The sequence below is a fragment of the Pagrus pagrus genome (assembly GCF_965226575.1).
Source record: "Pagrus pagrus genome assembly, chromosome: 10".
Taxonomy (NCBI): domain Eukaryota; kingdom Metazoa; phylum Chordata; class Actinopteri; order Spariformes; family Sparidae; genus Pagrus; species Pagrus pagrus.
The window spans coordinates 14,488,835-14,553,647 of NC_140194.1; the positions used below are offsets into that span (position 1 = coordinate 14,488,835).

The 64,813-nt window shown below is 44.0% G+C and overlaps 2 protein-coding genes across 9 annotated transcripts; both read right to left on the reverse strand.

Annotated features, from left to right (window-relative positions):
• Positions 1-2,496: 2,496 nt before the first annotated feature.
• Positions 2,497-25,095, reverse strand: LOC311264225 (filamin-C-like). 2 transcript variants are annotated; one of them, XM_084364922.1, is made up of 47 exons: positions 24,397-25,095; positions 21,812-22,060; positions 20,241-20,338; positions 18,981-19,131; positions 18,642-18,760; positions 18,448-18,525; positions 18,205-18,367; positions 17,851-18,051; positions 17,571-17,687; positions 16,802-16,939; positions 16,476-16,602; positions 16,243-16,379; positions 15,944-16,137; positions 15,750-15,863; positions 15,501-15,644; positions 15,208-15,331; positions 14,780-14,940; positions 14,590-14,680; positions 14,281-14,450; positions 14,065-14,182; positions 13,706-13,968; positions 12,998-13,595; positions 12,343-12,516; positions 11,394-11,556; positions 10,974-11,302; positions 10,678-10,801; positions 10,340-10,496; positions 10,070-10,259; positions 9,952-9,975; positions 9,614-9,855; positions 9,413-9,512; positions 9,172-9,312; positions 8,542-8,670; positions 8,275-8,448; positions 7,989-8,153; positions 7,655-7,858; positions 7,393-7,545; positions 7,178-7,300; positions 6,816-7,064; positions 6,436-6,705; positions 6,201-6,338; positions 5,951-6,066; positions 5,023-5,155; positions 4,741-4,917; positions 4,420-4,638; positions 3,733-3,954; positions 2,497-3,134 (listed from the first exon to the last, which is right to left on the reverse strand). In XM_084364922.1, the coding sequence occupies exons 1-47, from the start codon at positions 24,770-24,772 to the stop codon at positions 2,947-2,949; spliced, it is 8,235 nt and encodes a 2,744-aa protein (XP_084221048.1). In that variant the 5' UTR covers positions 24,773-25,095; the 3' UTR covers positions 2,497-2,946. The 2 variants fall into 2 exon arrangements, with proteins under 2 accessions (XP_084221048.1, XP_084221049.1); XM_084364923.1 differs by lacking the exon at positions 17,571-17,687.
• Positions 25,096-29,731: 4,636 nt separating this feature from the next.
• Positions 29,732-55,104, reverse strand: LOC311263773 (uncharacterized protein). 7 transcript variants are annotated; one of them, XR_014623401.1, is made up of 10 exons: positions 54,968-55,078; positions 54,687-54,823; positions 46,749-47,097; positions 42,777-42,851; positions 41,590-41,892; positions 40,306-40,423; positions 37,878-38,151; positions 37,563-37,694; positions 34,269-34,332; positions 29,732-32,241 (listed from the first exon to the last, which is right to left on the reverse strand). XR_014623401.1 is itself a non-coding variant. In XM_084364082.1 (10 exons), exons 2-10 carry the CDS (start codon positions 54,736-54,738, stop codon positions 32,229-32,231), a joined length of 1,392 nt encoding a protein of 463 aa, XP_084220208.1. In that variant the 5' UTR covers positions 54,739-54,750; positions 54,968-55,104; the 3' UTR covers positions 29,732-32,228. The 7 variants fall into 7 exon arrangements, 6 of the variants coding, with proteins under 6 accessions (XP_084220208.1, XP_084220205.1, XP_084220204.1 ...); XM_084364082.1 differs by having other exon boundaries at positions 34,269-34,381; positions 46,749-47,060; positions 54,687-54,750; positions 54,968-55,104; XM_084364079.1 differs by having other exon boundaries at positions 34,269-34,381; positions 54,687-54,750; positions 54,968-55,104.
• Between the last annotated feature and the right edge of the window lie 9,709 nt (positions 55,105-64,813).

The following is a 64,813-nucleotide window of genomic DNA, read 5'->3' on the forward strand; positions in this document are numbered from 1 at the left end:
TCCTGATTCATCTACAGGACAGCATACCTTTCACTGTTCCCATGTGGATCTGTCCATTCTGAAGAGGAGAGATGAGCACTCAGATATAAATGAGCCTTTCCATCATAAGACGCCGCCCATCGAATCTAAACTTCACCAGCGGCCTGCTAATGCAAGTGCAGCCTTCGACAATAACACAAAATCTAGCGTATTTGGTTGATTATGCAGTGTATCAACTATGCATGAAGCAATTACATAGCGGGGCCTTGGGGCTCGGATGGAAAGCGAATGGATGAATTCCTACAACGATCCCTCCCTCCACTCTCTCTACATGTCCATTCATTAATCCAGCCGGGCGGCCATTTGTTTGTGCAAACATTCGTTTAGCTGTTTGTTTGTCTGATCGCTCAGCCATGGAAGTTTTTCTATTTTTTTTTTTTTTTTATTCATCTGCTCTAAGAAACCTAAGCATCTTGTGACCCAATCTATAGGGATTTCCATCTGAGTTAAAGAGACCGGCCACACTGATAAATAAAGGTCAAAAGGTAGACGAGGCAGGCCCGGGGACGTGGCCTGTGGTGACAGAAGAAGCGAGACGAGAAATAAAGCACTGGATCTGCAGAGGCTTAGATTGATTGGAATTTAGAGAGAAGGAGGAAAAATTAAATTGGGGGATCGGCGGGAGGGAGGAGGGGAGGGAGGGAGGGATCAGAGTAGATGGAGAGAGAGTGAGAGGAGAGCAGGAGTCAGCATGATAGGGGCGAACCAGAGAATGAGATTTTTGCCCTCAGAGCACCAACTTCAAAAGCTTTTGGGGGCATGCCTTTACACAATTTTACTCTTAACATAATCCAGATTTCTGTAAGAGAGAGAGAGAGAGCGTGCACGAGAGAGGGAGGATGGGGATGAGAGAGATGTTAAAAAGAGACAGAGCCCCCCCCTCCTCCTCCTCTTCCTCCTCCATTGATCCCCCCTTAGAACAGAATTAATAAGTCATCACCCGTTTCACTAAGTCCAACGTTTATGATTGCTTTGAAGGTTAAGCCGTACACCACATTAGCATGTTGTAAATGAATTCGGAGCAGCGATTGATTCATGTGCAGTGTGTGTCTTCACGTTGTCTCGTATGCACTTTTGCTTGTTTGTTTCTGTGATTTTGTGTGTGTCTGCGCGCCTGTCTGTCTCCCTTTCTTCCATCTGGATTCTTTTAATCCCATTCTCTTCCTCTAATCCATCCTTCTCTCTCTCTTCCTCCCACACTCTCTTTGCCCTCTCCTCCCCCCCCCCCTTCCCCTCTCCCTCTGCTTGCTTGATCGCTGCTGTCTGCATGGCAAGAGGAGCTGTATCTTCCGCACGGCTGTGATTCACTTGGCAGCCGCTCCAGATAAACATGTTGTGGTGGACAGACGCCTGGGTCCCGGTCCGGAGGAGCAGGACGTGGGGGACGACAGACTGACGTGGGTGGGCCCTGCCCTGGTCCCAACGTCAGCACGGGCAACAGCGGGCAGCGCCAGCCACTTGTCCAGATGGTCCGGAGTCGAGCTCTCGCCACTGTTCATCAAATGCACCAGCTCCCTCTGTCTTGCCTCGCCATGGCCCCCAGCATCATGTCACAGTGGAACCAGAGAAAATTAGCACCTAATTATAGGCTCCTCTCTGTGAAGAATGGTACTGGTGCTGCTGGTGTGTGTCAGCGTGTGGAGGTTTGGTGGTTGACTCACTGTGGGACCGAGTCCTGCAGACCACGCAGAGGACACAGAAGGCACACACGGGCCACGGAGGAGACACAAGTGGTTACACACACATATGCACGGGAACACACACATGGAAAAGGCAGAGCCTCCCGTCTTTCTGGTTGATTTGTGCCTCAGCGGGGTCTGCCCCCCTCCCCACCAGTGAGGATGCCACAACAGAAACCACTTGTGTTCCATCTCTGATCCAACAGGATTAATTACACACACAATGGAAGCTGATGCCTCTGGTTTCTCCGCTCTGCGGGCTCCCTCGTGTAAGGGATGGTGTAGTTAATCTTCACTGGGAACAATGGAGATTTTGTTCTGGTGTATTTGGTTGAGACGTAGATATAGAGAGCTTGACTATGCTGCCATCTTGTGATTGCATCTGGACAGGAACAGGATGCAAATGAGAGGACTGGGAGAATATCTTGGACTGCTTCATCAATGCAATACAAATCAGCGATGATGCCGAAGATAAATAAAGAGCTAAAGGAGATTTACTATCTCAAGAACCCCAGATGTGAAGAAAAATATTAAAAGCCACGAAATCTAACTATCTAAGATAGTAGCACGAGATGAGACACGGCCAGCTGTGAGCATCTGTGATCAAGAGAAAATATCCTGACAGCTGCTCAGACAGAAGAACCAGCAGTGGTCTGAAAATAGCTGCATGATGAAACTATTAAAATCTAAGAAGTAAGAAATGCCTCCTGCTGAATTAGCAAACGGTCCGGCAGCGCTGCGAGAAATCAAATAAATTCAATCACTTTTGTCTGGAAAGTTAGCCATTAAATCTTTATTAGGTCTGCAAAGACTTACCAAAAATAGGTTAATATAACAAAAAAAAAGTCAATTTCTCATTCTTAAACCATACAAAACCATATTGCATCACACTTAAATACTGCTGAATACTCCGACATCTCTTAACATTCATGTATTACACCATTCGTTTACAACACGACAGAACAGAGAGAGGAAATTTCATGGGACTCATAAAATCCACACTGTTGCCTTGACATCATTCTGGATGCGGATGCAATTTTCTGGAGTTAATACAAAACTTTGGCACGATAGATGTCTTCAAGAAAACTGTAAGCAAATGTCCTCGCAGGTTTTAGTGCATGTTGAGTATATTGTAATCCGCTGAAGGGCGAAGAGCAGAGGAAAGGAAGCACTGGGGAGTGTGGTGTTGGGTGGATGGAGGAGAGGGGGGCATCGGTGCAGTTTGTTTTTAAGGTGCAGCCACTTTGTAGGGGCTCCCGGGGACGTTGTCATCGCCCCATTTGACGATGATGGTGTAGCTGCCCTTGTCTTTGACGGCATAGGTGACGTTATAGAGCTTTTGGCCCATGTGCTTGACATACACCTCCTCGCAGGGAGCATGGGGTCCGTGCACGCCCACCATCAGCATGTTGGTACCTGGACAGAGCAGTAAGAGGTGATTAATGATCGTGGTCAGCTGTTTGTTTATGTTACAGGACTTCACAGTCCAGCGTCCACAGGCTCAAATATCGTCAATTAAAAAAGTGACAAATACATGTAAATTGCTGCAAATTGTTGCCTGGAGCCCCTTTAAAGCTGTGGCGTATACAACCGATTTTTGTATCCTCACTCATTAAACACGTTCTCAGCTAAATCAGCCAGCTGCTCAGTTAAAATGTGTGCTACCTGCACAGCACCAAACTCCAAACACAACCAAGTTATTGAGGAACATAGGGAAGCATTGAGCTGCTAAAGAGCCAGATATTTCCCTCAGGAGTTGGTGGAGACTGGACTCCGAATGAATGCTAATTCTCCTCGATGTTTACCGAACGTGTAAACTCGCCATTGTTTGCTAACACATTCACCACCAACAACTTTATGGGGTGATAACATATGAGTGTTGTGTTTACAGCTTGTTCCTCTGCCCACAAGTGGCCAAAAAAAATCAATATTGCTTTAGTCTGTAGTGTCTGCAGAAGCTGCTTGTGTTTGATTTATGTTTTTACTGCATGAATAGGAGGTCTGGTCATCTCACCTGCTTTGCTACAGTCGACTGTGAAGTTGTTTTTCTGTCCGACCAAAGCCTTGGACAGCCCCGTTCCGCGACAAACCACCTTGCTGGCGTCAGACGTCAGTTTCGTCGAGGTGGTGGAAGAGGAGGAGCTGTAGGCGCCGCCGACTTTGGAGGTCTTGGTAACTGTTTCGACCAAGACCGAGGAGGTCTCGTGGAGGCTGTGTCCCCCTGACAGCCGGGCGCCTGTTGGGGAGGGCAGGAGCAGGGCGAAAAAGAGAGAGAGGTTATCTAACGTGAACACGGCTCAGTCCAGACATTATATAATACACTCAGTATTGACGAAGCAAGCATGCTGCTGCTCGTGGGGAGTTTGCATCTACAAAAAAAACAGGGCAACTTAGTGGAGTAGTGCCTGAGCTCAAACAGGAAAATATTACATACCACTATCAAATAAAGATAACTCCCAGGACTCAAAGTATCTTTATGTTAAATGGATAACAAATGAGTTTGTATGCACTGACTGGTGACTGGCATATATAAGTGTAGTGCTTGAGAAAGACAGCTTTTAATGTAAGATGTTCACTTAACAGCATGAGGGAACATGACATAACATTTCCCTGACTTTTTCAGAGGAACATTTGCTTCATAACTGAGACATTTGTCATCTGAAAACCACAGATCAGATGGGAGGATGACTGTCAAGCAGACCTGTGATTTTAGCTTTGAACGGGCTGCCCACAATGTGCTGCGGCCCTCCGTATTTAATGGTGATGAGATAGTTGCCGGGCGCCATGGGTGTGTAGGTGATCTTGTAGCCCTCTGGACACTCCCGACAGTCCATCTTGACCTTGGATGGCCCATCGATGTTGACCGATAGCGTGGCGGAGCCCGCGTTACAGGTGTTGATCACAAACTCCGAGGATACGCCTGGAAGACAGAGAACAATGCAGACATTTTATTTTAAAAAAAACATGCTCACTTATCAGAAAATGTGGTATATATATTTGTAGCTGTGGTGGCGATATCTACCTGTGGTTCCTCCCTGCAGTCCAGGGCCGTGTGCTGTCACCATGCCGGGGTCTCCAACCAGCCCTGGGTCTCCCACTCGCACGTTGAAGGGGCTTCCAGGAATGTGGCATCCATTGAACTTGACATCTATGGAGTGAACTCCATTTTCCCGTGGAATGAAGCGGATTGCGTTCTTGTCTGAAAACAACACGAGTGGAGATGTTACTGATCCGTTTCTCATAAATAATGCTTACAGAGCTGAATGACGTCTACTTTGCACTACAAAGTCAGGCCGGTGCGTACCGCTGTCAAGCTCAGTGACATAGCATTCCTCAGAGGAGCCGGAGGGGGTGTGAACTTTGGCGTCAACCACACCTCGAGCCCCGTTTCGCTGCACCATGAAGGACGCCTCTTGGTTTACCTTCAAGTCTTTCTCCTACAGAAGAAAGAAGAATATAATCAGAATACGTGTGTGTGTGTGTGTGTGTGTGTGCCCACACCTCGAGGGACAGAAAGTGTGTGACTCATTCCTGAACAAGAATAGATTGAGCGGTTGGGTATGAGAGGCAGAAAAGGTCAGAGTTTACAGCGAGGCGTTTAGTGTTTTTTACCCCACAGGCGGACGAGCAGTCCTCGCAGACAGAAGAGGTAGCGTGACATTTTAAACGTTGGTCTGATATTGCGCTTCACCTGGCTTCTTGTGCTGGAAAAGCACTCTGAAGTGGCATTTGAGTTAACTAAAAATACATGTCTTTAGCATTGTTGGGTGGCAGTTGTAATGGAAACTGTGAAAGCAAATATAACGAGCATGTGTGAAGTGAGGAGACCAGTATTGTGAGCTGTCACAGGTTATCTTCAATAGAGTCTTTATCTCCCGCTCGCTCTGTTCTCTGTTGGTGCTTTCTTCCTCTCAGACGGAAACACAATCACACAGACGAGCCGACTGCCCACACATAGCACAGCTTGTGTTGCCCCATATTAGCAAGGGACAGTTAATCCAGCCCTTCATCACTGGCCAGCATCACAGTATTATAGTCATGGATAATTCTCCAACACTGGCATTCAATTACACTTCAAGGGCAAAGTGCTATTAGACAGAAATATCTACAACTCAAACATTATGCTACATACAATCTGTTATCCAGATATCTTATGACTCTGCTTGTGATTCTGTGCGACAAATGAATGTGGATTTCAACAACTCGCCGTGCGTGCGCGAGCGCGATCTTACCTGAAGGCTTGTGACAGTGAGCCTGCGGGCCTCGTCTGACAGTGTAGCAATTGGAACGATGAATGGGCTGTCAGGGATGTGCTCGTTGTTGAACTTGATTGACACCTCATAGTCACCTGGGGAAGCAGACAGGTTTTTTTTACCTTCACCATCAAATGAACTGGAGGACATTTGGAAGAATTATTTTAAAAGTTTCGAAGCTCAAAGACTCAAAACAATTCAAATGAGGAGAATTCTGCACAAGGTCTACCTGGTTCTTTCACTATGTAGGAGACGCCACAGGAACCGTCCTTCCTGTCCTCAAAGGAGATTTCAGCCTTGCTGGGGCCTTCCACAGCGATGGACAGACCGCCAGCACCTGCCTCTCTGGTCCAGATACTAAATTCAGCTACAGAGGGTGAAGGAGGAGGTTCATCTTACGGCTCATGAAACATTTAAAATGGCAGGAAAACACAATTCTTTCCACATCCACAGAGCGAACTTACAGGGTGCTCCAGCCACGCCTCTCTCCAGGCCAGGTCCTCCAGCGCGGACCTTGTGCGCTCCTCCCTCCCCCATGGGCCCCACAGTAAACTGGAAGGGGCTGCCAGGGACGTGTTGGCCGCTGTACTTGACATTGACAGTGTGGGGTCCCATTTCCTGGGGGATGAAGCGCACGCTGTAGGTGCTGCTCCCTCCATCCACAATGTCAGCATCCACTGTTTTCCCACTGGGGCTGGTCACCTGAGCCGTCATGGCCTGGGGGCCACTCTCAACTGGAGGAGGCAGAGCAGCACAGAGGATGTGTTTATACACCAACCAAGACACTTGCACATGATGTACAACTTTAACATTTCAAAATATTGGTCTAAATTTCGACTCTCACCCTCAGGTCTGGCCGTGATGCCGGCGAAGCTGCTGAGGCTCTCTCTGCCCAGAAAGTCTCCAAAAACATCCCTGAAGGGGCTTCCTCCTCCGCCCACCTGGGTGCTCTCCTCCACTCGCACCTCCCTCTTGGTCTCCCCACCTCGGGTTTTGCTGATTTCCGTGCGCTCTGTGCGCGTGTAGGTGTGGCTGCTGCGGGTGAACGTGCGGGTCAGCCTCTCCTGAGCTGAAACCATCTGGAACCAGTTTCCTAGAGTGAGGATAAAGCAGCGAGAATACAAATGTGAGTGCACAGCGGGTTCATTTATTTTAAGCTGGTTGACCGCTGCCCTCTAAGCGCTTCTGGCTGGCTTCTGTACTCACCTGGGATTTTGAGGTTAAGGCCACAAGTGCTGCCCACTGAGGCAAGAGAAGAGGCCTGTCTCTTTCTAGTAATACTCTCCCTGATCCTTCCTTCTCCGGTCACTTTCACTGTGAAAGGACTTCCTGGAGGGCACAAACACATATACAGTCAACAAAAAATAGATATTTCTTGTAATTTAAGGTGTTTTTGTATTTTTTAAGTGAAAGAGTCGAACCTGGGATGTGCTTCTCAGCAAACTTGATATTAACAGTGTAACTTCCAGGTTCTGTTGGACAGTAAGTAACTCTGCACGTCCCGTCCTCCATGTCTTCACAGTTGATATCCACTTTGCTCGGACCCTCAATTGACAATGCTAGACCACCGTAACCTAAATGAGGAAGAGAAATAGAAAGAAGTCAAAAAAGTATGTGTTGCCTGTGTATTTTGTCACACTGTCCTCGCCTTGAAGGTGAAACACAACGTCTCTTAAAGCTTACCTGCATTCCTTGTATCCACAAAGAATTCAGCCATTTCAAAAGTGTGTGCCTCCACCAGGCCTTTACCGAAAGCCTTCACTCTGCTGGCCTCGCCGATCTCCGACTGGCCGACCATGATTTTGAAAGGACTGTTGGACACATGCATGCCATTCTTCCTCACACTCACTTCGTGCTCGCCAACCTCCTTAGGGGTGAAAGAGATACCTGTGCACATAAAAGAGGGAACGAAGACAAAAAGCCAGAAAATCAAATTAAAAATGCATTAGGCGTATCCAACCATGTCTTATCTATGTTCTGCACCCCACGTTATTTCACTGGCAGGTGGATATCTCACCGAGGTGTCTGTTGGGCAGTTTCTTGAGCAGGCAGGGCTCCTCGTTGCCTGATGGCGCTCTGATACTGGCAGTCAGGGAGCTCAGATCAGTCTCCGCAATCTTCAGGGACACGTCAGCCGCCGTGCCGACATTCAGCTGGGATGTCCTGGTTATGGAGTCATCCCCTTGACATAAAAAGGTGGTTTAGATGTTTGTCATGATTTATGTTATACACACCCACTATAAATAAATAAAAAACAACAGTAAAATAAGTCTGTCTGTGGGAGCAGTGATTTATTTCCTCACCAGTGATCTTAGCAGTAAAGGGACTGCCGGGAATGTGCTTGTTGTCAAACTTGACGATGATGTTGTAGTCTCCAGGAGCTGTGGGCATGTAGGACACGGTGCAGGTGCCGTCTTTGTTGTCTTTACAGGTAATTTCGGCCTTAGAGGGACCTTCCACTGCCAGTGATAGCCCACCTGAGAGGGAGGAAAGAAACAATCAGATTCTTACTTTTCTGCAGTGTGGAGCTTCTAAGGGTCAACTGCCACTGTAAAAGTAAAGTATGGTACCTTCTCCTGCGTTCTTGGTGACCACAGTGAAAGTGGCAGCCTTGTTGACCATGCCGTAACTCAGACCTGGACCATAGGCAGTCACCACTCCACTGTTCACAGCATCCACGAAGAACTGCAGAGGGCTTCCTGTAGAGGATATAATCATTGGCAGCAACGAAATGAGACTCAAAACTGTGTAAAGTGTCTTGGAGTGAGAAATCTCTCGTATTTTGTTACAGAAATAATATGAAAAAAAGCAGCTACAAGTAAGTTAGTTTTTTGTTGCTCTGGCGGCCCAAAGAAAATACCAAAATTGGTATTGGCACAACCGCCTCCTCTGGTAAACACAAGTTTAATAATATTTCTTTCCAAACTACAAAGCTTCTTTATGTTCCCGGCTGTGAGATCCCTGAATTTATCCTCAGTGCTCCGTCATTTAAAAAAAAAAGTATGACTTATGTATGTATAACTCCAACCCGGCGACAGGCATTAAGAATTACAATAATAACTATATAGAAAACAGCCAATCTTCTTCCTGATGGTTTTCGTTTGCTTATGTAGGTAATGTAAAGGCATCGGTATTAAACTGAGATTGCTTCATAAACTGTTAAAAGTTCCTTGCAATACATAACTAAATGTGTTTCTGACCTGGAATGTGGTTGCCCTCATATTTGATGTCCATCTCGTGCAGGCCTCTCTCTGTGGGCTGGTACTTGATTGTGATGGTGCCGTCCTTATTGTCAGTGATATGTGGGCGGGCAGTCTTGCCTGAAGGCATCCGCACCTCACCTAGAAATGACAGCGCGTTGGTTAAATGTCAGCGACCTTAAAGAGATGTTTTGTGGGCGTGTGTGTGAGTTCTTTCTGTTTGAGTGGTCGTTTGTCACACCTGTGATTTCTCCTTGCTGCGGCGTGAAGGGGACGAGGAAGTTAACCGGACGGAAGAGAGGATCCACGGTATCGCGGGGAACAACTGGCTCATTTGAGGCCTGTCGATACCGAGAGAGAGAAGAGAAGAGAAATAGTTTCAAAGAAAGAGATGTCAGAACAAGAGTGCACCTAGCTGCTGTTTAAAAACTCCTTTCCTCACCATGACATGGAAGGGGCTTTTAGGGATGTTCTGTCCCCCAAAGCGGATAGTAATAACATATTTCCCAGGTTCAGGTGCTGTGTAGTAAATGTCAAAGGTCCCATCATGATTCTCCACCACATCCATGTCCAGCTCCATCCCCTGCGGGGTCTGCACCTTGCAGGTGACCTTGCCTTTCCCAGCAGCCTTGGCATCCACTGTGATAACTGTATCCTCGGAGGTCTGCAGCTTCTGGAGGCTTGCTGTTAAGGGCAGAGAGGGAATGAGGATGAAGCGCTGCGTGAATGAAAGGATTGTAAGATTGTCTAGAAATGTAGCGCAAAGCCTCGGTTACTCACACACTCCATGTCCTCCGATAGACACTGGAAAGGAAAAATGCAGGGTTTAAATAAAAATATGTAAATTTTACAACTAGACTACATTTTTTATTCATCAGAACAATGATGTTTTTCTCACCCGTGACGCGACACTTGCTGGCGTCTCCTGTGGGAAGGGACTGGATGCGGTATGGGGAGTAAGGGATCTCATCTCCTCCATATTTAATAGTGATGGTGTAGGGGCCTGTAGAGTCGGGCACATAGGAGACGGTGTAGGTGCCGTCCCTGTTGTCCTGGATTGTTGCATTCTTTGGCTTTCCCTCTGGGTCCTGTCAATACACAATGTGGAGTTATTTTAGGTGTTGGCTCATGGTGCAGAAATGACGGTGCAAAAAGAAGCTGAACCCACCAGAATCTGCACAGTGAGCAGTCCCTCTCCAGCATCACGGGCATCAATGGTGAACTCAACAGGCAGGCTGGCAGACACACCTTTTGTGTCGAGACCGGGGCCACTTGCGCGAACCTTGCTGGCGTCATGCCCAGGCTGAGACATTACCTTGAATGGACTGTGGAAGAAGGAGAGAAATGTCAAGTGTAATTACTACACCCAGTCCGACAAAGGACAGAGATGGGAATAGGAAATCCGCTGAACTACACTTTTCCTTTTTATAATCCAGCCAGACAGAGCAGAACTTTAATTAAGACATATCTGCACATACTGCCTGGCCTGCTGGGATTTTTCTGTACCTGTGTGGGACTTCCTGATCTGCATATTTGACATCGACAGTGTAAGGGCCATCCTGGGCTGGAGTGTAGTGAACTGTGTGGGTGCCATCTCCGTTGTTCTTCACACCAACTGGCTCCACAGTACCTGGAGATAAGACAGTATGGAAATCATTATATGACACCAACTTGCTCATAGATTTTCAGCTTGGAGTAGGTTTATAGGTTTTCATAGCTAAAGCAGCTGTACAGAACATTCATTTTGCAGCAAGTGAATAACTATACTATACTTCAAGTACTTTTAAACAGCATGTCCTCACCTGATGGTCCATACAGTTTGACGTCCAGCGGGGCCTGTCCAGCCTTTGTAGAGTCTACTGTGAACGTCTGAGGAACATGAGCTCTCACTCCGGCGCCCAAACCTGGACCTGAGCACTTCACCTTGCTGGCGTCCACAGGGTCCTTCACTGGCACACGGAAAGGACTGCCGGGGATCGGGTGACCTCCGTAGTTAATGTTGACATCGTAGTCTCCTGGAGTGAAGGGGATGTACTCCACGCTGCAGCTGCCGTCTTTGTTGTCCTTGCAGGATATTTTTGCCTCGGAGGCTCCCTCGATGGTCAGACCCAGACCTCCTGTACCAGCACCCCTGAAAGAGAAATCGCTTTTATTTATTTTTGTTGCACTTTTTTTGAGTTAAATTCCCTCAAATATCCCTGTTAAAAGTGATCCAACGGTACCTGGTCTCCACAGTGAAGCAGTTGGGCTTGTTGGTGATTCCTCCCTCCAGACCCGGTCCAAAGGCACGGACCCGGGTCGGATCACATCCCTCCACCACAGACACTCTGAAGGGACTCTTTGGCACAGGCGCGTCGTCAAACAGCACCTCGATCAGATGCATTCCTGCACGCGAACAGATACATCAGTTCTGATGTCACACCTCTCCGCCTGAGCGTTCTCAAAGCGAGCAAATATTTTCTGTTATTGCCACTTGCTTTTAATTATGGGCCAGACAAATTCCCTTTTAGAGAGATAAACATCTGTTTATTTATAAAAGACGGCAACTAGAGCGCAGACGCTCTGGTGAACGTACAAGGCATTACATCTGTTCCCTATTCATTATTCTGTTACAACATTTTTCTGACAGAGCCCTCTCAGTAGGCCTATATGCCAGATTCCCAGCCGCACTGCTGTGATATTAGAGCATGTCTGGTGGTGGAGAAGTGTGCTGTGATCTCTTTGCTTTGTGTTATAGGTCTCTATTAATATCCCCTGTCATTCCCTTGCTGTATAGCTGTGTGCAGGCAGCCTTCAGCACACATACCTGCCTGGTTAAGAGCTTCTGTTCCAGAGCACACTATTTATAAAACAGAGCCCGTCTGCCTCCCTGCTCTCTGCCCCTCACATCATTGCTCCACTGCATCATTCTGTATTTATACCCCTCTCGCTCTATCGCTCTCGTTCTTTCTTTTCCCACTCTCTAGCTTTATTCCCAAATGGTGCCCAGATCGAGCGCCTGCTAATGATTTCTCTGTCTGTCTGTATTCGCTCTTTCGGGCAGCCTCTATCTATCTGCAGCAGGTTAGGTTTGTTAATGCACTTCCATCAATGATGTTCGATGCCTTTCTGAATCTGTAACTGTGTAAATTACCACTGCTCAATGAAATAATTTCATATTTTTTTTCCTACCATCCTCGAAAGCTGTGTATTCCACTCTGTAGGTGCCGTCTCCTTTGTCGGTGATGTAGGTGTCTGTGTTTGTGCCAGAGGGGTTGATAATGTGAGCCTTCACACGATTTCCTCCAACCTTGTTGAGGGCGCGGGCATCAACAATGAAGTGGGTTGTGACTTCTCTGAGGACCCCTAGAAACAGAGAAGCCCCTTCAGGTGATTTGTTGCCAAAGAGAAACAAGACTGAGCAGGCTCATGTTAAGACCAAGGGCTAATGAGAGCTTTATAAACAAGTTAAAGCAGAGCGTACTTCATTATAGATGAATCTGTCAATTATTGTCTTTAAAGGTGCAATATGTGAAAATTTTAGTTCAAAACATTCAAAAATTAGCTAAAATTATAAACAGAATGTGAAGAAGCAACAGTGTTGACGTTACGTTGTAGAGATATCTGCTGAAGTAAGCATGCTAACCAGCTAGCCCGAGGCCTGAAAACCTCTTTCTCCCAGCAGCCTTAAGCTCCTGTGGTAGCGGTGTAAACACCAACACTCCCCTGGTAGTACCCAGTAGTAGTACCCTAACCCTAATCCCTAGTACCCTAAGTGGAACATATCACAGGTACAACCTACTTCAAGTGCTAACTCATTTTAAGCTGAGGATCTCGGTCTCGTTACCTCTGGGCTCCACTCCTGGCCCATAGACATGCACCCCGCTGGTGTCCACAGACGGCTCCACCTGCAGGACCTTGGGAAACTGGGGAATCATATGGCCGCCATACTTGATCGTGATGGTGTGGGCGCCATGGAAAGGTGGGATGTATGTAACAGAGAAGGTCCCCTCTGCAGTTTTCTGGATGTGCACCTCGGCTTTAGCCCCGGTCTCCGACACAATCTCAATGGTGAGCTCAGCGTCGCCTGCCCGGGTGCAGTCCACAGTGAAGGTCGCCGGTTCGCCCGCCTTGGCTCTCTCCAGACCCGGCCCACTGGCCGTCACCTTGCTTGGGTCCAAAGCTGCGCGCACCGGAGCCTTGAAGGGAGAGCCAGGGATGTGCTGCTCTGCAAACAAGATGTTGATGGCATACTCCCCAGGCTCAGTGGGCAGGTAGTACACTGAGCATGTGCCGTCACCATTGTCCTGGCACTCAATCTTCGCCTCACAGGGACCCTCCACAGTCAGGCCCAGCCCACCTGCACCAGCTCCCTTTGTGTCGATAGTGAATGGAGCAGCTTTACCCACAATGCCTCCCTGCAGGCCGGGACCAAAGGCTCGGACCTATGATGCAACAGTTGAGTCAGTTGTGGTATTCCAAACTGTGTATGTGTGTCATGTTTCATGAGTGCAGACAAAGTGAACAACTACATGAAGCTTTTATGAACTTTTACCTTTGAAGGATCAGCAGGCATCACGGCTTCAACCCCAAAGGGGCTTCCCATCACCGGGTTGCCATCATAGCTGACATCAACCTTGTACTGCCCCTCCTCTGGGGGAATGTACTTCACACCGTGCGTGCCTTTGGCTTTGTCTGATTCCAGCTTGCATGGGATTGGTCGGCCAGAGGGCGAGGTCATCTTCACACCTACATTGCCCTGTCCACCAGCGCCTTTTGTGTTGACTGTGAACTCCTGATCCTTTCCGACCTCCACTTCTGCGAGAAAGATTAACAGGAGAAACTTAAACCACTGCAATTAACTATTTTTACACGGCGAATGCAAGAGTATAGTATTTAGTGTTTGTAACTTACTGTTGTCTAATCCCTCCACTTTCACCTTTCCAATATCCAGAGCAGGTGCCACGGTGATGTGGAAGGGGCTTTTGGGAATGGGATCTCCTCCATGAGAGACTGTAATTGCCATGTTACCCTGAGAAGACACAAGAGGAACAATGGATATTGATTAGCTGTGAATAATCTCTGCAACCTCTTCTGAAGTTAAATGGCTCAAACAGAGGCCTACTGTACCTGTTGAAGTGCCGTGTATTTGACAGTGTAGGAGTAATCGTGGTTATCGATGATCTCAAAGTCACGAACCGCCTCTCCCGGGCCTGATGCTGCGAAATGCACCTCAGGCTTGGCCTTGCCAGCTCCCTTTGTGTAGATGGTGAAGTGGGTTGGAGTGCCCACCTCCACTCCTGAAACACAAACGTGTTTCGTCAGCGCTACCAAGCCGAGTCTGATCAAATATTGTATCGTAGTGGATGCAAATGCAAATAACTATCAATTAAGTGTGCCTGGTATTTATAATAATTCTGATTAGTCGGTGGATCTCACCTGTCTTGTTGAGTCCGGGGCCCTCTGCTCTCACCTTGCCAGCATCGTGGGAAGGATCCACTTTGATTTTGAATGGACTGACGGGTATTTCCTGATAAAGCCAATCATAAAATAATCATGAGAAATCACTAAAGACTGAATACAACTCCAACAATCATTCTTCAAAACTCATCAGTCCTTGTTTTCTAACCTGGTCTGCAAACAGCACCATGATGGTATATCGGCCGGGACCGGGGGGAGTGTACTTGACAGTGAAGGTGTCATTGTCATTCTTGATGATGTCAAAGTCGATGTCTGCCTCGGCAGGGCCAACCACCCCTGGGGCACACTTGATTCCAATGCTGATGTCCCCTAATGGCGCATAGCAATGAGCACAGTTCACTAAGGTCATTCACAAGTAGACGATCTGAATAAATAGAAGCAGCCTCTCCACTGCCTAGAGCTTGATTTTAAGTGCTTTTCATACATTTCAAATAACTTAGCTTTGTCAGCTAAAGTGCCCAGACTTGCTTATTCTGCTCATTCTTCGCTTTATATTTTTCATTTATTTAATTAAGAGACGACTAAACTCAGAAGTGTTTTTGTAACCACCCACACCATCTCCTTGTACACGCTCACCTTGACCAGCCTCACTGCAGTCCACAGTGAAGTACGTCGGCTCGTTAGCCTTGAGCCCCGTCTTCTCCACTCCCGGCCCATAGACCTTGACTTTGTCTGGATGAGAACCCTCTCCAACCAGCACCTAATGAATGCACAGTGTACTTGAGGCAGACGCAAGTGTTTCGAGAACTACAACGGCTGCAGTCCTCTCACTTTGACTATATCCAGCGGAGTATCATTATATTAAATTGACTGAATTTAAAGTGCGGCAGTTGTGTGGGTGTGTGTAAGTGCATCTTCACGTGTCTCACCCTGAAGGGGCTGTTCGGAACGTTGACCTCCCCCCAGGTGATGATGATGGTGTGTTTAATGGGCTTGACAGGAGTGTACACACACAGGAATGTGCCGTCTCCCTTGTCAGTGATCTTGATGTTGATGGCGCAGCCTTCAGCGTCCTGAGTGGATACAAAAGCATGTCAGCACTGCTCTGTGGAGCCACATGCAATATAAATAACATGTTCTTATGAATAAACAATGAAGGTTTCACAAACTCTTCATACCTGCGCGTAGATCTTGAGGTGACCCTTCCCTGCCATGCGAGCATCAATGGTGAATTCAGTTTGTTTGTTCACAATGACGCCTGTTGGCTTCAGGCCTGGACCAAAGGCTTTCACCTGCAACATTGTATTGTTGTTCAGAACATGATCGAAACAGCTCTATGCATACTGTATGTAATTCAGCGAGTGAGAATTACCTTCTCAGGGAAAATGTCATTGGCCGCAGGAAGGATATGAGCCATGAAGGGGCTGTCCTTGATGTCCTCGTCGTCACAAATGACATGGACAGCGTAGTCACCGGGCTCAGTGGGCCAGTAGCGCACATCACAGGAGCCGTCACCCTTATCATCACACTCAATTTTAGCCTGTGATGGGCCTTCGATGGAGAAGCCTGAACATCAAGATGAAGAAAACATTCAGATGTCACAGTTAGAGTACTTTTTCAAAAGTCCCACTTTTCTTCTGTGCGAGCTCAAATCACTTGCGCTCGGCTCACCCAGAGTTCCAACGTCGGTGCCGATGGCCTCTACCACAAAGTCAGCAGATTTTCCCACCATGCCGGTCTTCAGACCAGGACCCCAGGCCCTCACCTTCTGAAAACCTATCTCCTCACCCACCTGCACTTCGAATGGGCTGCAGCACACAATAAAACAAATACACAATATTACCCAAGAGTAAATGTGAATGTGCATTGTTAATGAATAGCTAAAGGCAGCAGTCGGACCATACCTGCGTGGGATGGGCTGGCCTCCCCAGGTGATGCTGACCGTGTATTTGCCAGGCTTGAGGGGGTAATATTCACATTCATACACACCGTTGCCTGCATCTCGCACTTTCACTTGCTCCTCTGCTCCAGCTGAGGATGAATAATACAGTTAATATGGATTCTTATCCACTGGTAGAGACATTTTGTGTATTTCTGTTTATCATATGCTTTATATATACCTATGGGAACGAAACCCCTCAGACACAAAACCCAAACAAAGACAATGACTCTATAAATGTTCTAGGGGGAGGGAGGAGTGATGCAGAGAAAAGAGAGCAGTCTGACTCACTTGGTCCTTTGACTGAGACGTTCAGTTCTCCACTGCCAGCTCCCTTAGTGAAAACTTTGAAGTCTGCAACCTCCTTTACTCTCACGCCTTTAGGCTGAAGGCCTCTGCCTGTAGCTCTGCATGCATTTGGGTTCATGGCTGAAAGGAATAAGAACAAGTGTGAAAGGGAAATATTTAGCAAAGCGAAAGGCAACTGAGAGTAGCCAGCAGTTGACAGCAGTGTTAGTAGCAGAGACATTTTCATATCCGATTCACGAGGGATTTTTTTTCAAAGGTTAACTGACAGAACCTGTAAATGGGAATGAACAGTGCTTTTTGCAGCACAAAGTGGAAAGTGTTGAATAGGATATTGACACATTCGAGAGCATCGAGGGAGCATCTGACAACATTTCAGTCACTGTGAAATGTTGACTCCAGGCTTAAAACTGAATGCCGGCTGATGCAAATTTAGATGTGATAAAAAACAAACACGTCAACAGCACAAGCAAAGATATTTAACAGAGAAGAACAAAGTGGACAGAAATGCAAACTGGGACAATCTGCAAACTATTTGTACAACATTGCATCTCATCCCTCTTTGAACATAACGAAAAACATCAAGCTGCACGATGCAAGACGATGGCGCAGGCGACCAAGCACGGCATCGAGCCGCGGCACTCTAATCTTAGAGAAAGCACAGAGGGGCGTCTGCAGGCCGTGGCATAGGGAAAGTTTTGGGGGGATCTGGCTGAGCAATGTGCACAGGCTCCTCCCCGCAGGCCATACTAACTTGGGCGGCCAGGTTTTGGGGGGGGTGCCCCCCTCCCACCCTTGGCTCCAGGAGGGGTACACACTGACTGAGGGACTATCTGCAGTGGAGCTCCCACAGGAGGAGCAACGGGTGGAGCTAGAAATGACAGATAGGAAGGGTTATCGTCTGCAGTGGGTGGCTGTTCCCAGGGAAAATGAAGATGACTGCAGATTGTGATGGATAGATCACCCTGACACTAACAGCAACTAAGAAATCAGATTTGTTTGACCGTAATTTACAACACAGACAGATGGCTCACCTTCTGCGATGTTGACAACGAAAGGGCTCTTGGGGATCTCCTGGCCTGCAAACAGTACGTGGATGGTGTGAGGCCCCTCCAGCATGGGACGATAAGTGCATCGGAAAACACTGTCGCCCTTGTTCTCCAGGATGAGCTCCACTGTGTCCTTTTTGCCCTGAGGATCGACGATGACCACGCTGACGTCGCCATTACCAGCACCTGAGCGTGGCAGGAAAATAATCAGTAGTCACAGGACGAAGTAGAAGCTGTCGTCGGTGATTCTTTTGACTTTGATTTAAAACCCTTCAGGCCTTTCATCAGATAACATTCCTACATATCAGTATGTAAAGTGGTTGCATTCTCCATACTAACCAGCTGTGTAGATGTCAAAGTAGGTGGGCTTGTTAGAGACATTGCCTGTGGGGTCCAAACCCGGGCCCCTGGCGTGCACTTTGCTGGGGTCACCCATATCCTTGGCTACGTTCACTGTGTAGGGGCTCTTGTCAATGTCCTGACCAGCGAACAGCACTTTGACCTAAAAAGCAGACAGAATTAAGACACCTTCTTCCATGTTTTGTTCTGAGTGCTGTTTGTTTGGACGCCACTCGATCTTACCTTGTGAACACCCTCAACTTTAGGGACATATGTGACAGTGTAGGTTCCGTTTTTGTTCTTGATGGGTTTAACTTTAGCCTGGAGAAGAAGAAGACAAAGTAAGATTAAGGATTAGATGCTACACTTCGCAAAACCTTGAAACTTTTGCAGAATTATGTGAACTGCTTAGCCGGCTGTATGCTGAGATAACTCGCCTCCTCCTTGTGTCCCTCGGGATCCTCCACGTAGACCAGAACCTCACCACTGCCAGCTTCCAGGGTTTCCACCGTGAACACAGCTGGCTGCAGCACCTTGTTGCCATGAGGCTCGATACCTGTAAAGACAGAAAGTATGTGGTGATACCTTCTGTGTGTACTGGGGCAATGCATAAGGCAGCAAAGAGAAAAAAGAGAATTAAAAAGTTTCCCAAGAGTAAGCTTCTTGTGTTCGTATTCAGGCCTGAGAAGAGGAACAGCATTCATTACATATTCAGACTGTTCACATGAACTGTTGTTAACTGCGCAGGTGTTCGCAGCCACAGCTGGGCTACCCACCAGGTCCGTAGGCTTTGGCCTTTTCCGGGAAAAGCTGTTTGGGCTTGAGAGGAGCTCCGGGCTTCAGCTTTGCTTTGGGGAACTGAGACAGGTAGGTCATGACTGAGTGCTCATCCACATCTGGGTCCACAATCTCTTCTGGGGCAATCACCTAAAGCACAAAAAACATGTGCAATCATTTATATGTGTGAATAAATTAGAGTACAGTTCAGTTTTTCTGCAACCTCCTGCAGCTATGACCATAACACCACCTTATTTATGTGCAAATTGACGGTATTATTGTAGTAAGAGGGCTATGATTGACTCTTAATACAATGTTCCCTTATTAAGCATAGTGCAATAGGATTTAGCAAGGATTAAACTTGTTTATCCCCCCCACCTCTGACTCCTCTCTCCCTTCCAGCACTTGTTTGCCTGTCTATCACACAGTGGCACAAAGCCATGCTCCGCGCTGGTTATATTTAACCCCAGGACAGCAGGGTTAAGGATTGTTGCCCTCAATAAGCCAGCCAGGGGGATTTATCCCAAGCCAGACCTCTCCCACATCTCCTTAACACCACCACACTGGAATCCAGCCCCCCAGGCCACGGAGCCATGACATACACCCCATGGCCATCTCACCAATGCTACAGTAAGCCTCATGGAGAGTAGCTAACCCTGTGTCTTCCACAAACAAGTAAACAACCTGCATAGTGCAAATTACAATACAGAGACTCAGAGTCTCAGAAACGGGACTGGAAATATTGCACTCTTGCTCCGTCCACATTGTTATTCTGATGAGCGCAGGCATATATTTACACCTCTGCTTCGGCGGCTGGCTCGGAAGGTGTTAAGGAATCTCACACCTCCGCAAATTTGCGAATCTACTAAATAAAACTCCTACAAACTCACTTACCGGGAGCAACAATACAGTAAATGGAAATATTAGAAGTGAGCTGGGTAATAAATATTTCATCAAACCCTCCAGCTCGATCTCTCTGGAAAAACACTAGGCTCGATATCATGCACAGGGCCGCCTTTTTTCAAATCAATGTTGCCTCACAGGTGTACGTACATGTGGTGAGGCATGTTTGCATTTGCAAATGCGTCTTGGTACTTTCTTTAAACTGCTCAGAAATAATTGGTGCGTTCTGAGTGTCTATCCACTGAGTATAAACTCGAAAAGAAAACAGAAGAAACACAATATCAATCCAACCCACCAGGCTGAGCTACAGCAAACTAAAAGAGCACTTTGTGACTGACATCTTTCGTGCATCTTACCTGTGGCACGCCCAACCAGTCGTCAGCCTGCTGCATGGCTTCTCTGGCATTCTGCACAGGCTTGTTTGGGTCCCACTCTGCCCAATCTGGACACAAACCTGACAGGATACAAACAGGATGATTAGACAATTCTGCACTGGCAAACACTGACTTCCACTGCTGTCGCTATAATAAGGTCACTTGGGCAGTCGCTACTATCTGTCTAACGGCCTCCAACAACAACATCGCTTGACCTTACCCCGTGAATTCAGTGAAGGTGCCTCTCGATCGCTCATAAGAAACAACCTCGGGACGCTCTGGCACTTTCACTGTTGCTAAAGCTAGCCTCCCTCCACCATGCTACTAATGCCTAAATTGGATTAGTCCTGGCGATGGAGTGGGCCGCTCACTCAAAAGGCCTGTGCAGGCAGAGCGTAGAATGCTATCATCCAATTAATGTAGACACAGGGGCACAGTGTTACCAGGGCTGAGTTTACATGCATCTGCAAGGAAGGAGTGCAAAACTGTCAGGATGGGCCTTCCTTCATGTTTCTAGGGGGACTTTAGTGCTCTTTAAAGTGATGTCAGCTCTGGAGCGAAGCCATGTATAGCCATGTAGTTCATAACGCAACACCACTGCAATACCAGATGCTATAGTTGTATAAGTACACACTGGATGTACTAACAGATATTGTAGCTTTCTGCTCTGGACATTTAACTTGTTTTTGCACAGTTGTATCTGATTTAAAAGAGCGTCTGTGTCTCAGGACAGAGCCAGTTTCATCAGTTACCCTGCTGTTTGGTATTAGCTGATGAAACAGCAGAACCTTGTATGGTCAATATTGCAGCAGTGTTTGAAAGATGCGTCTCCTCAGATCAATGGCTCATATAAACACAGTTAAACACGGTTCTGTCTCCCCGTGCTACTCCTCCACCTTTCGCTCTGCTAAGCACAGTGAGGAGAGGAGAGAATTCACTTTGTTCAGTGTTGGAAAGTAGAAACCTAAACTGGCAGTGACTCAATTTGTGACCTCGCGGTCTTTGGATCTGTGGCTTAGGCACCTCCCTGTGACAGATCACTCTGTATTTTGATGCCCAGCCAAGCATCCCCCTTGACAGAAGAGGAGGAATGGTGCCCAAATTTGGGGGTGTTGTGTAGCAGCGAGGCTATAAACACTAAAGCCAGGGCTTGAGGCCTCAGGGCCCGGAACAGTGAGAGTGAAGGCTTCAGTCACTGTAGGACAGCTGGCAGGGACGTCCTCAGGCCATCAGCAACCCCTGTCCACCCCGCTGACACTACCTGGTCCCCCAGAGACACATTACACCAGCTGATGTCTGAATCCGAATCTGGATGTGTGTGTTCGAGTGTGTGTGCTACAGAATGTGCGAGAGATATACAGCACTCATTTCTAGACGAGGAGCAAAGGAGAGAAATTCTCATGAGTAGGCGATACTGTTTCAGACACATGCCTGACCCCGACCTCCATAGCAACCATGGAAAACCTCGACATACAACAAGCCTTGTAACAGGCGCTGCGTGCAATCTGACTCAGCACTTACTCAGCCTGTAAGTGCAGTTACACACTTCTTACCGGGTGCACAGTTGTCGACCAGAGCTCCCAGAGCTTTGCCATCCTGCCAGTCACGGTTGAAGTTGTTGATGGGCAGCTGGGGCACCTTGTTCTGTATCCAACCCAGCAAGCGCTGTTTGGGGGTCAGCTTCTTGGTCTCCTCGTCATCCTCGTCGTCCCACATGGGCATGGAGATAGAGTAGTGGAGGATGAGAGTCCAGATAAGACCCAGGATCAGCTTTAGATTCCCATCCACAATGGCTTTGCTATCTGTAGTTGGACAGTGGAGACAACAGTGTTCGTGAGGATTTATAACTTTCACAAAACTTCACATAATGCAGCGTGTCCGACTGCATTTGGCGGTGCACTCGTTAACTCCATCCTCCAGCTGTGTGCACATTGTTAATTGATTATGAGCCCCTCCAGGGATATTTGTGCAATCTACAAGTGAATCAGTTTATATTCTGTGTTGTTATCTCTGATCACGGCCGCCCAAAGGAAAAGCATGAAAAATTTAATCGGGAAATAAGCGAGTTATATCACAACAGTGTTTCCTCGCTGTGCTGCAGAGTTGACCGGGCTATTCTGAGCAGAAATATAAACAATGATGATTGACTGCTGAGGAGACAAGAATCTAATGCTCCTCACTGCTTCCCCCGAGCCCCTTTCTCTCAGACAGCTGTCTGGCTGAGGACCCCTGACAATCTGTCATCCAGTCACAATGGTACTCTGAAGACAGTGACAGCTGAGGATATGTGGAAGTCTCTGCATAAATGCCACTTGGATTTCAATTACGTCCAAAACTTGTAGTGCCAGCGTGCGATAAATCAAATAGGTGGCGATTAGATTACCCTGACAGCGAGCACGCGGCTCATTTCCAGAATTTCTCTGAGGAAAAGTTTGTCAAATAAGCCATTTTAAACCCACTCTCATTTAGATATTCAGCCGTTTAAGCTGGCGAACCTCCGAGGAGGGCTAGACTTTAATGTTTCATCGACTGATCTCGCGTGATACGCTCGGGTTAATTCAGTAAGACTTTAATAACGGAGGGACTGTGACGCCAGTTGCTTATCACGGGACTCTTTTATTTATTGAGGCTGTTTATTGTTTCATAAACAGCTCCTGCTATCGAGTTTGATGTGTCACCATTTGACTGGCACAGGCAGGTGGCACGACATGGCACAGTGATCCCTGCCGTGTCCGGCTTTAAGGGCAACCGGGTGCTCACAGAGACATCCATCAAATTGTATCTAGTTACACACTGTGACACATGTGCAACTAAGCCTGTGGTGACTTCTTTAGTGTCTCTGGGTCACGGGAATGAGACTGAGACATTATCTTAAGAGGGCAGCACTGACCTACTAGAGCTGCATGGAGGGAGATGTAAAATGCCAGGACTTCTATTATCACGCCCCACTTCTGTCAAAACAGTCTGACCTAGCTGGGACACTTAACATGTTAAGTACTGGCCACACTTTCCTGGACACACACTCTGCAGGCTATGAGGTGATATCTGCGATTGCGACCTCTGCCCTCCTCTGTGATTTGAGCACACATAAACTAACAAACTCCAAGTGGACGCGCTGTGGCCTTCACAGTCGGCCGGCCAAAGCCTCAGCCACGCCGGGAATTTCACTCAAGTGTGTGGCAGGCCCATCAGTCACCAAAACAGAAAAATACTCTGTCAGATTTTTAATAACTTTCCTCCTGTATGAATTGTGGGGTTGTCTACAGGTGTATAATTCAGCCATGACTCATCATCTTACAAAATCTGTTAACTTTTCGTCTCCGGCTACTAGTTTCTCCTCGGTTATTAAAGGGGCACTGCGTCGGTTTGGAGAAGAAATCCAAAGTCAGAATTAAAGAGGTAATAACACAAACAGTCACTGATGATCTTTCTCTTCCCCCCCAAAACTACATAGTGCACCTTTAAATATTTCTAAGAGGCGGCATTCTGTTCTCTCTGGTGGAGTCGAGTCTCTCCTTGAATGTCCACAACAATTTATTGTACGTTCAGCTATCTGCACCGCGGTCTGATCCCCGAGTCCCACCGGAGTTAATCCCCTCCGAGCAGGAGTTGCTGACTGCTCTGGCTGTCATCGAAGCGCCCCAGTGAGCCGTTCTGACCCCTGACCTGACAGAGATGAGTGTGTGTGTGTGTGTGTGTGTGTGTGTGTGTGTGTGTGTATGTGTGTGTGTGTGACACTGCTTTCCACATGTATAAATTGAGTCTCATTCTCATTAGCACGGTCCTACTGAATTTCCACCATAGTTTACCACATTGCTGCAGTAGGAGTTAAGCTATGGCTCTAGGTCTTGGCCTTGACATCAGTGGCACCTCTGTAGTAACTTTCCAATAACCTGTTGACCCCCGGCTCAGTGCAGAGGCCTGCGAAACCCATGTCTCACTGCTGGCTGATAACATACCAACAGAGCAGCTACAGGACGCGGATGTGTCTGAAGATATGGCAGACTGCTGCATGACAGCTCTGCATCTTATTAAGGTCTGCTCACACACTGTATCAGTTTTATTACATTTTCCTACCTAATAATAGCCTGCTCACTTGTTGTGTTTCCATCTAAGAAGCCATTAAAGTGTAACTCACCTATGGAGACCAGTTTGATATGCTCTCTGTCCAGGAACTCCAGAGCCACAGAAACATTTTCCAGTTTCATCTGACGGAAGTTGGGTCTAGTGTGGTACTTTCTGTACATTTTCTTCTGGCTCAAAACCTCCAGGAGAGAAATCAGCTTGAGCCCATCAGTGAAATCCCTCTGCAGGTCGGTGACGGTCTTGTTGACGCACTTGAGGTGCTCGTTGCACCACCTGGTGAAGGTGTTCTGCTGGATCTTCTTCCACGGCGCGTCCTCGGCCAGGTCCTTCTCCGTGGCTGGCATCTCGTCGTCCTCCTCGTCCCCAAAGTCGGTGGCCTGGTAGTACTGCGGAGGCAGCTGGTCTTCGCTGTAGTTGTTGCTCATCATGATGGCTTTTTCCGCGGCCACTTTTATACCTCGGTGACACCGGCCCGGCAGCGCAGGGAAACTTTTAGCGGGTCGATGGCAAAGCGGAGGAAAGTTCAAACTTTTTCTCGGACGTACTTGCGAAGAAACCACTTATGTCAGGACAGTGATGGATTAAATGATCCGATTTACAGTGTGCGAGGCAGCTGGTCCTCCGCTGTTGTTTTTTTTTTTTTTTTTTTTTTAATTGGCACCCTCTCGACAAGTCGTTCCTTTCTGTTATGGAGAGCGTCGCGCTTTGAGAAATGGAGTTTGGTGGCAGGTGAGCTGGAGCAGCGGTGTTAACTCTGTGTAACTTGAATGTCGGGAGAGGAGAGACTTGGGTATATAAAGGACCCCGGGCCGCGTCACTCAGCCTCTGTGATCATAGTCTATTTGCTAATCCATAAGGGTAGCAGGAGTCGGGGTCGGTTTACGGGAGGATGGGGCAGGGATTGGTCGGACAGCAGGCTGCGCAACAGTTGCGGCATGCTCCTTATTTTTAGGCGCTCCTATTTGGGCGGCTGGGGGCTGGGACTGCGCCATTGTTGCGAATGTGTGTCATGTTCAGGATCCAAGTGGGTGAACAATAAAACTAAGAAAAGAAACTGAGATGCGTGACTCCCTCTGTGAAGACAAGTTGCCTTTTTTTTTTTTTTTTTACAGAGAATAAAAGTCAAAAAGCAGGTTTTCTTTCCTTTGTGCTCTTGATCCGTGAGGCCTGAGAGAGACATTTTAAAGGATGAGGTCAGCCTGGTGAAGATGAAGCAAGTGCATTACGTGTGATTCACAGCTATCTGCCACCCCTGGGTGAAATGCATGTCCATGAAGACAAGCAAAGGTCAATACAAGCTCAGGGAAGGTTGGAGAACAGTGGGTTTAGATTTTGAGGTGTAAAAGTCAGTGTTGTAAGAAGTATTCAAGCAATACTCGAGTAAAAGTACAGAGATTGTGTTAAAATATTACTTTAGTAGAAGTGAAAGTCAGTATCTGATGTTAAATGTACTTAAGTATCAAAACTACAAGCAAAGTTACACTCAGTGATGGAATAAGTACATTTACTCAAGTACTGTACTTAGGTACAATTTTGTGGTACTTTACTTGAGTGCTGCTACTTTATACTTCCACTCCACTACATTTTGAAGGCAGATACTGTACAATTATACTATATATGTATACTGAATGAATGAAATCCATTAAATGAATCTGCAAAGTAACTAGTAGCTTAAGTTGTCAAACAAATGTATTGGAGAGGAAGTATGAAGTAGCAGAAACTGGAAATACTCAAGTAAAGTACCTTAAAGTTGTACCTACCTTGAGCAAACTAGTGAGTTACATTGCATCAGTGGTTATTCTCATCTTTGACAAGACTTGACCAAGAGTAGTCTCCTTGACTACTAATAAAAGGTAACTAATATCGGTCGACCCCAACTTCACTACAATGATCTGATACATTTAGTTACTAGTTACTTTGCAGGTTTCATGCTGCATCAGAGCCAAAACAGAGCATTTTTAAATTGATTTATTTATCGGCAAACAGATTTTTTTTTTAAAACAAACAAAACAAAACTGATGTGATGCTGAATATTTAATCTTATAATCGACCAAGCTGATAATCAATTGACCCATGAAATACCATATGCATGTAACTATGATAGGTATTTACTTAAGTACATTTACTGCCAGAAAATTACTTTTGAAACATGAGTACATTTAATATCAGATACTTTAAGACTTTAACTCAAGTACTATTTATAGGAGACTCACATTTACCAAAGTAATATTTTAACACAATATCTTTACTCTTACTCAAGTATGACATTTGGGTACTTTTTACAACACTGATTATACTACATTATATTTAAATGTATGTATACTGTGTAATCTACTCTGGGTTGACCGATTACAAGAGCTGATATTCAGCATTTTTCTGGTTATTGACATACGTATGTGTTTTTTTAATCTAGTTGCCCATAAAATAATTCATTTATTTTGGCTGTGATGCAGCAAGTAATCTGCAAAGTAACCAAAGTTATCAAATAATGTAGTGAGTAAAAAGTACTATATTTTCCTCTTAGATGTAGTGGAGTGGAAGTATAAAGCAGCAGGAAATGGAAATACTCAAATAAAGTACAAGTACCTCCAAATTGTACAGTACTTGAGTACTTAGTTACATTAAATCACTCACAATAATTAATGTTTCAAGCAAAACCACAATAAATGAATATGTTGTGTCAAGTTGTCTCAGTATGTTCAACATTTACAGCCCGATTTACACATTTAAAACAGTCTTTCTGTTTAATGTGTGTCTTTTTGTTTTACAAAACACGACAGAGCAATCTGTCTTCTCGAATCGACTGGAAGCAAATTAGTGTCACCTCCAGCTCTGATCGGTGACAACATGACAGTATTCATCGGCTGAAGATGAGGCTGTGTATAGAAATACACTGGGATGGCTGTCAGTGTGTGCGAGCGGTAAAATTAATAATCTATACACAAAATGAGTCAGTTCCAATAAATACTGTGTTTGCCGCAGATTTCCTGGACTGTCATGGTGTTGTGACTCAGCACTCAGTGACATGGCGGTGACACCAGATGCCAGCACCATCCTTGATGAAGTAGTGGGAGGTAATAATAACTGTGACACATGCAGGAGGCATTCTCAGGATTCTCAGTCTGGACACAGCCAGGGGTCCCCGTGTTGATCTCCCACCCTGTAATAAGATACTCTCAAGAGGTTATGTTTGTTCTTCAACCATTTGAGCTGTTTTTGTGTTTGAGCGTGGATAGAGTGCACTGTTCAGTCAAATGTGATCGTCTGGACTACTCTGCACTTAATGAACTCAATGCACTTTATCTAGTGGGTCGTTGGAGGTGCAGCTAATCCCCTTCATGGGGGCTAGTGTGTGTTTTTTTATGGCCCGGATGTTAAATTATGTTTCTGCCCATACCGTTTTATTGTTTTTATGTATTTATTTTATTCATCTGATTTAATCTAATCTAATCACACTCTTAATGTATTTTATGAGAGAGTTCACTTGTCTGTGTTTGGGTGAGCTCACGAGACAAACTCCATTCAATAACGTTGATATGGCAATAACGTATTAAATCTTGAATATACTGTATATGTTGAGAAAAGTACACTACAAGTACTGTAAAATGTGGTTATCAGGTTATCAGTTATCAGGTCTGATATTCAGCATTTTTCTGATAATTGGAGTCAGTTTCTTTTTTATCTGATTGATCTAACTGGTGATAAATTAAGTGGAAATATAAAGTAGCCAAGTAAGGAACAAGTACCTCAAAATTGTTCTTATATGCAGTACTTAAATGTACTTAGTTACACTCCATCACTGCTTTTGATGCCTTTAAGTGTCATTTTATTATTATTATGAATGATGATTACTATTTATGCAGCGAGTTATGTCGTAGCGAGGCAAAGTAAAGATACATCTTACTTTACATAGTGCGTGGTATGTTAATCTATAATAATACATAATACTTCATTAGCTCATCATGTATTTTCTGTGTAAAACCTTGATTTTCAGTAGTTGTTTACGAGTTTATGATAATAAATAAGTGTAGTACAGAAAAACTGCAGTGTTTGCCACTGAAGTGTCGATGTATATATATATACAGTATATAGATGTGTGTAGTTCATGAAGTACTGCAAAATAAACATATTCAAGTAAAGTTAAAGAAACCTAGAAATGTAATTACAGTACTTATAAACACTTGTAAATTAACTCTTAAAATGTAAAGGTGCATTATGTAGTTTTGGGAAACTCAGAAATATTTGACAAAATATATAATTTCCATATAAACAAGCTGTCCTTGGGGGAATAACACTGTTAGAAAGGTAGATACTTCCTGTTAACACAAACAAAATAAAACATTTATCATTTTTTCATTTGTTAATTTGGTTTATTCAGTTATGAAACTCGGTAAGTGAAGATTTTTCTCTTCTCTTATATCTTCATCAAAACTGCACCAAAGTCTGTCACACTTTGAGATCTATGTTAGATATTTTCCTCATCATAAGATTCTGTGTGTATTGAACAAAAGTTTGACTTTTTCAGGATGTGATTTTGAATACTTTGGTACATAATGGCACATAGTAACACAATATAAGGCCACCCTTGATAACAGGTAAAGTTTGTGTGACCATAAACAAATCACAGAGATCTGTTGACCTGGACACTGTTCACTAAGCATTATTTCCCCATAGACTGCCCTTGGCTGCTCTCACAATCAGCTTTCCATCTTTTTTAATTAGCCTCTCCCCTCTTAGTCTGTCAGTTGAATACATTAAATATTTAAAAAGGGATTTGGGATGAATTTGGTGGAGAGATAGGCCTGAAGCCAAGGCCCAGTTGGTTAGATTTCACACATGAGCAGGATCTGCCATTTTGAGCATCAAGACTCGTATTTCTCTTCATTTCTTCAGCCAGAACTGTGACACATAATGAGACAGAAACCTGACTCAGAATCTGTTGGGAATATGTGCAGAATCTGGAAATTAATTAAACTTAAACATCAAGCGACAGAAGGTTGTTCAGTGAGGGCTTACGCTAACTGTACCCCATGACTGGGTCGGCACATCCAGACTACTTTTAGATCATTAGACACACTGAAACCCAGTAAACCATGAGTCGTGGCAATGGAGTAATGAGCGTAGTTCAGGGACCTTCATCAACAACGTTGACACACCAGTTCCTCCCATCTGTAAAGAATACGTGTCTGTGAGCTAATGTCACGTCTCTGGAGTGAAGGTTATTAATATCCATACAACCCGTGTAATGCGAAGCCAGCAGGGAGATGCTTCTCACTCAGGTTCACCGCTGGTGATCTCATGAATGGGATTCCTCGACACTTTAAACCCCGAGACCGTCACTGCCAGTGAGGCCACCCCCTAAGAAAAGAAAGCTCTCAGACATCATGTGGGGTGGATATATTTATTTTCTCAAGTCATCTGCAGTACAAAATAGACCTCCAGGTAACAAAATAGCCACGACTATATTGAAAACAACAACGCTATCAATATGTAAAGCAACAAGCTGAGAAACACTGTGCAATATATAGAAGCTATGATAAACTAAATGAAATAAGCTCAGAAGTAAATGAAAAATAATGCTCAGATCAGACAACATTCATTATGTACCATTGCAATCAATGGGAGTTTGATTTCTATTGAAAACTGAGAATCTCTTTAGTAGACAGTGACAACGTTTGCAGTCCAGTGGCACATTGTTACATTAGTGTATGCAGAAATAACATTGGTCAGGCATTGCTTATAAGGTTTATGTTTAATGACAGATGTTTCAGAAAAGATGTCAGTATGTTTCTGAAATTTAGCTGACTGGAAAAACCAGGAGTCATATTGCTCTTTCTGGCAAATGCAATCTAAATGCATGCAATGACCACACCACCTTTGAACAAAGAGGTACTGAATATGATCAGTGATGGTTTTTCTAACGTAACGTCACCATAAATAAACATTTACACAGCGTTTAATTTGGCTATCAAATATACGATGCTCTTCCAAAATAGAATAAACTTTCTAGAAAGCTAGTACAAATGGATTTAAGGAATATTTCTCCCAAAGTACTGTATGTCACATCTATTTACATGGAATACAAAGTCAAACAGAGTCGACATAAATTAGATATTGTGCTTCTATATGTTTTCTAGCATGCTATTCAGTTCTAAAATAGTCTCACAAAAAAACATTTCACAGATGTAAACAATAATCGGAGTCCTTCCACATATACATATATTTATTGTAACTGATGCTTAAACAAACTACGTTTTTCTGACATCTTTCTATTTACATATTTTGGAACCATGTTCGTTTCTCAAATGCCCTCACAACTAACTAACCCTGATCTTTCACTTCAGTCGCATCAGTGGTTTCATCTAGCTGCGAACTCTGATTACCAAAACGCTTGGAAAAACCGAGCTGTTTAAATCCCGCTGGAGTTCTCCACGTCAAAATCAAAATTGAGTTGAAATAATATAGCTCCATCATCCGAGAGTTTTTCTCCCGAACCTTTTCTCGCACATAACAAAAATATAGCAAACAGTGCAGCACTGGCTGCAAGATTTCAGATCTTCAAAGTGACCTGTGAGCAGAAAGATGAATCAGAAATACTGCGCTGACCTTCCAGGCATCTTGCTTAACTGATAATTAAAGGGGAAGATGGGAGACACAGGACTCTGTGTCTCACTCGGCCAGGCAGCAAAGCACATAAATGAAAAACACTTTGAAGAAGAGCAGGTTCTCGTCATACACACTGGGCTCACATTGACAGGTGCTTAGTTATCAGTTTGATAGTTCAAAGTAGGAATACGGTGGCAGGATCGTTGTTACGGTAGGCAGTTATTAATTAATGCAAATTTTGTGACAATTCAGTTTTTCCAATTTGTAGCATTCATTGCATCTAGTATTTGGGGAAATAACACTTAAAGGTGCAGTATGTGAGAATTGGCCACCTGTCAAATTCAAAACCAATAGGGGGCAGCATGTTGGTAGTGTAACCGCTAACTGCTGCTATATATAGTTGCTGTTAGCTAGTTAGCTAAGTTAGTCATGCAGCTAGTGGTCCGAAATGGAAGTAGCACGGTAGTAACAAAGGAGCTTTGGACTGGGACGGGCTGGGGCTAGCTGGATAGCATGCTAACTTTGGTAGATATCTCTACAACACGATACACAAACATCATAACGTCAAAACTGTTTTCATTTTTGTATGTTTTCAACTCAAATCTTACATATTGCACCTTTAATATAGTCTATCGGGAGCTCATTGCAAGAAAGAAAAATGCAAACTGTCACTTCAGGGGCACATTTCATGGATTTCAGTGCATTAAATGTCCAAACTCCATGTTTGCTCGTTATTATCAGACACAACTATGAACAATATTGAAGCGAACAAATAAATAAATAACGGTTAAATAAACTGAAAACCAGTCGGTGCACATTAATAATCAAAACCTTCATTTTCATCACATTTGGTAGCTAAAGGAGAGAAAATGAACACGGACACAGAGGAGGAATGACACAGCACTTAGCGTACATTTAGTGGAGTGAGATCGTGTCCTCGTGTGGGCTCTCCGCAGGTCAACTCATCATCAAAGCCGATCTCAAATGAGACCGAGCACATTATTCTCGGTACGTGTGTCGATGTAGTACCTTCTCATAGAGACCACATTCTTCCATTTTACATTTTCTACTACACAGTGGTCAGCTGCATCACATTTAGAGAAACTCCGGTTCAGTCTATAGACATGGCAGGAGAGAACGAGGAGCTGGTCTGAAGCAGACGTCTGTCCCTGTGCGGCTGTTGCCCATCCAGTCAACATCGGACGAGAGCTCTCAACAAGCTAGTCATCAATAGCAGCACTGCTGTGGCTGCAGTGATGGTCAAAATGGAGTTCCAACCTACCTCACTCCCCTGAGGGCAGACAGGAAAACAGTGGTGTTAAGAGTCAGAAGACGCTAATAATCAAAATAATGAAATATGCTCATTTGCTTTCTTACAGAGAGTCAGATGAGGAGATTGTTACCACCTTACATTAATTATAGAGGTGGAATGAGGAGGCAAGTAGCTTAGCTTACCATGTGTAAAAACAAGGGGAAACAGCTAGCCTGGCTCCGTCCGAAATTCAAAAATACATGAACTCCCACAAAGAGGTCATACTAACATGTTGCAGCTTGTTTGTTTAATCTGTACACGAATAGAACGACGAGACAACAACAGTTTGTGGGTTCCGCCCAGCACTTGAATGCTTTCTGCTGGCTGTGGTGACGATGAAGACACAGGGAAGTTAGCGCTACAGCTTCTAACTCCCACGACGACCACAAATTGTTGGTTTATACATTTGTGTACAGATTTAACGGATACGATAGTGTAAATCACTGAGCTGAGACAGAGCCAGTCCGGCTGTTTCCTCCGGTTTCCAGACTTTATGCTAAGCTAACCGTCTCCTGGCTGTAGCTCCATATTTAACACACAGACATGAGAGCGGTATCAGGCTTCTCATCTGACTCTTGGCAGGAAAGCAAATAAGCATATTTCCCAAAATGTTAAACTATTCCTGCAAATGCCATTAAAGGAAATATTCTGTTAAATAATTTGCCAAACTGCCCACCCGCCCCATGTCCACCTTCCATAAATGCTTCTTATCATTATTTACATTCTTTCACTGAAGAGTTTTCCAGTGAATTTAGACCCGCCCATAAAAAACAACACTCCAAACTACACTAACTGAATCTCCAGCAATGATTTATATTAAAGGGTCAGTTCACCCAAATTAAACATATTTTCCTCATGTACCTCTTGCGGTATTGATGCAGGTGTCGTGCCCAAGTTTTGAGATGTTTAATCTTTCACGCAGAGCTGTGGAAGCATCATGCTGCCACTGCCGCTCTCATTATAATAATATTTATATTGTTTATTTATATTGTTATAACGTGAAAAGTTTCCATGTCGTAATAAGTGAAAATATCTTGTTATAACAATAGAATTTTCATGTTATAACGTGATTGGGATCCATTTTTCTTTTTCTGGTGTGGCGGCATGACGCTTCTGTAACAGCAGAGGTGAATCAAACAAAATCTTTTCAGAAACATTGATTATTCTGAATAATCCACAGAATATTGTATTATATATTGAAATACCTTCTTCTATAGACATTATCACAGTTTCTGTGAATTATCCAGAAAACAACCCAGATTCCAAAAGAGTTGGGACGCTGTGTAAAATATCAATAAATCAGAATGTGACAATTTTTGTCTTATTGATATTGATATATACGCAACCGTAAACAGGCTGTTTTACCTCATCAACATCATTTAGTTGCTCATATTACTTGCTTATTACCTCCGCAAAGGAGGTTTTGTTATTGCCCTTGTCCGTTTGTTAATTTCCACAAAAAACCTGGAGGGAGGAAGCATCTCGGCCCAGAACAGACCCCATTAACTTTCTGTGCTGATCCAGATAAAGGGACAGATTCAGGTTTTTTTTTTTCAACATTTGGGTTAAGTTCTCAGGGATCTAATTGATCCATGCGTATTTAGGTTGTTTGTATCTATGAGTGAGTACAATCTGATGAAGATCCAAGATCTGGTCAGCCTTAATCATGGTTAAGCAGTTATGGGTGGTTTAAATTTTAGATTGATACGGGACTATTGAGTTTGATATTGGCTTGATTAAATTAAACAAGACTGTCGGGCCTTGGAAGAGGCATGCGCTCTACTTAGTGCCATTCTTGTTACAAACTCTCCTCACCAAGTGTATCGAGGTAAGACAGAATAATCACACTTTTATCTTAAAACCTGAGCAAATCAAATCAAAACTATCTGCACAGCTAGAGACCGCATGTGAGAAACTGTGTTTTTATGTTATTTGAGTGAAGCGACTCTTAAATCTGTGTGTAAGGACCATACTAAGCATCAGATAGAGGTAAGCTCCTCCCATACCTTGCCCTCTGGGACGCCAGCTCCGACAACCAGCACCAGACCACAGCCACTATTACAATCATTCCTATGAAGGGGATGGAGAGAACAGGGTGCTCAGACGGATGGATGAATCTCTGAGGAGGGAAATAAAAACAAACACAACGACCATGGGAATGAAGGGAATGAATGAAAGAATGGATGGACTCAAATAATACACAACACACGGATAAAAACGGTGTGACGACAGCACAAATGGACCACCACTACGAATCGCTAAATTAAAAGTGTGACATGGACTATGGCGGTGATATAAAAGGGAGAGGTTGTGATGGAGTGGTTTACATTTCCCGTTAAAACAAACAATGCATAACTTTATGGTGACATACACATCGACTCAATGAGAGAATGTGCGAGCAGTTCTGTGCGGCATCTATTGGCTGCGTGTGATGTTATGGTGAACAGAAAAGAAAGACGTACAGCGTGAATGTTGTGAGCAGCATACGGTGGTGTTTTCTTCTCTCTATCCTCGTTATATAGCTCATTTGTTTTTTATGTTTTGCTTAATTTATAATCGTAAAGGCTGAGAGGTCATGGACATTTAGAGAACAAGGACAGCGTCAGAGACAGGCACGGGTAGACAGTTTGACACAGCGCAGGGACATCTCATCACTGCTGTTGTAGACAAAACACAGAGTTCAGTCCGCTTTGTTTCCGACTAGAGGAAACAGAAAGGACCACACTCTTGTTAGCAAGCACAGTCGTTTGTATCGCTTCCAACCGATTTCCAAAAATAGCAGGAGTTTTTTCCTTTTTTTTAAGTTTGTTTGTTTTGTAAGATTTTTGGATGCATAATTCTGTTGAATAGAAATCAACTTGCAGGATATTGAGTGTGTCTTTGCATGGTAATGCAGTTGAAACCACAGATTGTCCTCAGGCTGGTGCCACACTCTACTGCGCCAGAAAGTCAAAACAATAAGCGAAAGAAGACATCATGAAAAGGACAATCAATTTGGTGCTGTAGTTTCTTGCATGAGGAAGGTTGCTGTTCAACTTAAAGGGGCTCTATGGAATATCTGTGTTGGTCTGACAGCCAGTTGGTCTGACAGCCATGTCATCAACATTAGCTACTTTTGCTTCTGTTTGGTCCAGCAGCATTAAAAAACCTAAATAAATCCTCCACAGGTTCGTATAGGCAACTGAGAGAGACGGGGAAGGTCTCATAGAGCCCCTTTAAGAGTTTTGGATGTTAGTGTTTTCTGTAAGCAATAATTGTGTAACTGTGACAAAAGTTTAAAAAAAACGATAGCTGTTAATTGTTTCAAATCATGTTTCAATTTACTGCAAGTTGACTTTCACACAGCATTAAAATGAACCAAAATAATTGTAAAGCAGAAAAAAAGCATTCAAAAATCTAAAGGTGCCAAGTTCCTGTAATTACTTTGGTCACACTCAGTAGGGTACACAAATCAACCGTTAAGTAGCTGCTCATTAGCATGAATATTAGAAGCATATTGGCTCCTTATAAGTCATTAAAAAGCACTTATTAATGCCTTATTCTTTATTAACATAGCAATATAACTACTAGAACACTAACAAAGAATTTTCCCCTCAATATTTAATCCTGATTATCGTTTTTTGAGAGTAGGTAAGGAAGTTGTCGTAGATGAATTATGATCTTAATATGTGTTGATCAGTATGGACCATATAAGGTGGCCGTACCACAAGAATAGTCCTTCTCCCTTAAAGTTCACCCAAAAAGGAAAATTCAGTCATTATCTATTCACCCCCATGCAGATGACATTTCATACTCCACAAAAATTCTCCATTTCTGGAGCTTCACAGCAAAACGGTGTGTCATAATTCTCCAAAACAACTGAAGTAGCTCGGGACATCATCTTTTTTAGGAGAATGCTGCAATGCTGTTTTGCTGTGAAGCTCCAGAAATGTTTTGTGGACTATAAAACTTCACTCGACTTTCCCTCGGCATTGAGGTGAGTAGATAATGACTGAATTTTCATTTTATCCTAACCTTATCCTTCATAAATACGGTCTGTTCTTATGTAACAAAAAACTACAAGTGTTAGCAGTTCCCTAATAACTCTAAACGAAGTCTGTCTAACTCAGAACATGTTCCCCATCCTAAAGTGAGGTCTTGCTCATAACTAATTCACCAGTTAAACCTGTGTGGGTTTATAAGTGCCAAACCAACAGTGAATTAGTAATGAGCAAGCAACTATATATTGTTGCAGAATATTGTCATGCAGACAAAGCTTTAATAAGTGCTTTATTATGACTAATAAAGAGCTTATACGCTAACAATATGCATTCAAATAAGCACCTGGTTAATGTTAAATATGTGTACTCTAAGACGGAGTGAGAGCGTTACTTTACTTTTTCTCTTTTGAACAATATCTGACGCCGACATAGGATTCAGCGATAAAGCAAAATAAGCATTCTTCGCTCGATGCCTGAATGCTTTTCTGCAGATTCTGTGTTTTTGTCCAACAACAGTATTAAAGCATCGCTGTCACAGAGAAGTTAGAACACAGACACAGTGGGAGGAAAGGTTCCCCGGCCCAAAGCACACAATAAATACTGATATGGGCTGACAGGCCAGGTCAGTTCATATCAGAACATGTATCGCTACAGTATGAGACACATAAAAAGTGGGCTCAACAGACACAGGGTACAGTAAGTGTGATGTGAGGCGTGTCACGTGTTAGTTGACAGTGTGGGTGCAGAGAAAAAGTTATGCTCTTTAACCATAGAAATCATAATCACAACACAACCTGTTCTACAAAATATATAAGAATAAGCCAAGAATACAAAGCTGACCACACAACTTAAATGTCCTAAAGGTTGTTATCATAAATCACTTAAATTTGTCTAGAAGTAAGGGCTGCAACTCATGATTCTTTTAATTATCAATTAATATGCCAATTATTTTGATGATAAATCGATTAATTGTTTAGTCTTGAAATGTCAAAATGGTAGAAAATACTCATCACAATTTCAATTGTCTAAAACCCAAAGACTTAATTTATGATCATAAATGAGAAAGAAGAACAGAAAATCCTTATATTTAAGAAGCTGGAACCAGCAAATGTGACATTCTTGTTTGCAAACATTTAATCGATTATCCACATGGTTGGCAAAAAAAATCACTAACCGAGTGGTGCATTGTCACAAAAACATATGGTTTGCAGTGCCGACATTTATCCTGGCGATTTAGTTGAATTACTGCAGCTCTAACAACATTTAAATCAGCTTTTTTACCATCTGTATACTATTATGTTATTCATGTCTGTCCCTCACCTGAGCCCCCCCTGACAGCTTCTCCAGCTCTGCCTTGCAGCGCTGCAGCTCCTCCTCCAGCTCTGCTCTCTCCCTCTGACTGCTGTCATACAGTACCTGCAGCTCCTGCAGCTCCATCTTCAGACCGTCGCACTGCAGGACACAGAGGTCACGTTCTCAGTCTTCCTTACAGCACTGAATGTATTCAAACCATTTTTACTGGATTTGATTGAAATCAAAAACAAGAATTTGCTAATAATGCTTGACCCAAATCTGTCCATGTTTTATTCATACGTTTAACTCCCCAGGTGTCGCTTCAACATGAAAGCATCATACCTCTCTCTGAACCTGTGAGGCCTTCTCCTCTGCCTGTTTGAGCTGGTCCCTCAGGGAGAAGATCTCCCCGATGCCCCCGTTCCAGCTGGTTGGTGTCGCGGGCTTCCCATCGAATGAAATATTCTTCTGGATGGAGGCGTCGACCAGGCGGCAGTTCTCAGACTGAGCCATGGTCATGTAGCTCTCTGTCATGACCTCATCAGGGCCGCTCTCCATCTCCTTCCCCTCTGTGCCCTCTGCGTCCTCCTCCTTCAGTGACAGGTAGACGCTGGAGCTGGACGAAAATAAGAAAGGATATGATATACTTTAAACATCTAATAAATGGGCTGCAAATGGGTTACCAATTTCCATGATCAAAGGCTGGAAATGATCGTTTTATGTGATAATCAGAGAGCTAGTTAGCATATTTCTGCTTTGTTTGGCACATTCAGTATGCAGAGATTTCATTATGGTGTACACAAAGTCTGATAACTGCTTTTTCACTCTTTTTTCATGCCAACAGATGTATCTAACCAGCCTTGTAATAGGACTGCGAGGACTCTTTTCATTTCTGACTAATCAGTTTTTTTCATCTTATTATCAGATAATTGTTTAGTCTATAAAATGTCATAAATGAAAAAGACCCTATTATAGTTTCCCGGCTGCTCGATCCGTCTGACCAACAGTCCAAAACAGAAACTGAATGTTTTAAATTAAATTCCAGACGATGCAAAAACAGAGAAAAGCAGCTAATCACATTTCAAAAGCAGGAACCAGAGAATGTTTTGCATTTTTGCTTATTAATTTGATTGTATTGCTTCTTTTTTGTTAATTGTTGAAAATATGAATCCCATCACAAGGTCCATTAAAAGCTGTTCTATTCATCACGCCGATGCTGTTGTTACTTCTCAAAGTTCAATTCATCATTGTATCCTATTAGACATTTGCATAAAAATGTGTGAGATCTCAGTGAGTTTGACATTTGACCACAAAAAATTTAATCAGTTCATTCTTGAGTCCAGGTGGAAGAAATTCAATCAAAGCGTTCTGGAGATATTGCGTTCAGAAGAATGGGACGGATGGACGGACGACCTGAAAACATAACGCCTCCGGCCACGCAGAAGCATAACAATCTCACCACAAGGTCCATTAACAGCTATTCTAGTGTGATGCTGCTGGTGTTACTTCTCAAATTCTCACAGAAGCCAAATATCGCACATCTTTAAAAAAAAATCTTCGATACTTTTGTTTTATTTGAATATTTCTCTACCCCGGTTTCAAAAGACTTGGAAATGCTGTGTAAGACCTAAAAATGTGATGACTTTAAGATCCTTTTTGTAATAAATTCCATTTCAAACAGAACAAAGACAACATATTTTCATGTTTTACCTCATTAACTTTATTGATTTACATAAACATTGTCATGGTGTGGGCTTTTGGTTCAGATATTTCCTGTTTTTATTTTGAAGTTCTCTCCTCACGTGTCATGTTTTACTTTCACTTCCTGTCTGTGTGTTTCCACTGGCCTTTTATTTATTGATTAGTTTCACCTGTGTCTTATTAGTCTCTTCTCTCTTGTGTATTCAAGTCTGCGTCTTTCCCGACGTCAGTCTCGTGTTCCAGTGCATCTCTGGTTTGTACTTGTTTTGTAGTGTTTATATTTTTTGTACTTCTTAATTCCTGGATTTGCTCCTGCCGGCCTGCTCCTTCAGTTTTTGTTGCCTTTTGGATTTTACAGTTTGGACATCAGTTTTCAGATTTATTTGAAAAAGGTTTGCTTTTTGACCTGCCTGCCTTGTGCGTCTTGCCTTTGGGACCTTTTTGTTGGCCCGTAACGAATACATGCTTATTCTGAATTTGATGCCTGCAGAACATTTCAAACAAGCTGTGCCAGGAGCAACAAAAGACTGGGAAAGTTGTGAAACACGACTGTATAAAGGAAATGATTCTGTTTTTACTTTACGTTTCAAACAGCGTCAACTTTTTTTAGTATATGGGTTGTAGGACTGTTAACTGTGGGTTATTTCTCCCTGTTGAACATGTTGTCTTCTGTCTCCTTTTTCTTCTTCCTGTAAAACACAACTTCTGTTTTGAGTAGCGCTATAAATAAAGTTTTCACAAGATCTTCCTCAGCAGATTGAGTCTGCACTGTTCCATCTGCTGGAAGGAAGATCACGTGATGCACTCGAACACTTTTAGAACAGCCACTCCATGGATCTTATTTGGGGACTGTGTCGTCGGTCGATTTATTTTCTGTCAATCTACTAATCAATTAATGAACTAATGGTTTCAGTGTGATCCCTCGTATGATATTACAGCAGCGCAGTGATTAAACAGGTGGCCGGCCTTTTCTAAGCGGGACATGATGCGGGGGTAGTATTCCAGAGGGTCTCCCCTCCAGCTGATCCAGTAAGCACAGCTGACGAGTGAGCAGCCATTGACCTCTCACCATGTCCTCTGTCTCTGCAGCAGCTGCAGCCTCTCAGAGAGACGTCTGTTGTCCTCCTTCAGGGTCTGACACTCCTCCTTTAGCATACGGCACTCCTCCTTCAGAAGGTCCACGTCACCTGACAGAGCAAGGAGGGTCAGAGATGAAGATGTTAAAGAGGATGCAGGAAGTAGTGCTCGCTATTAATCCTGTTGTTTGCGGCATTAGAGAATGTGTTTAGAATATATTAAAGGAGTAGTCTGACATTTTTTTTTAAATATGCTTATTTGCTTTGTGTCTGACTTGATAAACTGATTACCTCAAAATTGCCAAGTTAAGTAGAATAATAACTTTAAGTTGTTAAAACTTTTTTACTTCGTACAACTTTTAAATTCAATAGTCCACTTTACTTCCATCCAACAATGAAAACATCCACCTACCAGCACCTCTAAAACCCACTTACTGAAATATTAGCTTGTTTCATGCTTACAAATGGCATGCTAACTTCAGTAGATATCTCTACAACACAAGTGTTTTTGAGTGTTTTGAACTAAAATTCTTACATATTGCACCTTTTAAACAGAAATAATATACATAATCTGTAGAGAAACTAAAAAAAATGTCAAACTGTTCCTTTAAAATAAACGCCTACAGTGAGTTTGACTGCACTTGCATTATAAAACACATTCTGGGAGATGTTTTCATGAAGCAGCACGACAACAATATAACATGAACTCTCCTCCCTCAGTCCCACCCCGGCCTCAGCTGCAGATCCCAGCGGTGACATCATGTGTTAGAAGTGTGTGTCCCTCCCCCTCATGACTTCATGTCCCTGGTATCCTAAATGCAGAACACACATCTGCGCACATGCACACACACAAACACACACACACACCACTCCCCACCCCACTGCAACACTCAGCAGACCCATTTGTAATATTTATTAAACCCCACAAATGATTTATGTGCTTCGCTGCAGGATGCTAACATGATGTGAGCACGGAACGAGAACATCCATCCAACATCGTGCTTTGTTTTCATAATATCAGACACAAAGACTGATCATGGGCTATTTGTGCAAGTTGGATAAATTCCATAGTACATGCAGAGACAGTGGGTTGTGTTTTTTAGCATGTCCTTCCCACTGATGGTGTGAAGATGAGGCGTAAAACCAAGACATATTGGATTTTAACTTTAATGTACTTGTAAGTAAAACAAAGTTGTAAGGGAGGAGAAGGTACCAAAACCTCCTCCACCTGCCTTCCCCATCAACCTAAACCTGTCTTCTTGCTCCTCATCCCTCACCCTCTCTCCTCTCGACCTCCCTGCGCTGGCTCTTCATGCTGATCTCGGCTCTCAGCGTGGTGATCTCCAGCTCGTACTCCTGGGTCTCCTCGCTGAGGCGCTGCAGCTCGGCCCGCCGGCGACACAGCTCCTCCTGCAGCGAGGCGATGTCGTTCTCCCTCTCTGCCGCCGCCTCCTCAGCCGCCTGCTGGAGCAGGAGCACCTCCTCCTGGGCCACGCGCAGCTCCTCCTGGGCCTCGGCCAGCTCGCTCTCCTTCTCCTCCTCCAGGCTGTCCATCTCCTCCTGCACAGAACGCAGCTGTGCTGTGGGGAGAGGAGGAGGAGAACTTCAGGTTTTCTTTATGGGGGATGTGTGGGTGAGACTGCAGTATCAGTATGGGAGTATATATGTGTGTGTGTGTATATGATCTTACCTGTTTTGCAACAGTGGGCCTGCATGTGTTTGTGTGTGTGGGCGGTGTGTTCTTCCACGTGCATGTGTTTGTGTGGGTACTGTTTGAAAGAGGAGCTGATGTAACTGACGGTAACAGACCGTTTTTCAGGGTCAGATCAGATCATTAGTTTACTGTTTTCAGGAATAGAACATCTCCAACTCAGTAACAACAACCGGAGCAATTATACAAGGAAATGGCGATAAAACCGGTAATAACTCAGTTAAATAGTTCAAAAGTAATTCTCAAACCAATGCAGATGCATCATAAAATAGTTTAGCGCTCCCCAAACGGACCAAAAATATCTTGCAGCTTCAATAACTCCACTCCTCCTTTTTCTATTTTTCGTTGTCTCTTTTCGTGTAAGGATTTGATTTGTTTACTGAGATTTACAGTGTTTTCCTAGTCCTTGCTTTTCTCTTTTCTCTCTCTGTTCTCGGAGCCATTGTGTGTTTTATTCACCCCTCATGGTCGCGTACAATGAGGCTCTATGAAGAATAACCGTTTCAAAAAATTGGTCACAAAAAAGAAGAAATAACTACTGAAAAATAAAACGAGTACACCCAAATCAATAAGCCAGCTAATAAGCAATTAAAGTGTTCTTTCCAATTACATCCAAATATACCTATTCAGCACTAGTGGGACAAGAGTAATCAAGAAATACATAAATAGAAATTTAAAAAAAATGATAGAATAGTCTTGTTTTCTGGGTTAATCAAACAACAGAACCGAGCCGGGGTTTTTTCATGTCGATACCTTGTAGATTCTGAATCTGACGTGTGAAGGCTTCAGCCTGATGGGCACTGGCTAGACGCTCATCCTCCAACAGACCTGGTGGTGAGGAGAACAGAGGTGAGGAGAGGTGAGAGGAGTGGGGAGAAGTGGGTGAGAGTGGGAGGAGAGATAAGAGGAAAATGTCACTTCAGCAGGCCAAGAGAAAGATGACAACTTGATAAGCTGTTCAACCTTGAGGCATGACTGACTGACTGTCTGTCTACCTGCCTGCCTGCCTGTCTGTCTGTCTGTGTGTTAATACAATGTGAGCTGGAGCATCAGTATTAGTACATTAGATTTCAAATATCCGTTTTATAAGGTAGTGATCTCAACAAAATAAAGCAGATTGTTTTGGCTGTTACTTTCACAGCTTGCTTTATTCGCCATTTTTGCTTTTATCTTAGTCATGTCGAGCCATTCCTGCAGATTCACTAGTGGTTTTAATAAGAGCTGCGACAAGAAACGATTAATTGATTAGTTGTCAACTATTTTGTTAAGAAATCTGTTTTAGAAAAGTCAAAATTCTCCGATTTGAGCTTTTTTAAACGTGAATATTTTCTGGTTACTTAACACCTGTATGACCTCCATGACTCTAAACTGAATGTCTTTGGCTTGTTTTAGCATGTTAGCTTGCCAATATGCCAACATGAACATGATAAACATTGTACCAGGCTAACTTCAGCATTTAGCATTGTCACTGTGATCATATTCGCATGCCGACATTAGCATTTAGCCTAATACAGCTTCACAGAGCCGCTAGCATGAGCGTAGACTCCTATTCTTGTTTTAACCGGAGCCTGCAGGTGGTGAAAGAACGGGCAGGGGAGCAGAGAGATGGGAAACGTTTGCATCTTAAATAGACTGCCAGATTGCGAGGGTGTGTTTGGTGGACGACTGTGGCGAGTGATGTGTCACGTGTATCTAACAGCGCAGCTCGGGCAGACTGCTTGCATCGCATGCTTCCATTTAATCAACAATTTTCACAGGGATTATGGACACTTTCTGACTTTGAGCTTTTTTAATAGTTTTTTTTTTTTTCAATGCTGTCAGCACCACAAATAAAATTCACTTCACCTCCATCGTTTTAATGGATCAATTTGCCTCAACCAACCCTTTAATCAGCAACATCCTGCTTCAGATTCTTGGCAATAATTTCATTCCCACTGAGTATTTCTCATTTCCTGTCTTGAGATTTTCACAGCCTTTCAATTTGGTTCAGAACTTTGAGTCACACACCCACCATCCCACTTTTCTATTTGCGTCATACTGCAAGCAGTTTATAACCGGTGAGTGTAGCGTGATTGGCAGCTCTTATCACAGATCACCTATAGTCAAAGTTACCCTTGATATACTTCTATACCACACCTCAAGTAATTCTCCAACCATGCGCACTCATCACCCCCACAACCCCCCCACAAGCTGCCTGAACAGCTGACCGTTCTCAGTGGGAGTTGACCATCAGTGATTTCTCGATGTGGTCCAGGACACCCAGTCTGGAAGCTTCCCTCAGCATGCACGCAGTTGTCTGAGGAATGTCTCTACTGCTGCCAGACCAACAACTGAGCTCACCACGCCATGTCTCTTAGTATGACACACACTCAAGACACACACACTGAGCTCACCGAGGCCCCATTCCCAAGGCCTTACTCACTGCTAGTGTCCCTGGAAGTTAAGCTCATCATTTCTAAGGTATGATGCGAGGCTCCATTTAGCGGTGATGAGGAACTGACCGTGTCAGTGGCTGCTTATAAACATTTATGCTTCTTCGCGTTGAACTAGATTGTGATGGACGGGAGGTGTCTCAGGTGGGGAGTTAAGCTGTCCAGGTAGAGGACGGGAGGTTTTCTTCCACGGTTGTGTGTAAAGTTGTAAACAGTCAGTGCGATGCAAAGCATGATGTTTATTTCATTTTACTGTAATAATAGTTAAGGTTGAGATCTCGCAGGAATCAATTCCCACGATATCTTTCAACATAAATGAAGACGATTCATAGAGAATACTCCAGATGGCAGATGAAAGTGTTTAATTGTGCTGCGATAAATTTTTTTTACACCTGTTTTGCTAATTGATGATTCACTTGAGATTAAAGAGCAACTCAGTTATTTGTCAGTCTGGGTGTTGTTCTCATATATTGTCCACTTTCTTTGTAACATTTCACACAGCACCTCCACTGAGATTTGAGAAAGCTGGTCTCATGAAATGCAAAGGCAACGACAGTGTTGATCAGTTGTAGTAAAATAAGGCCCGTTGCATAAAAGTGATTGCAATTCATCAATGAAGTGTCACAAATGACTGTTGTGTCATCGTTTGGGGGTTTTTGGTTTATTGATTCCCTTTTCTGTCTGTTTTCCCGAGTTCTGTTCGTTGATCACTCTCTGTGTATTTAAGCCAATGTTTCCTCCTCACACTTGCCTGGTGACTTTCCGATTTTGAATTTTTTGAGTTTGGACTTTGGATTTCAGCTTTATGTTAATAAAGCTCGCTACCTGCCTCTGTGTCTGCATTTGGGTCCGCACCACTTTGCTATTGTGACATGTTGAATGCAAATTGCAGGTAAAATGTACGAGCTGGGCTCTCACACGTCCCTGGTGTGCACATACAGCTTGTTTTGAAGAGGAACTTACATCATGCTGTGCCTGCATGGCACAGCGTATCCACCTTCCTGTCAGCTTGCCACTGATTTACCTGCCACATTTATGCACACATACTACTTTCCATTATATTACATGGGGAAGTGACTTGCATTTATATCAAACTTTTCTACTCTACCAACTACTCAAAGCGCTTTACAGCACTTGTCACATTCCCCTTTGCACACGCAATGGCAGAGGCTGCCGTGCGAGGTCCCGGCCTGCTCATCAGCATCCAAACCAAAGCACCTTGTGACATTTCTCTTCTCAGTCATTCACACATGAATAGCTATCAGGAGAACTTTGGGGTTTGGTATCTTTCCCGAGGACTCTTCAACAAGCAGCCATTAGTGTAGCCACACAAAGCAACCTGCTTCCCATGTAGCTTGTGTTTATTTTATGGAAATAGCGGCAGCAAGCACAAGAGGATGGTTAACGTCTGCGCACTTCTGAATTACAATTTAAAATAACAAGCCAGACATTGTGCAGAGTTGTTGAGATGATTGACGGAGATCCCACTTGTGGCTAATTACATTTCAACTGTTAAGCAGTTCACTACAACAGGGATTTTCTGTCAGTTTGGCTCAAAAAAAGTGTGAGAGGACTCTTTCTAAAGTTTTTGGGGAAGCTGCAGTAATCATAATTGTTGGATCAATAAGAAACGTGCAGTTGATATAGCCTCAAACAGTCAACATTGCTCCTGCACTGCCAGGTATTTTTCCCTTTCCCCCTTCTTGGGATGAATAACTACTCTGTACAGACTCTACAGACCGTGGTGCTGACAGTTATATGTTGGCCAGCTGGTTATTTTCTAACATTAGCTAAGATGAGATGTGACTATATACAACGTGATGTATCCGTGAAGATCTTGGCATCAATATAATGTGACTTTACATCATAATGTTACCTTTCAAGAAACAGAAGCGTCTTAGTCGACGGTGGTGGCGATGGACAGGATAAACACAACACCTTCCACAGGGTCAGGGTATCGAGAGTCGCTTTTTCACGGGTCCCTCAACATCTTTAAACCAAAATCTGCATTTCACACAACACTAAAATGTTGTCTCAGCTAATAAAAATAAAAAAGATGAGAATAAGACCGAGTTTCCCTTTAAATGCCAGAAATGTTTCCGAGGATGGTGAAGGCTTTTATTGATGTGGAGGATGTCTGTGTTCATTGTCATGCTGTAGATGTGTATTTCAGGTCAGATGGCTGTTAAGTAAATAATGAATAAAAGATTGTGATAAAAGAAGATTAATGATTCAAGGCATTTAATAATGAATAAACACTATAAGCAGTAACATCCAGGGCTGGAGGTCTCACCTTGCAGCTCGTGAAAGCTCTCCTGGTGTTTGTTGGAGGTCTCTCTGGCGTCATCCAGCTCCAGCAGCAGCTGCAGCACCTGGGCCTTCAGCTCCTCCAGCTCCTGCTCCTCGGTCAGCGGCTCCTGCTCCTTCCTCCTCTTCTCCTCCCCTTCGCCTTCCTCCTCCTTCAGCTTCTTCTCCTCCCCCTCCTCCTCCTGAGCCTGGTCCATCTCCTCCTTCTCGTTGTTCTCCTCCAGGATGCCTCTCTCCTTCGCTGTGATCTCGTTGTCCATGGTGGGGCTGCACTCTGCTTTCAGATCGCACGGGTCATCTGATGGAGAGATGACAGCGCTATTAGAAAGGTATGCCTGACAGGGAGAGAGAGGGAGATAGAGAGAGGGATTTACAGGTGACAAACCAGTTTGTCATCACCCAAATTCAGTCTGCTGTTGAGACTGTTTTCTTTTGAATCAACAGCACCATCTGGTGATTGAGGTGGCGCTGGCTGCTTTGCAAAACAACCTCTTTTCCACTCATTTCCTTTGATTTAAATTAAATTTCCCAATAATTTAAACATACAGAATTGCTGACAATACTCTCAAGAGATCAGAGGTGAGATTTTGATAGAAAAGGAACAAGAAATCCATTCTTTTGGGGAAGAATGCGTCAGATTATATTCCTAAAACGTCCACTGTGTGAAGGTTTTGACACTAAAGCTGTCAAATGAGAAATTATTATAATATAAGACATGTTGCTTGCACTTGATTACAATACTGTACATGTTTGCATCACATCCCTCTTATCTGCATACTGAATTTAAATATCTGACCAGTAGGTGGAGCGAGTTAGCCGACACAATGCGGAGAGAGAAGGGGGGAGTTGGGCCTGTATGCTGAAGCAATCACTATGACTCACCACTCAGCAATGCACCTCGAAGTTCATAACAACACAAGCTAGCACTCATAGTAAGAGAGACGTGACAGAAGAAGACAGATCTCTCTTATTACACGCTTGTCCGCCTCTCTTTTCTTTTTGATTTCCTCGTCCTTGTTGTAGACATCCCGGGCTGCATCAGGAGCCGTTGTTAATGTGAGCCCGTAAAGCCCAATGAGACATTACAGACAATGTAGGGCTCCACTAATAAACCTGATTTGACGTTATAACAGCTGTTGCTTGCAAGAACTGCAGAGACAAATGTGGAGCAGGTCAGGAAACTAGAAAGGAGGACATCATTTACAGCACAACAACATGACGGTAAACGCTCATTTGTCCGGGAAGAGAAGTCTTTTCCCATTAGTCAGATGAGATTTGCTGTGAGGCAGGAGAGGCCAGAGCTAAACGAGGATTACATTCACAGTGTTACGTTGTTCTGATGTGCAGTTAACAAGTGAAAAAAATAAATAAATCACTCAGCTACTGTCTAAACCCAGGACATTCTGCTGACATCTCTCTCTTTTTTCTTTATAACGTGCCTTCAGGGGTCAAGTCCATCTCAGAGAAAAATTGATATGTAGCATCACACATCTCAGGTTCGAGTGGTATCCAAGTGCTTTAAAATTGCTGTTTGTACTCGTGTGAGGATTGGAGAAGAGGGAGTCCTGCTTTCCGTGTGACAGGAATAGAGAGACGTGACGGGGAAAAAGGTGCAGCAGGGGACAGAATCAAGCGTTAACTAAAGATCTGCCTAATTAAGAGCGATGCTCACCGGTGTAATCTCGACTCGGGGGATGCTTCCATTTCTTCTGGTAATTATTTCTCTGCCTTGTTTTTCCCCCTCACTAGATGTAACTATTTCCATCACATCCAGACACACGCAACATACTTTTTTCTAATCATATCTGTGTGACATTAGCAGCAGGCTGCACCCTTTATTCCTTCCTGTCTCATAATAATGTTAATTTAAACAATGCAGCCCCTGAGAGGCAGGCGAGAGGTTTCATGAGCACCGGGCTATTTTGTCATTAAACTTTGATGCCGCTGTAATGAGTTAGTCATAAAGAGGAGCGCTGGAGCCGGGTGGCAGGGAGAGAGAGCCGGAGCTGCTTGTATAGCCAGCGGCAGCTAAAGGCCATCAAGAGACAAAAGGCTTCCCAATGAATATCACTCACATCTAAATCCTCCAGGATGTCTAGCTCAGGGGGTAATAACTCGGGAAGCTTCGGCTCATGTGATTTGTGCTCCAATTTTACTTCTTTGTTTTTGTAGATGAAGCATTCAGACTGTCCTCAAATGGGCACAAACCGCAGCTGATGGGAAATGGTGACACGGTAATCAGATTACAGTGAGAACACAGCGAGAATGAAGTATCACACACTTTTTACACAATCCTTAGGACATCCGCTAATATCTGACAGATGTAGCGTTCAAGAAAACTCTTCTCAACTTTCTTCACCATACTTTGAGGCCATCTTTCAAAAGAATCACCTGTGGCACCTCTCTACATATTATTCTGCAGCCATTAAAGGAACAGTTCGGCAAAAAAAAGAGCATTCAGTAATTGCCGACTCACCCTCACGCCGATGGAGAGTCGGGGTGAAGTTTCATAGTCCACAAAACATTTCTGGAGCTTCACAGCAAAACAGCGTTGCAGCTTTCTTCTAAATAACTGATGTAGATGGGGACTTGTTTTGAAACGTAAAAAAACAACACAAAAAAAACTAAAATGGCTCCATACAGCTGCTGAGCTCACAGCACTAGCACGCATCCCATCTGATGTGCGTGCACAGGTTTGACGAGGGTGTAAATATCGTCTTTTAAAATAAAATTGGGATCTAAAGACTTCCAGAGACTTGGACACAGGACAAGCCGTGTGGAGCTTTTTTTCAGCTGTTTTTGTTTAGTGCCGATCTACTTAAGTTGTTTAGCAGAATGCTGCAACCCTGTTTTGCTGTGAAGCTCCAGGAATGTTTTGTGGACTACGAAACTTTCACCCAACTTCCCATCGGCATGACGGTGAATGGACAATGATTGGATTTAAATTTTTAAGTGAACTTGGCCTTGAACGCTATAGGACCCCCTTACAGAGCCACACCTGCTATCTGTCCTCGGGTCCCTGCCTTCTTAGCTTCACCCAACAGCTTGATAATCATTTCCCTCCTTGAAGAAGCTTTTATCGTCTCACCTTGTGAGTGAATGTCAAACACGTTGTGCAGCAGAATCAGCTGCAGTGACACCTGTGATCACTCCACTGCATTCTTGGCACACTGTTGGTCTTTAGTCACGCAGGGATTGCATTAGACATGGACGCTGCATGCATACAAGAGCAGGGGAAGTCATCTCAGGAGCAGCTCCAGGGAGAGGATGGCTTTATCTAGCTACAGCACATTCCTTCGTAATCACGTGGCAGCAAAACACATTGAGAATGTCAGTGCACAACATCGTGGCACTTTAGAACGGAGACAACAAGCGGGCCGAGTGTTCGGAATAGCTGTCCGAGATTAAATTGAAAACGTTAATGTGGCAACACAAGCCCTTTGTTTTGCTTCTGATTCGGTGTTCGGTGATGGAGCGGGGAGTGTAATGAAATTTGCACTTTGCAAAATTGAAGAGCAGAGGGAGGATTTTAGCAAACAGATGCATGCTGGGAGAGGCGTGGATGTGGGACATAACCCAGGAACCACATGAGAGCCCTTCAGTGCGACACTGCAGATAGAGTTATAGCTCTGTTTATTAACTGCAGCGACGGACTGAAATTCAATCTCACACTGTGATAGAGTAGATATATACCGAAGATATGTCTGCATGTTTTCAACAACCTCGATCTTCATGTTTCAGCCAGCTTTATGTGCCTTTGTGTGGTACAAAGCAGTTTTTCAAGAGCAAATGAGTCCATTCTCTCTCTGTGACTGCTAGTTAAATATCTAATTTTACGGTATTGAGGGAAGCATCTGCAGTCAAATCAGCTGTGAAAAAAGAAAGGACTGCTCGCTTGAAACAGGAGCTGGAGGCTGACTACAGGTGCAGTGTGATGGGCACCTTGTGCTGAACCAAAAAATGGGATTAAGCAGACACCTGGTGGTGCTGGTGGTGCTGGTGGCAGTGATAGTGGCACATGAGTGTGTGTGTGTGCTGCATTTTGGTCTGTGATTCTGTAGTTTATATACTCTGTATGCACATGTACTTGAACCTAAATTATGTAGACATGCAAGCTTGCATATCACTTTGTTTTATATCCTCCTTATGTACACATATATGATCACATAAGTGGTAGGTATCTGTATGTATGCCATGGTTTTCTGCAGCTGTGTAGGAGGCCATGCATAATACACACCACCCCCTCCTACCCCAGCTTTGAAGCCAGCCCAGCTCTGATGCTGTAGCTTTTCCCCTGCACTGGCACACTTCCTCAGCAACACATAATTCAGAGCATGGAGGTGGGGGGGGGTCGGAAAAGGCGGAGAGACCGTGTGAGAGCAAAAGACGAAAGGAGGAGAACACAATGAGAGAGATGCGAGGAAGGAGGGCACTCGAGCTGCTCCGTGAAGCTCACAGGAGTCAGGTGGAGCCGTAGTGATGGCAATAAAGCTGTGTTTTTGTCCACAGCGCTGCTCACCATGGAAACCTTTCTGTCTGCCACAGAGCCCGAGTGAGCTTATCAGCTGTCCCTCCAAATAGTGAGGTCACCATCATACGAGATTTGCTGACTTCAAACTGCATGAGAGAAGCGAGTTCTCGTGAGGTTAATGTGAGTTCAGCTCTTCCTCTCTCTGTACTTTGAGCCTGAAAACACCAGAGAGAGCGAGGAACAACGGCAGCAGCAGCAGACAACAAAAGAAACAGGAACCACAAGCAAGAGTTGGGCTGACTTAATGAGCCGCTCTGTTATTTAAATGGAAAATCCATGTTTGCACTTTCAAAGGGAAATAAGAGAAAGTGGGTCAACAGAATGGAGATGCATTGCAGAGAGTACTGTAATTTGGCCTCATTAGATGAGCATGCACAAATACTGTACCAGTGTGTACATACTGTAGGTGACTGATTCAGGGAATATGCTTTTTTTATGCCAACATGTGTAGCTGCGTGGGGGTGCTTGTTGTGTAGCTTTTCCATGAAGGGGATATGAATAACGACAGATAACAAAACATGACAACAAGTGATGTGGTAATAATCCATTTGATCACAAATCAGTGCCTCCCACCTGAAAGCAATCTCTCTGGAAGGTTTCGCATCAAGTAAATCACAAAGGAAACAGGGGGATACGATAGCTCGCCATGTTGCTGCTGAATTAAAGAAAGGAATAAAGACCCAGAGGGAGAAAGCAGGTGTGCTAATGATAGGTTGACAATGCAGAACGCTTCTGCGAGGGAGAAGAAAAGTGAGGGAAGGAAATCCATAAGATACGCTGCATGAAAGAGCTGCATGAGTTCACGAACCCCCTCTATTCACTCCAAAGTTTTAAAGGACACATTTTATGCTCATTTTCAGGTTCATTACTTTGCCTGTTTTCTGTTTTCTCATAGTTCAGTGTAGCAGCACTGTATTCCCTCTCTGTTTTAGCTCCTGTCTCTTTAAGGCCCCCCTCCGGAATACCTGCTTACTGGGCGGCTCGCACACGCCTGAGCCAGCACCGCTCACCATGTCTCCGGTTGGCTCTGTCACGTTTTCAGCTTCCAGGTAGCTTAACTTCTACCGTAAATACAGGCATAAATTATGCAAATGAGTGACATGGCGACATAGTGTGATGTCAAGAAGTCACGGAGTTAAAGGCGGGACTACTCGCGAGGCGTTTCAGGAGCATTGTTTTCTGCGGGAAAGAGGAGCTCCCATGAGTGCGGACTGTGGGCCTTTAACTTTCAAAACCTTTTACATGCACAAGAGCCTATATGACACACTGAAGGAAAAAAAATAATAGGTCTCCTCAAAGAATTTTCCATTATGCAACCTTGAGAGGATAAAAAAAAACATGTGGCACGCTCACTTTTGTCATAGTACATTGAAAGCTTGTTTTACAACTAAGCCCCAGAAGTCTGACAGGGGAAAGTGGGGATAGGGTGGTGCAGGAAGACATGTCACACTTTAAGTCTTCAGGGCTGAGAGAGAAGGAGCTGCGATACCTGAGGGTGGAAAAACAAGCAAGATTTGTTTTCCTTCAGCCCCTCGACTCGCCACGTTAAACACTGATGTGAGAATCTCACTTTGTTGTTTTTCTCAGAGGCCTCTGCAGCTCCCAGATCTACAAAGTTTGTCTAGGGCAGCAACTTTGCTGTTTATTAGTTCCAGAGAGCTGAGAAAATCCTGTTTGTGCACCCTTGGGAAGTTTCACTGCTGATGTGAGTTTCGCAAAGTGGAGAGGAGTGGAGAGGACAGGAAAGAAATGCTGTGTGGGCCGAGGCAGGTGCAAAGGTTTGCGTGTCTATGCAGGCGCGTGCCCGTGCATGAGTGTGTGTTGGAGGGTGCGTGGGCGGTGAAGAGAGCAGAGGATTGCGACTGAAAGAGGGGGAAGAGATATTGAGTGGGAAAGCAGAGAGAAGGATGGAGATGGAGAGAGGACTGGTCTGCGAGTAGTGCGAAGTGAGAGGAACAATACGGCGGCCGACGGTTGTAAGATACACAGACAGCTCGCAAATGTCAAACCAGCCTCTGATGGTGTTTTATTGATCAGTGGGAGCGTGAGAGCATCTGTATTCCCTGTTGGTAGATGCAGCAAGGGACTTTCCAAGCATTCATTCCCAGCAGGCCTGAGAATAAAAGCCTAGAAAATAACCACTGTTCAGAGCAAAGGAACAGAAAGGTGGCTCAGACTGAAGAGCTGAACTCAGCCAGGAACAGATTCAACGCACTTTAATCCATTAAGATCCCCAAGTGTAATTCAAAAAGATAGGAGTTAATACTAGCCATCGCTCAATCCACTTCCCGCATGCCGTACGTCTATCCTTATTAGGGTCAATCAGTCAGGATTCACGCTGCATTAACAGACACTTGCCATCACCGACGCTGAATTTCCGGCTCTGAAAGCATGCCTCGAGCTGTGAGAGGGAAGACGTCCCCAGAGTTAAGATAACAGGAACAAGCTTGTTAGGGAGTGAGGATTTACTCCTGAGACAGCATCCACGTTAAGATGTCAACACGCAGGCTTCACAGTGATAAGTTTAACAAAGGAACTTACTTATGTACAAAGTGAATTAATCAGTCTGCAGCTTAGAAACAATCCCCCAAATACATATGCTCCAAAGTTCAATTTTAGGACACAGGAAAGGGAAGCCAGACTCAGGCCACATGGTCAAAGTGCTGCTGACCTGCGAGTCCCTCCACACCAATAAACATCCTCCCAGCGGTGTCCCACACAGAGCTGCACTGTCTGCATTCAAAACATGCACACAACACCACACATCTTCTGTGTCGGGACACAAAAACACATTCCACACATTCTTCCCTGAACGCACAATCACACACTACTGATTGTGAAGAAGATGCATTGTGCACAAATGTCACACGCAACAACACAAAGTTACCAGACAAGGATTAAAGCTGTTGAACACAACCACTACATGCAAAGCAATGTGCTGAAATAACACCCAGCACTGCATTAGCCTCAGAATAACATGCAACACAGCCATCAGCACTAATGACTATATGATCTCTTCCCTCTGGCTGCCAGCCATCCATTACCTGGCAGCATGCAGCCTCCATCAAACGTCCACAGATGCCACAGCTGACTGTAATGCCCACTCGTCTGTCAGGCTGTCAGCTCGACCACAGCTCCTAATAAAGACGGGCTTCCTTCCACAATAATCTCCCCACCTCCTACCAGCTGACCACCTCTCCTCTCTCCTCTCTCCAGCTCCTCCGCCTCCTCAGTTCACATGTCTCACTTCAGGAGTAAACACAGGGATTTAAAAACATCGACCCTTCTCTACCTTTTTTTTTTTTTTTCTCGGCTGATCTGTAGTGCAGGGCTAAAAATAAACACACACACACACACACACACACACACAGCGACAAAAACAGCTGCACAGACCTGTAGAGTCCAAAGCCTCCTCGATGAGTGGAGGTAAGCGCAGTCCATCCATAGCCCCCTGTAGCTGCAGCGAAGAGGGAGAGACACAGAGAGAGAGTGGGCGAGAGAGGGTCAGAGGCTCCACACACCCACCTCAGCTGCAGGGGGAGAGAGACAGAGAGAGAGAGAGAGAGAGAGAGAGAGAGAGAGAGAAACACACACGGAAAGTACTGAGCGCACTGTCAAGTACACGCAGGCTTCAGTGCACACACACACAGACACACACAAACAAGGCTGTGTACCTCGGGAGAATTTGGGAGGATCCGGGGAGCTGAAGGCTGAGCTGTGGAGCGTGGGAGAGATGCCGAGAGGGGAAGATGGGAGGAGCACAGTGGAGGGGAAAGATGCTGTTTTCCAGACGGCAACGCTCCGTCACAGACCTCCCTCTCTCCCCCACACACACACATACATACACACATACACTCTCTCTCTCTTTCTCCCAGGTTGCACTCTGTTGTGTACACTTCTTACTTCCTCCATCTTTCCAGTGCCTCTTCTTGCTCTTTCCTCTTCCCCCCACTCTTAGTCTTATACTACACATAAAGACACCATTAACCATAATTACACTTACTCTGGACAACAAAGGGAATCCATAAGAAAAACAACACACACACATGCACTAAAAATAAGAGTTAAAGAGGGGAAAAATGTCTATTTATTGTATCGCAGGGGAGTTAGCATGCTAACCACTTAGCCCCAGCTCATAGTGGTCTAAAGCTCCTGTGCTAGCGGTGTGAAGGCTAACACACATCAGTTCCCAGAGCTCCCACTCCCAGTAGCTGCATGGCTAACTCGCTAATGGTAGCTACAGTTAGAGGCAGGTAGTGGCTAGTGCCAATTCTCACATATTGCACCAAAAATGAATGATTCAGTCATTATCTGCTAATCCTAATGCCGATGAAAAGTCGGCTGAAGTTTCGTAGTTTGCTAAACCTTTCGGGGGCTCTACAGTTAAAAAGGGTTGCAGCATCCTGCTAAAAAACAAAAGTAGATGGGGAAACGTAAAAAAAAAAAAAAAAAAAATGAAGAAAAGAAACATAAAATGGCTCCATACAGCCCCATGATCCCAAATGTATTTGAAAATGTGTGATTTACACCCTCGATGGGCCGGTCAAACTTGTGCTTCAGATGGGATGTATGCTAATGCTTTTAGCTTAGCAGCTACAGTGAAGATTTTTGCTTCAAGGATGCAATATGTAAGAATTGGCCACCTGTCAAGTTCATACTCAAAAACAAATAGGAGCCAGCATATAGCCAGAGTAACAGCTAACTGCTGATAACTGTATCTCCCAGTAGCTAGTTAGCTCAGTTAGCCATGCAGGTAGCAGTACGGATTGGGGGCTCAGAGCACCAGGGAAGTGTTGGTGTTTACACCGCTAGCATGAGAGCTTTGGACCGGGGCTAGCAGGTTAGCATGCTAACTCCACTAGATATCTCTGCAACACAATACGTCATAACATCAAACTGCTATTTCTTCATATTCTGATAATAATTTTAGTAAATGTTTTCAACCAAAATTCCTACATATTGCACCTTTAAAAAGGGTGTAAATTACGCCTTTTAAAATCAATTTGGCATCTTGGGGTTTCTGGAGACTTGGATAAGGCTGGACAAGATGTATGGAGCCATTATATGTAAGTCCCCATCAGCTTCACTTGTTTAGGAGAATGCTGCAACGCTTATCTGCTGTGAAGCTCCAGAAATGTTTTGCAGACTATAAAACTTCACCTCACTTTCAGTCGGCATGGAGGTGAGCAGATAATGGCTACATTTTTGGGTGAACGTATCCTTTAAAATAAGGTCTATATGTCAACATACAGACATTTTTTTGTTTTTGAAATAAATGTTTCATTCATATGAAAATCTTGGATTTCCTTTGATATTATAGTAGCCTTTTTCAAGTGTTAAATAATTTCAGATTTCAATCCACCAGCGTGAAAGAGTTGCCAAAGTAGTAGATCTCCGCTGAAAGGCAACACATTCAACCGCCAAGTATTAAATCTATATATATTCTGAGTACTAAATTCCAACTGGCTCATCTAATAAACAAAGTCCAGGATTTGAATATGTGTTAAGAGATAAAATATGATGACAGACAACAAACAGATTTCCAAAAGCAGCTCAGAGGATCACAGGGCCAAAACAAACTCCATCTTTGCTTCTGAACAGTGTTCATCACTCATCTGTCCACACACGAACACACACACACTCATGTACTGTATGTTCAGCCCTGATGAATTTGCCAAAGATGAGACCCAGACAGGCTGTTGCAGTGGAGGCTGACAGTTACCACTGCAGATTACTGATCATTTCCCCTCCATTGTTCATTTCCTCCCCTCCTCTTGCTGACTCTCGCTCTCTCTCTCTGTGTTTACTGCTAACGAACAGTTGCTCTCATGCTATAAACAGCATCTCAAACACCCCCTCCCCTCCGTTATCATCACTACCCTTTCTACACACTTGCAGATATCTATTTATCTCTCTCTATCTGTCTCTCACCTCTTTCTCTTTCAGTCGCTACCACATCTAGCAACTTCTGTGCAGCACACAATGAGCCAGAAGAGTGAGGTGTGCTGTGAAACGTGACTGAGAATATGTCAGCGTACAGAGAGAGAGAGAGGAAAGGAGGGCCAGCCTGAGATGTTCACTGGCCCAGCAGGAGGATATTCCTATCACGTTGCTGTCAGAGAGCAGGAAGTGCTTTGCAGACGCACACACAAACAATACAGACACATATGTGGAACCTGCCGATGTGACAGAGGAAATGTAAAAAAAGAAAAGCAGAAGCGAAACAGAAATAGACAAAAAGCAAAGAGCCTGTGTCTCTACATGTGCTTGCGTGTACCTGTGAGGGACAGACAACAAGCAGCAAGGGACAAAAAGTGCCAGATTGAAAAGATTGATGCCTGTCTCTGAGCACTTCCTTCTCTGTGGCTCTGTGCAGCTTCTCCTCAGGCAGCTGTAATCCCCTGACAAGGCGACTGAGCATGGAGGCATCTTTCTCCTCCTCGCCACACACACTAACAGCCTCCCCCACACACACAGGAAGGGAGAGAGAGCTGTGGAGTGGAGAAAGTTGGCTGACAAGGTGTTGATAATGAGCTGACAATGTCTGGCTTCAGTCCACCCATGTCACTCCAGCATGGCAGGATTTCTGGTTGCAGGGCAGAACGGGGCACAGGAGGAATGCAGATACCACCAAAACACGGTCAAACACTAAAATAATCCTCAGTGTTTGTTTGAAACTCTTCTCCGAACCAGATGGGAGGGATGTTGCTGCCTGGGGACAGCTCACATGCACTCAGCCGTGAAGATGTTTGCCAAAGTACACAAAGATGGCTGTTAAATGTTGGACGATAAACTCCAGTTATTCTCTGCGGCCAACCCCACCCATACCATAGCCAAAGAGCACTAACTGAAAAGTATCTGCAAGTGCCATTCAACCAACATCTGATGGGCCTGCTGTAGGAGTGTGTTAGCGATGAGCTGTTTGTTCTGTAACAGAGAGCTGTCCCACCGAGTGTGAGGTCATACACGGGGAATCTATCCGCTCATACTGTGCTCTTTGTTTTGTCCAGATTCAACAAGTCATACGCCCACAGCTACAGTGCAGACCTCAGGAATGTGAGCCTGTAATTGACGTGAAACACAAACGGACGCACACACACGCAGAGAGACACAAATACACAAAGGGCCAACAGTTTGTTTAAGTATTTGCAGTCGAATCTGCGTATCTGTGGTCAAAATCCTCCATTCATGCCATCTCTAGTGGAATAATGGTTTGAATGGGAGTGTTTGAAAAGGGATTTACACAAAAATGTGCATGATGGAAATGATTATGTGTGGAATTGATGCAATGTTGGATTTTTTAGCCATGGTCCGAATTGAAATATCTCAATACCTATTCAATTGCTCGCCATGAAATCTTGAGGAGACATTCAGGGTCCCCAGAGGATGAATCCCGTTGACTTTAGTGATCCCCTGACATTTCCTTGAGCACCCACAATTGACATTTTTGTGTTTTTGTAAAATATCTCTACAACAACTGGATGGAGTGTGAAAAACATTGTGTCCAATACAGATGTTTCATAGAGGAGAGGAGCATTTATAACATGCATATGCCTGTTTATAACTGTTTATAACAGAGACTCCAGTCTGCAGTGTAGTTCATACACTTAACTAATAAACCAGAGAAATGTCAAGTAACATTGGGCATCACGATAAAGGAAATTTTCATATCATGTGGACAATCTATTGATGGTTTTATAATGCCTTGTTTTAGGCCGCAGCCCCCTCAGCGGCCGCTACTTCCCGTGTCCATGATGGTGCCGAAGGGAGGTTTGATGACCGCCTGACTTTTCGTCCAGCACCATCTCCTTTTCAATTCACCCTAACGCTGATCTAATTCCAATCAGCCACAGCTATTCTTTATGTTTAGTGCAAAAATAGCAAATGTGTTGTCATGCTGACGTGAGCGTTTAGTTCAAAGCACATCCTCAGAGAGTAGCTGGTGTGTCTGCAGACTCATGTTTGTTGATTTTTCTAAAGTAATATCAAAAGTTTCATCTGCAGTCCCTCGGCAGGTTGATGTTAAAAAAACAAACCCTATAAATAAAAAAGAGCAGACAAACAACATCAAAGCACATTTAGTACAATCAAGGCGAGATTTACCAAAGCTGGCAAATGCCACAGGGCCCTTCATGCCCCTCCACCTGGGGGCAGTGGAACAACCTGTAAAGACAACACTGACACATGCACACTGTGGGGCACAGATGTCCTATTTACTTAACATCCAGCAGAAAAAGAGCAACAGGATTCATGTTGTTTTGTTTGTGTATCCACTCTTCTTTTAGCTGCTAAATTAAATATGTGTCTCTTTAGCTGGTAAAGGCTCCACAATGCCAGCTTTGTCTGAGGTTTTTATAGCTTCTGTGTTAACAGAAGGACAATGGGGACGGTGAGACTGCACCAAAATAGTGAAATTGTTCATTTAAAAAAGTACAATGATCCAATATCTCATTATAAAGCTTCTTATAGAGGAGTCCTGAGACAATATTTACATAGCTTTAAAGGTTCACCTAGCCCTAGCAACCCATATGAAGGCCCTAATGATTGGCCCTAATGACTCTGAAACTGGGAGCTCACACGTGTCCTTAACGACTCTGTCACTCCTACACAGAGAGTAAAAGCCTGTAAGTACCCTTAGTTAGAACTGAAGAAGCCGCTTGGATGAGAAGTGAAATGTCTTCAAGAAACTGAAACAAGTCCAGTTGCCTACGATACAGCGCTTAGAAATAGTTTTAAAGGATAACTCCACTAATTTTACACAAGTGTGTCTACAGTGTGAAGCTACATGTAATCTGATAAATTGCCTCCAATGATGTCACTTAGTGGCTATAATGCATTGTGGGTAATGTAGGCGCCAGGTTTTGGTCTTAGATTGCCCTCCTATAACACTGTTGAACTGGAATATTTAAAGACAAGTAATTAAAACTGATACAGCAGAACCAGAGATATCACATTTTTTATTTCCCTTTTTTTTCTTCCTTTTCAAAACTTGGCTCTTACATTACCCACAATGCAATTTAGCCACTGAGACACATCACTGGAGGTAATTTATCTAATTATATGCAGCTTCTTCTGGAGCCATAAAGGGCTTTATGCTACTCTTTTTTTTGTTTGTTTTTTTTACATATGCAGTAGTGCTCCCAAAGACCTTTCAACATCCTTTAATGTGTAAAATTGAGGGAGTTACCCTTTAAGAAATCTTTGCGGCGATATTGTGTTTGCATGATGCATAGTCCTAAATGAAATTGTGAGCAAGTCTGGGACTACTTGTTGTTTACTGGCTCCCCAGGCGACCTTTACTGTTGTCATGTGTGGTCTGCAGTGTGCTTTTAATAGGAATTTGGAGGTGATGGATCACATGCACAGAGAGCAGGATGAACAGATGGTCAAAATGGCTCCAAAAGCTCATTTTTGTATCATTGCCCCATGGTGGTTTAATCAAGCCCAGAGTAGAATACAGCCTAGAAGACCTTAATTGTAGACACAGACAGATAAATAGATGTTACAAATGGCATGCAGACTTTAATTGGACTTCGCAGACATTAGTGGACCGAGCAAGATGAAAATATTACTAGATATCATGTTGGCACTGTTCTTTCTCCAATTACCAAAAAATGAAAGGCTCGAGCCAAAGCACCATATGTTGTTAAATCTCTCAGATTAGTTCTAATGATTATAATCGTTAACTGCTTGTCCAGTGGCAGCGATCAAATAGCCCAAGCCCCACTACGATCATTTGGCTGACATAATTTGCTTGCGGATGCACCAGAGGGATAAACAGGCTGTATAATTACTCTGCAGTCGGTGACAGTGCATCATTGTCACTGTCAGCTGGCCATGTAATGGAACCTCAGAGCCACAAAAGACAGTGATTCACCCCACAATCCACTTTACAACACTGGGCTGCCAGCCTTTAACACCAAGCATCACTGTGGCGCTGTGCGGTTGCCTAGCAACTACAGGAAATTGGAGGTGCCTTTGAATTAGGGAATTTTAAGAGGTGATTTATATGAAGACCTTGATGATAAATGTGTCCATAAATCTGGAAATTTCTACCGGCCATTTCTCTGCATTCATCACTGGGATTGGTTCTAATTCTGGTCACAGACGCTGCAGCGTCAGAGCTGCAGACCTTGTTCCTGCTGACGTAGGAGACATTGGCTCTTTGCTAGATGCGGCAGGGTACATTTTATATTATAGCGCAATAAGCAGAGGAAGGGAACATGGCCTGTTTCCATGACACCATAAATAGGAAATGGGCAGGGGCGAGTGCTGCCAGAGGAGTCTAAATCAGTGTGGAAGGAGCCAGAGAGGTCAGAACTTTCCCATAATATGAGTCCATGTATGCAAACACACAAATGAACACTAACACCGGAGGTATTAAAGTTGTGTGTTTCATACATTTTTTTATTTCGTTTTTAATGTTTTTTTTTATTTTTGACTATCTGAGCCAAGCCTTAGTCATTATTTTGAGACAGATTGTCAATATTTTGAGTTACTATGTAATTATTTTGCTATGCTAAGTAATTTTAAGAAAGTTTTCTAATTATTTTAAGATACTAAGATATTATTTTGAGATTCTATGTCATCAGGTTGAGAGACTAATTATTTTGAGATACTTGCACATTTTTTGAGACAATTTAGTCATTATTTTGAGATTGTTTATCATTATTTTGAGATAGTTAAGTAATTATTACAAGAAAATGCCTTATTATAATGAATAACAGGATATCTTTTATTTTCACATTTGTAGAAATGGGCTTTTCTGCGTTTCAGTTCATTTCCAGAGTGGGTTTGCCTGGGTCAGTTCAGTTTTTAATGAAAGTATCAGATTTGATTTGTAATAATTATCATAATATGGGGGGCAAGATTTAAGAACTACACAACAACCACAACACTTGTGTGAAGGCAACTGACTCACAGTCATGTAAGCATCCTGGTCTCAATAAACATTTGCACTAGCACATCCTTATACTTGCTGTGTTGACAAATTTGACCAAATTGAGAACACTGTTAGTTAGTTTTGTAAGTAAACAAAATTGTCTCAGTTTTTTTAAGTAATAACTGTGGCTTACACAATCAGACTGATTTATAAACACTCAAACACACACATACACCAAAAATTCACAAAATTCAGACCAAGCAATTCTGAAATGCCAGTTCTATCCCCACACTTCCCACTCTCTTCTTTGTCTTCCCGGAAGAAAAACACTCCCCCTCAGTAGGAGAGAGCAGGAGTGAAGCAGCGGCGGCCCTTTTGGTGGCCTCCTCCATGCAGGTCCCATCCCCTACGGTCACCATGCCAACCTGTGTGAGGAGGAGGCTTAGCTGCGGGCCCAAAGAGACTCAATGAGGTCCTGGGATAATTAGCAGCTCATTATGGAGCCCAGTGAATAGGCCAAGGAGCTCCAGAAGCCACGAGGGAGCGCACGGTGGAAAACACACAGGATCTGAGCACACATCAAAGGGAAGCGCTCACTTTTTAGATCACATAATACAGAGGAGAGATTGAGTATGAAAATATTGCTCTCCATTCACACCTACAAATATAGCTCATAATCCCTTTTTTTTAAGCCTGTGTGTGTGTGTGTGTGTGTGTGTGTGTGTGTGTGTGGGGGGGGGTGGGTGGCTGTGTACATGTGTGTGTTAGTCAGGATCTCTGCGTCACACCAATCTCTGTTTTTTCTCCCCCAGAGGCCTTAGTTGCTCCACAAATGCATGAAACCCCACTCATACTCCTACACACACACACACACGCACGCACACACATGTGCACACAACTCACAATCCCACTCTTAAACTTAAGCTCTCATAAAGTACGGGAACACTGTGTGAGTGCCAGAGATCCCCAGTTAAGCTATCTGTCTGTCATCCTCGTTCCTGTTCCTGTACCTCACCGCCTGTCTGTCCTGCCTCTGCTTTGCATGCAGGCAGGCACTAGTCACGCGGAATCAACCATGCACACCGCTGTGCCAGGTGACCCATATTGCAGTGTGCCTGCGTTTAACTGACCGTGAGCTTCATTTTGTGTGAATATGTCTCGCTGTGTCTGCATCTTCTGCTCCCTGACAGTGATATGCAGTAGTAATGTTCAAGCTGTTGCACTGCAGCGTAAATGTGACACGTTGCATGTTATCCTTGTATTTGAAGGTGATATTTTACACGTAGTTCATGATATGTTAGTATTTTCAACGTGGCTGTGTGATCTTGTCGAAATGTGCTGTAAGACTTTATAATAAGTGAAGATATCACAGTAATGCTTCACTTGACTCATGATGTTTTAATGCATTCATTAGTGCAGGATGTGTCATGACTCCCTGCTGCTCAACATTACAAATGATTAAATCCCCATTACTTTATGTCAGGGCTGCAAAAAAGTGGGGCACGTACGGGGGGGCGTCATTATGTATTGAAAAGTGAGCTTGAAAAGGGTTTTGTTGTGTTTTGTTTTTATCTGAGCCCTTCTGCCTCCACCACTTTCAACACAGTGACATTCTTGATCTTAATATGTCTGCAAATCTTAGCTTCCTACCTTATCACTCCATCATTCTGCACACGATACTGGGCAGCCAGTTTGAGCAGGTGCTGATGGAGAGCAGAGCATTCTCATTTCTTAATTAACAGTTCCTGGTGCAAGCTATTTTTCAGTACATTTAAAAAAAAAATAGCCCCAGTGTAAATGACACTTATGGGCACAAATGCAAGTTGACCCATCATAAGGTTCAATTTGGCCTGCCAGATGTTTCAAGTGAAAAAAAAAACAAAAAAACTTTTAAACGTATAAAAATGCTTACACTATTTTATTTTTGTGAGGTCAAAGTTGTCTTTAAACACGCAGGATCCCTACTGAGCATGGTGGGCCGAGTCACAGTTGTGCAGGAAGTCATTCATTAGTACCATTTTGCATGTTATCAGTACGTTACAATACAATAGGTGCTTGCTTTGCGTAGCGCTGCTATATCAGATTAGTTCACACTTCCTAGATACTTCAGTTACTTCATAATTTAATTGATATGCAATCAAGTTAACTGGATTTCAGTTTTAGAAAAGCCTATTTATGTTTAAGTCTATTTAAATGTTTGCATCTGACAGCCAGTCAGATGAACTGAGCAAATACATGGCATATAACTGCAATCCAGCTAATGTGGTCGCGTATCAGTTAATGTATGAAGCAACTGTGAATTACATTTCCTCATTAAGTGTGAACATATCACTTAAATTCATTCGCTCATGGTGAGCAACAGAAGGCCTTGATACATCCTGCATTGATTCATGCATTAAGCATCATGAGTTATGCATTAGGCATTACTGAAGTACATGACTTGCTTTCCTTATCATAAAGTGTTTCCGCATGATGTACCAACTTAGCTGAGGGATCATTACTCCATCTCTCTCTGATCACCCTGAGGAGAACCACACCAGCATCAGTATAGAGAAAACATTCCTGTAGACAGAATGGATCTTAATTTGATGTTAATGGAAATACATTATAGACTTATTGTGGAAATGTGTAGAAACCT

What these genes read in the sequence shown, in the direction of transcription:
- LOC311263773 (XM_084364079.1), bottom strand. Translation starts at nt 54,734, where the DNA reads ATGGACTGCGCTTACCTCCACTCATCGAGGAGGCTTTGGACTCTACAG. An exon ending in GAGCTTTCACGAGCTGCAAG is followed by an intron (nt 42,852 to 46,748) that starts GTGAGACCTCCA and finishes CCTCACCACCAG; the next exon opens with GTCTGTTGGAGGATGAGCGT. An exon ending in CTGCAGAGACAGAGGACATG is followed by an intron (nt 38,152 to 40,305) that starts GTGAGAGGTCAA and finishes ATTTTCGTCCAG; the next exon opens with CTCCAGCGTCTACCTGTCAC.
- LOC311264225 (XM_084364922.1), bottom strand. Translation starts at nt 24,772, where the DNA reads ATGATGAGCAACAACTACAGCGAAGACCAGCTGCCTCCGCAGTACTAC. An exon ending in GGCCAAAGCCTACGGACCTG is followed by an intron (nt 18,761 to 18,980) that starts GTGGGTAGCCCA and finishes CTGTCTTTACAG; the next exon opens with GTATCGAGCCTCATGGCAAC. An exon ending in ACCTCAAGATCTACGCGCAG is followed by an intron (nt 15,645 to 15,749) that starts GTATGAAGAGTT and finishes GTATCCACTCAG; the next exon opens with GACGCTGAAGGCTGCGCCAT.